This window comes from Calypte anna, chromosome 24 (assembly GCF_003957555.1).
Source record: "Calypte anna isolate BGI_N300 chromosome 24, bCalAnn1_v1.p, whole genome shotgun sequence".
NCBI classification, from domain to species: Eukaryota; Metazoa; Chordata; class Aves; order Apodiformes; family Trochilidae; genus Calypte; species Calypte anna.
The window spans coordinates 5,323,062-5,393,749 of NC_044269.1; the positions used below are offsets into that span (position 1 = coordinate 5,323,062).

General features: G+C 44.3%; 2 protein-coding genes across 5 annotated transcripts; one reads left to right on the forward strand and one right to left on the reverse strand.

The window, feature by feature from the left end:
- The first annotated feature begins 4,537 nt into the window (after nucleotides 1–4,537).
- Nucleotides 4,538–12,029, forward strand: ANKK1 (ankyrin repeat and kinase domain containing 1). The gene is made up of 8 exons (XM_030464846.1): nucleotides 4,538–4,725; nucleotides 7,246–7,540; nucleotides 7,930–8,081; nucleotides 8,579–8,628; nucleotides 8,729–8,884; nucleotides 9,157–9,275; nucleotides 10,282–10,327; nucleotides 10,681–12,029. The coding sequence occupies exons 1-8, from the start codon at nucleotides 4,538–4,540 to the stop codon at nucleotides 12,027–12,029; spliced, it is 2,355 nt and encodes a 784-aa protein (XP_030320706.1).
- A 16,439-nt stretch (nucleotides 12,030–28,468) lies between these two features.
- On the reverse strand, nucleotides 28,469–35,722 carry DRD2 (dopamine receptor D2). 4 transcript variants are annotated; one of them, XM_030464760.1, is made up of 7 exons: nucleotides 35,421–35,722; nucleotides 33,480–33,589; nucleotides 32,852–32,988; nucleotides 31,907–32,097; nucleotides 31,102–31,170; nucleotides 30,105–30,270; nucleotides 28,469–29,615 (listed from the first exon to the last, which is right to left on the reverse strand). In XM_030464760.1, the coding sequence occupies exons 1-7, from the start codon at nucleotides 35,700–35,702 to the stop codon at nucleotides 29,422–29,424; spliced, it is 1,149 nt and encodes a 382-aa protein (XP_030320620.1). In that variant the 5' UTR covers nucleotides 35,703–35,722; the 3' UTR covers nucleotides 28,469–29,421. The 4 variants fall into 4 exon arrangements, with proteins under 4 accessions (XP_030320620.1, XP_030320617.1, XP_030320619.1 ...); XM_030464757.1 differs by having other exon boundaries at nucleotides 30,105–30,444; nucleotides 31,084–31,170; XM_030464759.1 differs by having other exon boundaries at nucleotides 30,105–30,294; nucleotides 31,084–31,170; nucleotides 35,421–35,702.
- Between the last annotated feature and the right edge of the window lie 34,966 nt (nucleotides 35,723–70,688).

A 70,688-nucleotide genomic window follows, 5' to 3' on the forward strand; every position in this document is an offset into this window, starting at 1 on the left:
TGGGATGGGCCTTGGGTCTAAGGAACTTTGGGAAAGATTTGGTGCTTCCAGCAAGTACAGCTGATTCAGTGAAGAATCTTGATGGTGCTTAAGGTGTACCTAGAAGGGAGATTCATGAGAACAGCTGAGCTGCATAGAAGAGCTGGAAAATCTCAGGAAATTTAGCCAGTCAGGTTGAGACTGCTTTTTAAGAGCCTTTGGCAGGAATTAAAAAATTGATTGGATGAACATGTGAAGGATGAATAGCTGCATCTTGCATGTGCCCTTCTTGCTTTACCAGTACTTCCTGGTCTGCAGGCACAACCATTGCACCTAAAAAGAGTTGTACTGTCTAGGAAAGAACTCAGCCATCTCCTGTAACACGAGTCACCACATCAGGATCACCCCATATCTAGTCAATTGCTTTGTTAAAAGTCTGGAAGATTAATTGATAATATGAAATGGTAGCAACAGGTGCTAATCCCTAAGGAAAAGGAATTGGGGAGCAGAGATTTACATATGAGCTGGTCCTAGCATTAGGAAACTCACTGTTTGGAATGACAGCAGAGCTGGGCAAGGACTGAATTTGACATCTCTGATCAGCACTGTGGTTGCTGTGGACCATGCACAGTCACAGTGCTGAAGGTTCTGCTCAGGCCAGTGACTTTCAGGTGGGTTTTGTGTGTCTTTCCCAGGACTGCTTTGAAAGCGTGGAGCCACTCCTCCAGCCAGGTGACAGAAACAGCTATGGGAACACACACAACCTCATCTCGTTTGGTCCAGTTTTGAGAATGAAGAACAGGCTCCTATATAAACCTGTGGAAGGTGGGTTTCCTGTTTTTTGTTTGTTTTTTTTTTTTCTTCTCTGTCTCTCTCTCTCAGAGAGGTTGCTGTTTGACTTTTCCTGCTGTGAAAAGCAGTGCACTTTTAACAGCTTTCTTGGAAGCCACCTGGTAGGACTGCTTTGTATCCCAACAGCTCCTAATATGTGTTTTGCCCTTCCTAAATCCTAGGCAAGATGGATAAACAGTATCAGATCTGATAGACTTTTAGACAGGATACATGATCAAATATATCCTCTGCAGGAACCAAAGCTTTAGGAGTTCTTCTCCATCCCTCTCTTAATGCTGTTCACTACCTGATTAAGTTTTTCTTTATTTCCAGGTCCTGATTCTGCCATGCTGGTACCCATTCTGCTGGGATCCCTTACTGGCTTTGTTGTCTTGGGCAGTGCTTTCATAAGCCTTTGGCTGCATCACAGACAGAAAACCAAACCCATGTGCTATCCAGAACTTGGAGAAATCCGTGGCCTGTGAACTACAAGCAGCTGGTTGGTCCTGCAGACCCCACACCATTGCTACCATGATCAGAAGAGCAACTGATTTTGCTTTGCATGCCATATTGCTTTTGTAGAGCTTCTGCTGACCCAGGGAGCAAATTATCCAATCTCTGCTTTTGAGCACATTGCTCCTTCCTTTCTTTCCCTCTGCACGAGTGAGTCCCTAAACTGCTGAGCAGGGAAAGAATTGCAGTAGTGGTCCAGCTATAAGGGAGAGCAGAGCTTAAAATGCAGTATGTGCAAGTGCCAGCACAGAGACTGATCTGAGGAATCAGGGTGCAGAAGAGCTGTGAAAAATCAAAGCACTTCAGACTAGAGCCATGTGATCAAGGAGATTCGATTGGTAGGAAAAATGAAGAAACTCAAGGTTATTGAGTGCAGATACGGACAGGACCCAAGAGGTCTAGAGATCCAGCCACTCAGCTTTACAGCTTTTCTCACACCTAAGAAGCCAGGTCCCTTTATCCTTTTGCTTTACTCACATTTTCTCAGTTTCAGTGGAACCAAGTTGCCACAAAACTGCCTGTTGGTAAAATCCACATCGTGAGAGAGTACGAGTGCAAATGCTTTCATCTGTCAGGCTGAGTTTGGGAGCACATAACAAGAAACTCACCGTGACCACCTTGTAGGTCCAATGCCAGGTCAAGACTCAATGGCAGGTACCCTTCAGAACTATTAATTGTCACCTCTGTTGCAGCAGTGCTAAGGAAACCTGCACTGTGTTGGGTCTGACACTGAGAGGGTCCGTCCGGGCTGACCCCTCAGTCCTGCGACATGACACGGAGCCGCCAGGAGGTGGCAGAGATGCAGCTGCTCTTCCAAAAGGAAATAATCCAACGCCTGGAAGTTAAATCTTCGGTAAAACACTCTATGTTGTTTTCAGGTGTTGGAGCAGCATCTGCACTTGTTGCCTACCCGCAAAACGTGGCTGCATCTTGTTGGAGCTAACGCTGTGTGCCCCTTCCAGCAGTGTGGAGCCTTTCCTTCTAGGGTCCTGTGAGGCTGGGCTTGATCTGATGGAAATTCAATTTTCTCTTCTTGCTTGTGCTTGCCCAACACTTTGTACTGGTGGTGACTGTATCAGGTGCACTGAGAGGGGGGGGATTGTGCTGTTTCCAGAGGGCTGTGCACAGCCTGAGCACTGACACCCTCTGTGCAGATGCTCAGCCTGTTACACTGGGGAAAGGTGGCACAGGTGTGGTGGCTACTGATAGCTCTTCTTTTAATAAAAGCTAAAAACTCTCAGGTTATTGCAGACACTGTGGTGACTCCCAGGTCGCAGGAGGTATTTGATGACTGCCACAGGTACTCAGAAATGCTACCAGATCATTCTTTTGGACACTTCTGCCACCCCGTAATTCTACAGCTGAAAAATCTCCTCCTGATCTCTGACGAGGGGACCGTGCGTGGCTTTGGGGAATGAAATATAAATCAGCTCGTGGAAGAAGCTGCGGGAGGGTTTTGTGGGTGCTGGCCCCATGAGTGTCCAAACGCTTGAGTCACATCTGCAACAGGCACCGGGGGGGGAATGGATGGGAGCGTTGCCTGCTCTGCTCTGCCTGGGCGGGAGCAGCCGTGGGGTGTGCGGGCAGAGGGTCCCAGATGGGGCAGGGTGGGACAGGCGGCAGGAAGGGTGTGGGGGTCCTCTCAGGTGGGAAGGGTGTGGGGTGCCCTTGGTTGGGAATGTGTGGGGTCCCTTCATGGAGGAAGCATGTGGGGTCTCCTCTGATGGGAGGGATGTGGGGGTCAGGTGAGGGCTGAGGAGGCATTGCACACGTTGGGCGCCAAGGGATGCACGGTTGGGTGAGGGGGAGTGTGAGTGCCTGAGGGGAAGGGGAAGGGGAACGGGACCCACCTGAAGGGAACGGGACCCACCTGAGGGGAAGGGGATCCCAGCTGAAGGAAGGGGATCCCAGGTAAAGGAAGGGGATCCCCCCTGAGGGGAAGGGGAGCCATAGCTTCCTGAGGAAGATGCGGGAGGGCGGCCGAGGGTCAGTGCCGCCATGAAGGGTTCGTGATGGCCTCGGGGCAGGTGCTGCAACTTTGCTACCCTGGAAAGTGTTTGTCTGTGCCTTTGCCTTCTCCTGAACTTTTTATAAGAAAATGAGAGCAGCTCAGCAGGGGGCTTGTCCTGCCAGTGCCTGCAGGTGAGATGATGGAGCCCCATCCTCAGCTCTGATGTTGTGCTGGCAGGTGAGTGAGTGCTGGTGGGACTGGAAGTGGCTGGAGGTGATACCTGGGCCAGCAGCATCACGTGTGGTCCACTTCTTGGACTCAATTGCTTTTTTTCTTTTTTTTTTCCCCTCCTAAAAGGCTTCAGAGCCTGGCTAGCTTGTTTGTTTGTTTGTTTCCTTCTTTCCCAAAGAGCGTGAGTGGTGGGCCATTGCTAGAGCACTTTGTGTCAAATGCCACAGAGAAGTATCTTGCATCAGTCTTCTTGCAAGAATTTCTTCAGCTCTCATATGTAGCTGAAATTCCAGGTCAGGTCTCAGTGGCAAGTACCCTTCAGAAATACTAATTGCTATCTCTATTACAGCAGTGCCAAGGAAAGCACCACTGTGTTGCAGTTCACATTCACACAGAGTCCCTGTGCAAAGTCATGAAAGACAGATATGCACAAAACCCAGACAAGTGTCATTAAACCCTTTTTACAGCTTCAGAGGCCAAGCATAAACCTAGAGGCATGCATGCTGTTACTGGTGCCACATGGTAATGGTTAAACTGCTCAGACCAGCTCTTCAGAGTTCTCCTGTTTCTTCTAATGTCCCTTGCAGGGATTTGACATCATATTTCTCCCTGAGGTAACCTCCCTGCCTCGCTGTGTTCATTGTATTTCTGCTTGAGCGTTTTCCCAGGTTCATGAGCTCATGTTTGCCCTGTGGTATTTCTGGGGTCTTCTCTTTTCTTTCTCATTCTGTAGCGTTTTCCACTTTTTCACCCAGCACAGGATCTTTGTGGATTTCTCTCTTCCATTCTCCCTTCCCTTAAGTACCAGTCTGCCTCCCAGTAGCCTGGCATCAGTGCCTGGAATTAAGTAACTCAGCTCCTCTGCATACCAAATGAGAGTGACATTTAGGATCCACCTCTTGGCATTAAGTAACATGGCTCATGTCAGGTAACTCCCTACCTCCCTATGTAAGGCAGCAGGAGGAAGAGCTCCTTTCTTCTTCTCTGCTTCCACCTGAGCAGGAGGCAGACAGCCAGACTGCCCTTTCTGCCATGACTTCGGAGAGAGACCGGCAGCTGGGCAGCTTAACTGTCTTTAATAAGGAAGATTTTGAAGAAGATTGGATTAAAGTGGCCAGCGGAGGCTTTGGGCACGTCTACCAGGTCAAGCACAAGAGGTGGAGAACAGTTTATGCAGTGAAATGCTCTCCCTACCTGCTGCAGGACTCCAACGTGGAGAGGTAACTTTGCAGTCTCTTCTAGCTCAGCAGTTCAAGCTGGCAGAGCCATCTGGAGTGATTTGGTTCCAAAAGTCTGGGAGGGATGTCCACATGGCTTCTTCTTCCTGAGAAGTCCAGTTTCTGGTACCCAAATGGAGTGGAAAAACCACCAGTGCTCCGGAGTTCTGCCTCTCTTTCTTTCTGATGTGTGTATTGTTGGGGGGGTGGGAAAGGAGCACTTATTGAGAACAATTAGTGTTGAAATACAGAGGCAAAAGTAGGCACCTTAAACTGAACACAGGCACATGGATAAAAGCAGCTTTGTTACTTATTTGCAGCTCTCACTGGAAATTGAGACTAGTGGATATCTTTTAAGTTAAATTAGTCTTTAAAATAAGAAGGTTTAAAGCTGAGGGACAGAAAATTTATAGCTGTTTTTGCTGGGCTCACAAAGCTCTCAGCTCCCTCACTTGCCTTACCCTCTAGAGATTCTCTTTTCCCTTGGTGGTGTCCCTGCACCCTCAGTTTATTTTTTACTCTGCCTCTCACCTGCAGAGACTTCTCTGCTGACTCCCTTGTGTCTGCAGATAGAACACAGCAATTGCTGCCAATGCCACATACAGTATAGTCAGTGATGAAAAAAAAAGCCTGGGTCAATTAAGTTATTTATTGTAAAGTGTTATTCTGTTCAAGTTGGAAGGATCCTGCCTGGTTAAAACTCACATGCTCCTATGACTTTTCTTGCCATGTTACTGACAACAATGGAAATGGTTCAATTTGAGCAGTGTTTGTCCTCTTTAGCTGGCACTGTTTATGTTCTTCAGATGTTAAGTTTGCATTTCATTCTCTTGGGAAAAAAAAAAAAAGTCAGTTTTACTTCTGTTTATATCAGTTCTGGTAAATTTAATCTTATGCCTTTCCTGGATTATCTGAACTCTTAGTGTGCACAGCAGAAGAATGGTTGAATGGCAGCAGAAATGTACACTGATTTTTAAAAAATAAACCAAACTATTTCTGCAATCATCAGTCTAAAACCATAAGTCTGACAATCTGAGTTTGGATAAAACATCTAACAGTATATGTGCCCTTCATACTTCCTCTACTGGTCTTCTAGCAACTGAAGTTGTACTATTTTGCCACTAAAACAAACTTTGTCCTCAGTGTAGTGCTATAAAAGATTTTCCTACCCCTTAAATATGTCCAAACAGCCTTGAGGCTGCTCTGCCTTACATTATACTTTGGGGTAACCCTGTTGAGTTCTGGATCATGAGGCACAACCATGCTGTCCTGCACTACACAGGCTGTGCCAAAAATCCTTGCTTTCTGTGGAGGTTGTAAAAAGGGCCAGAACTGGTCCTGTAGCCCCATGCATCCAGGGGGTACCAGTGTAAAATGTTTGAGAGAGGCAGATGTTTAGTCTGCAGTTTGTGTGTACCCAGAGAACATCCTGGAGTGCATGGTGCATGTGTCTGTCGTGAGGCTCCTCATGTGGAATATGAATTGGCTCTGGTTTTTCTGTCAGCACTCAGTAGAAGCCCCAGATGAAAAACAAAAAGGTTCCAGGCCACTCAGTGCTTTTAAAAATGCAGAGCAGCTCAGCTGCCTGGTAAGGGAGGGAAAGGAGGCAGATGTTTCAGAGGAGCCTTTAGAAGTCCTTAGCTCTGCTGTCTCTGGGCTTGTAAAAACAAGGTGTGTCTCATCAGGAGATGTGAATGAAGGAAATGGTGTGATGACTTCTGGCTGCTCACCCTCTGGATCCCTAAGCAACTGCTTCACACAAAATGAGTCAAATTGAGAGTGAGAAAGACAATTCCTGAGGTTCTTAGATCCAGAGGTGTGTTTTACCATGAGGAACTTGGACGAGGAAGTCTGGCAGAAGGATTTGCTTATCTGAGCTATATTTAGAGCTATTAGAAGCCAGGCATAATGTTGTTGCAAGCTCAGATTCATTCCCAGGGTGTGCTTTTTAAATGTAGTTTTGGCACTTTACTGCTTGGCTGCTGTCAGCATGCTTTGGGCACCCCAACTTGTTTGTCAGGTTGGGGAATGTAAAGATTTAGTGCAATGGGTCTGCCAAAACTGGCAGCAGTGGACAGACATGTCTAGGCTCTCTCTGGGACCATCTTCACCACCATGCTGATGGATCTAAAGCTGCAGGCAGGGCACAGCATGGCCCCTGGCTACCTGCAAGCAGTGTGCAGGCTATTGCTGAGCCCTGGAAGTGACATGGTCCCCACGCTGTGCTGCTCCTGCCATCATCCTTTCAGGGGAGCATCACTCAGAAACCCAAGCAATCCTTGGCTCATTTTGAAACGTTATAACACCTTGTGTGTTGGGTTTTATTTCAGTCTGCAAAAAAAAAATCATTTTGTGTTTGCATTATCACCAGTTCAACGGGCAAACTGGAATGAAAGTTTCTGGGTTAGGCAGAGCTGCTTGGAAAGGCTGGATATCACCAAGCTCCTGTACAGTAACACAGCCAGTGAATCGACTGATAGCATTTCTTGGTTCCACTATTTAATTTTTATTTTGTTTTTCCAGGGCCAGCATGAACTGCCTAATGGAAGAGGCAACCAAGATGGAGAAAATCAAGTTCCAGCACATTGTCACTATCTATGGGGTCTGCAATAGCCCTTTGGGGATAGTGATGGAATATATGGCAAGGGGGTCCTTGGAGAAAATTCTTCCCACTCACAAAATGTCATGGCAGCTCAAATTCCGAGTTATTCATGAAATGGGCTTGGCTATGAATTTCCTGCATAGCATGACACCTCCTCTGCTGCACTTAGATCTAAAACCAGGGAATATTCTCCTAGATGGGAATATGCATGTCAAGGTATGACCTTAATGCTCTCTTTGTATGGACAGGTTATTTCCTAAATAAGAAAAAGTTTTGGGTTTTTTTGCTAAGTGAGTCCAGAATCCTAAGAAGCTCCATTCTTCAGGAGCACTCAAAGGAAGATTCACCAGCAGGGCCTGTAAGAAGCAGCTTACCCAAATTATCTGGTATTCAAGACCATGCAGGGAACCCATGCCAGAGCTGGGAGGAAATGCTGCTCTGCTGGGCTCAGTGAAAAGCATAATTATACCAGGTTTTTATTAAGCTTCAGCTGCTGGGCACCTCATTGTCCTGGTCATGGAAGATGGAGGTGTCTCCCAGCTCTCATAAGGATGGGGGGAGATTGTGAGCATTACAGGGGAAGCTCTCACTTTTTCTGCTTGCAGATCTCAGACTTTGGGCTGTCGAAGTGGATGGAGCAGTCAAGCCCCATGCAGTATATTGAAAGCTCTGCTTTGAGAGGCACTTTGAGCTACATCCCCCCAGAAATGTTTCTCCAAAACAGCAAGCCCCCAGGAATCAAGTATGATGTGTACAGGTAAGGGCTGCTGCTCTGCTCAGAGGTCACACAGGGTTGCCACCAAGCTCCTACACAGAGCAAGAGGGACTAGGACATTGCCTCATCTGATTTATATTCTGGCCCTCTGCCTTGCATAATGTCCCTGCTGGGGAACACACTGGGAGTGACATGTTCTGGAAATTTGTTAGCACAGTAACCCAAGACAAGAGGCAAGGGAGGATTTGCATGGCCACATGATCTAAAACCCAATGTGGTTTAAGTGAAGAAAGGCACTGAGAGCCTGACTTTGGCAGGAAAAGCTCTAAGTCACTCATTGACTCCACCAGCCCTTTCACTGAGGCATCAGACATGTAGGTGATGATTCATAAGATCTCCTGGTGTAGGGGAAGCAATCCTTCCATCATGAAGAACTCCTTTTCTAATTTTCCCATTTCTCAAGAAGATGAAAGCAATAAGTGAATTTTATGTTTGTGTACACATGGGAGTGATTGCTCATGATGTCTCATTGCCTGCAGCTTTGGCATTGTCATTTGGGAGGTGCTTATGCAGAAGAAACCTTATGCAGGTAAATTTGAATACTTCTTATATGCTCTGCACTTATTAAATGTTTATTACAGCCACCTTCACAGAGAAAAACCCCAGTGCACTTTGCCCTTTTTTTTTAGGAGCAAACATGATGGCAATAATAGTCAAGGTTGCAGCAGGGAAGAGGCCCTGCCTAGAACCCATCAGTGATGACTGGCCAGGGGAATGCCAGCAGATGGTTGACTTGATGAAGAGGTGTTGGGATCAAGACCCTAAGCAGAGGCCAAGCTTTACAGGTGTAGTAGCTGATTGTGCTATGGATTAGCCAAGGGTTGCCTGCCTGGATGAATGAGTGGGGATAAGCCTGCAGGTGGCTCTGTGCCAGGTGAATTGCCTGTTGCCTTGGAAATGCTTGGTACCCATTTGCTGTCAGCACGTCCTCTTTCTCCCTCTTTGCTCCCTCCCTCTCTCTGTGGAAGATACTTGGGAGACTTCCACAGCCTTGACTTCTGACTGGGTTCTGAACATCTGGGTAACCTGCAGAGCTCACAGAACTTTTGCTCTGCAGATATCCCAGTGGAGACAGACATGCTGCTGGCACTGATACAGAGCCTTGTGGTAGATCCAGAGAATGAACGCCTTGTTAGGAAGATGTCCCAGAAACCTGCCATCTCTGGGAACCAGCAGGTGAGGAAATCTTCCCAGTACCACTCAGGAAATTCCACTGAATTTGTTACCAGTTTGTGAGAGTGTGTTTCCTCCCCCATCACTGCTTATCATCAGACAACGAGGGGCCACCTCAGCAACCTTTGCACAGTGGGTTTGCTTGGGATGTACATGTGTAAGGGGGTGGGATAACTTGGAAATAAGTTTAGCAGGCTGGCCAGTGTGCTAAATGATAGGCAGTCTGAGAGGAAGAGCCTTCTTTGTACCAGCTCAGATGAAGTGGGTTTATTTCATAATCTTCAGTCATTAAAAGAAGCTCAAGCACAGAATCAGAGGGATTCTGCTCATGTCACTGGTGCATGTGCTCAGGTGACCATTTTCATGTCCCATGGAACTGAGGACATTCCAGTTTAAGCTCTTGTAGTCGGAAAAAAAAAATCCCTCTGTTTCTCTGACTAAGCAAAACTATAGGTTTCAGGTTAGTGACAATTTTAGCCCAGCTACTGGAGTGTAATTGTGCCTAGAAGCCAACTTCATACAGGGAGAAGTAGCAGTTGAGAATTATTGCTATTTTGAGGTTTTGCCTACTTGTGCAGTCAGCAAGAAATGCTGAGTATAGAGGACTGAGGAGGTGTGGGGGTGTTTGGGCTCTGTGTGCAACAGAGAAAATGAGCAGCTGGGTTTTTGCCATGGGCACCTGCTGCAATAAGGAGGCAGAGAGTGTGCATGGGAGTAACTGAGTAAGAGGAGGAAAATCTCACTGATATCCAGAGATCATTTTCAGGCTCCCACATTCCTGTTAGTGTCATCGTTTGCTCTGCTGAGCTTTGGGTACAATAACAGGACTGGACAAAACCAACCAAACAAACAACAACCAAAAAAACCAACCAACCAACCAAAACACCTCACTTGAGTGATAATACAAAATTCTAGAGCAGAAACAAAGAAGGATTCTGTGCAAACAGGACAGAATGAAAATAAACAACTTTGCCTTACGTTTGTTTCTTTCCCCCTTTCTGAAAATGAGAGTGACAAAGAGGAGATCGCCTTCACCCAAGACACCAGAAGTGATGGTGAGTAGGGGACGTTGTTTATAATTCAAAAATGAAGGAGAAACCTACAAAAAATGCCTATTTCCTCACTCTCCAGTGATAAGGATGTGGCTTCCACGTGGGTGACTTTTTTAAGTGAAAGAAAATGAACTCTACAAGGCCTAGCAACTACAGCTCCCCTTGGGGAGAGGCCAAATGTCTCACTGCTTTCTAAGAGATTGTTTGTAGTGATCTTGCCTCATTCCATATTCCCTGCCACTGAACTGCCTTTTATTTCATTCCATACTATGAAGATCTCCCTCCCATCTTGTGTACACCAAGCTATTTCACTTGGTCTTAGTTTCTTTTTCCTATTTTGTTTCCCCTGCTGTTAGAAACCGATAATCAGGAGGTTCATATTCCACCTTCTTACAGTGAGGCTGAAAGCCCAGAGGACATCCTGCCTGAGGAAATCTGTAGGACCCATGAAAATGGCCTCACGTTGCTTCACCTCATGGTGATCCAGGGAAACGTCAAGAAGGTGAAGTTTCTTCTGAGCTGTAAAGCAAACGTGAACAGCCAGGCAGTCTGTGGGTACACCCCACTCATTATGGCTGTGCAGAAGAGGTCACCAGAGATCTGCTCAGTTCTGATAGAGCACGATGCAGACATCAACATGCCCGATGATGATGGTTGGACACCTCTCCACTTTGCTGCTCAGAACGGGGACGACAGAATCGTCCGCCTCCTGCTGGACCACCAGGCTCAGGTGAATGCTCAGGAGCATGGGGGATGGACCCCCCTGCACCTGGCATCACAGAACAACTTTGAGAACGTGGCCCGAGTGCTGCTGTCTCGCCAGGCTGACTCCAACACCCAGGAGGCTGATGGAAAAACTGCCCTCCACGTGGCAGCTTGCTTTGGACACGTCAGCCTGGTGAAGCTGCTTGCCAATCAAGGAGCAGACCTGGAGAAAAAGCAGAAGAATCACAGAACCCCACTTCACGTGGCCGTGGAGAGGGGGAAGTTCAGGGTAGTCCATTATTTGCTGAAGAATGGGACGTGTGTCAACAGCCTGGACCAAAACCATTACAGTGCCCTGCACCTGGCTGTGGTGAGGGGGAAATATCTCATCTGTGAGAAGCTCATCAAATACGGAGCCAACGTGGAGCTGAGGACAGACAAAGGTTGGACTCCCCTGCACCTGGCTTCTTTCAAAGGACACATTGAAATCATCCACCTGCTGAAAAACAGCCAGGCCAAGCTGAATGCCAGGGGGAGCATGGACTGGACACCACTTCACCTGGCTGCTCGCTACAGTGATGAGCCAGTGGTCTGTGAACTTTTGAGGTGTGGGGCAGATCCCAACATTGCTGAGAGGTCAGAGTGGGCCCCCCTTCATTTTGCAGTCCAGCGGGGCTCTTTCTTGACTGTCATCAACCTGCTGGAGTGCAAGGCAGATGTCAATGCTAAGAACAAAGTGGGCTGGACACCCTTGCACCTTGCTGTCCTCAAGGGCAACATGGCCATTATCAAGACCTTGATAAAGGCAGGAGCTCTGCTGGATGTGGAAGATATCACTGGCTGTACAGCCCTCCAGTTGGCAATCAGGCATCAGAGAGAAAACATCATCACACTGCTTCAAAGCAAGGACTCAACCATGAATAAATCTGAGAACAGGACTCTGGTGAATGATGCTAAGATTTCAAGACCCAGATTTGTTCGAGGAAGGACAGATTTGTAGGTTCAACAAGGCTGCCATTTATGACTTGAGTTTACCAGCTGGTGTGCCTTAAACCACCATATCCTGTCATCTGGTGATTACAGGAAAATACTTTTTTTTTTTTTTTTTAATGAACGTTTCCAAGCATGAGCATTAAAAGAGTAGGAGAAAATGAAGCTGTAGAAGGAAGACAATTTATTTTCCAGAGTCTGACCAAGCCTGCAGAACACTTTGGCTTGGTGACACAGGCTGTAGACAATGCTTTTTTTCCATTTAGGAAGTGGACACCTATACTCCCTTTTCATATGGGCAATGCTGAAACTCTGCACAGAACCTGCATATACACATCTTCTGCAGATTTGATTGCTTTTATTCCATGTTTTCCTACAGAACAGATTGGTGTAAAATGGGCTCGACACCAGTGGGAATTGAATAATGAGATTCTCACCTGCTGCTGGAAATAGACACTAAGCATATGGTACAGCAATGTGTCAGATTTTCTGACATCTCATTTTTGTTAGAATAAAATAAAGCAAGGAAGGAAGAAAAATCACTACTAGAAAGTATTTAAATGAATGCAACTCAGAGAAAAGAAATTCCAGAATCGTTCCACTCCATCCCTTCAGAAAAAGAAGAGCCAAGAGCTCTTTTTCCTAGGTATACAAATTACTTATTGACCTCCTGCACACTTCAGACTTTAAACACTGAGGCTGTAGCTAGAAAGATGGCTCTAAGGGTAAGCCAAAAGGCAGCTGCAGTTCTGAATCCTGTTCCCTGAACCATCATCAGGTTTGAGCCATGTTTTTGCTGGGAAAAAATTCTTTATCTCCATCAAGAGGATGTTCTAGAACTTGATTACATCTCTGGAGACCATAGAGTCTTCATGGTTTTGATTCTTGTGTCACAGTAAGTGGCACTTTGTGCAGCTTGTAACAATCCTACTGTGATTTTTTCCAAAATGTGCCTGGGATGATGACTATGATCATCTTAGCTGGAAAGATGCTGCAATGTAAACAAATAATCCACAGTTCTTCAGGGAAAATGTTGCATCTTTCCTGATGGAGATTATTAGCTGGAAGCCATCACTTTAGCAACACTGCTTTTTATCCTTTATGGACAGAAAAGTCTGTGTATGCAGCAACTTCAGGTTCCCAGCAAGCAAGCCAAAGTAGTAATGCAAACATGGAATTTGCTTCCCATAGTGAGGGAATGGTGGGTTCCAGAGAAATGGGCTGAAAAGGCAGCTCTTAAAGCTTTAGTAGCTGAGCTTGGGCTAAGAAGAAATATGATTGGGGTGGAGACTCTCCTCTAGCTGAACATCAGTGACCATTCCTGTTTGCTCTGCTGGTGTTCCAGTGTTGTCTGGTGCTTTAGCCACTCATTCAGGATTGTTGTGCTGGCTCTTTACCTCCTGCAAACAAAGCTGAGTTGCACAGGCAAGGGAGTTCCTGTTCAGCTCTGGGAAAGGACCAGAACTGCTCCATTACATTACAGAAAGCCTCTGTCCAGTGGCTCTTTGGTTTGATGTGTCAGAGAAATGCTTAGTGTCCAGGAAACTCTGGCATTTGTTTGATCAGGGCAGAGCAGAATGTGAGGATTTAGGTGCTCTTTGAAGCCTAAGTTCCATGGTGATATGCAAGTCATAGCTATAGTTCATTGTTTAATACATCATGCCTTTTGCTAGATTAGCTTTAACCCTCTGAAGCTCTGTGGACTACTCTAAATAAAAGATCAGGAGGGGTGTTTTTAATGACAGTGCCTGCTACTATGAATCTGTTAGTCATTTCTCATGTGTTTATTTTCCTTTTGATATTTGACCAGTTGAACATGTCATGAGCACGTTATTACAAACTGGGTAGAGACAGGGGCCAGCCTGCACCCCCAAGGGCAGGCTATGGGCTGCTTCTCTGTGAGAGAGTCTGGTTCTCCAGTGTTCCCTTTTGTAAGAAAGGAGCACTATGCACAGAGAGAACATCTGTGGAATTGCCCTTCAGATGATGGGGGAGTGTCACTTGTTCAATATGGTCCCCATTCTTTTTTTCTCCATTATAGTATTCCCCTGCCAAGGAGCTGAAGCCATCTGTTTAGCTTTGAAGCCTGGCTCTGAAATCCAGAGCTGTTTCCCAGTGCTGGCTGCTGAACGTGCCCTGTCTCTAGTCCAGGGCATGAGCACAGTCAGTGTTTTGAAAGAGGCTGTTCTGCTGCTAGAGGTTTTTCTTGCTCACCCGTTGAAGCAGAAGAGCAGGGGGATAATGACATCTTTTGTGTTAAGTCAGTGCCCAAGGAACTGAGGGAAGGCAGCTAATTGAAGACTAAATGCCAGGGTCTCAAGTGACTCTCAGGTTGCCACCCTCCTCCTCGGAACCTCTCACACACAGAGATGCCTGGGTGGAGTTATCCCTCTCTCAGTCATCAGAGAAAGCCTGCAATCCAGTGCACTGAAACCAGTCCCAAGTGTTGAGCTCTGAAATTACTCAGTTCTTGTACTGTCTGCTCTCTGTGCTTCTCAGTGTCTCGATATGAGTATGACATTAAAGATAATTTTATTACTTTATATTATGCAGATAGCAGGACTGTGGTTAATATCTTCTATATCTGATGCTTTTGTCTCACAGGAGAATGAAAAGACAACACCTCTGCACACATCTTGCTGATATTATAGTCACTTTCTTGGCTTCTGCACTACCAGAGGCAAAGTCCATTTCATGTCATCAAGAATGGCAAAACTGGGAATGGATGTCTGGCTAACACCCCCCCCACACACACACACAAACCTGGGGAGGACGACTCCATAGTAACACTTGCAATGGAAATTGTTAAACTTTGCTTCTGTAAGGATTCCCTTCAATGCCTCATGTTCAGGCATGGCTAGGAGGTCCCTTAGCTTTTTTATTTAACAGGAGTATTTTGAAGCAAGTACATTTTTTTCTTTGCTTAACTGCAAGTGAGCAGCAGTGAGCAGTTCCCAGAGGACAAGCATCCTTTCTCTTAAGCCCAGACCATGGAGGAGCATGGGGGGGTCAGTGGCCCAGCCAGCCTGGTGGCTCTGGGGCATCTGCTAGGAGGCTCCCGAGATGTGGCAGACAGGAGAAACCTGGGTTCAAGGGGGAGAGAGAGAAGGAAGAAGCTGCTGGAAAAGTTATCATGAGGCCTATATGCTTTGCTTTTGCATCTAAGGTTAAGGGGATGATAAACTCAAGCAGTGGCTCCTGGACAGGGTGGGGAGAAGGGGCTCTTTCTCTGGTGAGAGCCCCCATGAGCATCACTGCCCAGAGAGGTGCCAGGGGCTCTGGGGGAAGAGCAGGGCTCAGAGCCATGCAGCTGATGCCACATGCTGTGCTGCAGAAGCAGCTCCTCATGCACAGCCATAAACAGAGGGGTATTTGTAGCAAACTGGAAGCTTTGCCTCTAATTAAAATGTCATACTTCTCATACTCAAACAGCCTGGAAATCTCTTGCTGAGAACTAAGCTGTTTAGCTGTTCTTAAGCTGTCAAAGGCATAACATCAAAGAAATATGAGGCATACACAGATATCTCTCCCTTGGTGTGGCATTTTTACTCCAATGTCACTTAGAAAATGTTTTTTTCTTTTTTGGCAGCAATGCTTGAAATTCTGCAAGATGATGGATGTGACTGGCAGCAGGAATACTACAAGCAGAGTTTTCAGAAAACTTCTTTGCTGGTTTCTGTGTATCCCTCCAGGTGATGTCACTTGTGATAGATGAGGGGAATAATAGAGAAGCAGATGAGGAGTGTGCTAATGCAATACAGAAAATGGAGGACTTTTAATTTTATCTTTTTTTTCTAAGTGTCAATATGGGGTTTTTATGCATTCAACCTTGATGCCAGCTAATGCCAAATCATCTTTTGTTACTTCCTTCTCTTCTTGGGAAGTGAATTTGAAAGGTTAGGGTACAAGAATCCCTCACAAATGCTGAGCAACAACAAGCATTAAGGGCTTAATTATTCAGTGAGGATAGTTCAGAACTCTTGCCTCAGCTGTGAATGCTGAACTTGGGTGAAACTTCTGTGTCACTTCTGTGTCAGTGACTCCACCAGCTGCTTGTCAGACAGGAGCTGAGGTGGTGTTAATTGTCACTTGGATAACTGGGAGAGGGAGGAACATGGATTTGGTTTTCACCCAGACAATCTAGATGTGTTTTGAGGGCCTCTGCATGGTGAGATAAATGGTAGTTGTAGTACCTGTCTTCAGACACTGTTTGTGTAAGTCAGGACTCTGGTAAACTTTTGCTTTGGTACATTTTATGAAACAGTGTCAGCTGTAGGTGTATGGAATGAGAAGGATGGTAAAAACAGGGAATTAGCCTAGAATAAGTCTTCTCTTTAAACTTCACATAGAGAAAACCCAAAGAAGCATCCCATGCAAGTTGTGTTCTATTGGAATGTCAGTAATACTCCACATGTTTCTTGGTAACCTGTCCCAGGTAAAACCCAGAGGTCACTGGGTAAAAATCCTCCCTGGCATCATCACATCTTGCAATGAGGGCCAGCAAAGAAAGGAAAAGTGGTGCCAGTTTCACAGCAAAGAGTAGGAGATTCTTTTCCAGCACAGCAGACATGAATCAGGATTCATGTCTGCTGTGCTGGAAGCTGATACTGGTCCTAGAGCTACTTTACCTGATTTGCACAGAGATCATTTGCTCTGGAGATGCTCCAGAAAATGGCAGCTGGGGACTTTGTCCAAAGGAGGAAAGGGCTGGGTGGGGGGAACACTTCAGGCACATGACTGTTCCTGTACAGCTCTTTCTCTTAACTCTGGCTGTATTGATTCAGCTGGGGGAAAAGAATGTCTCCACTGCTTAATATAATTTGAAATATTTACACAGAAAGAAATCCAATTGCCACATAATTCAGCAGCTCGTTTCTGTCATCACTCTGACAAAACCAAAACTCAGCTCATATGTCATAGAATGTTCCCTAGAAGAGCTTAATTAAATTTATAATGAAAATAATGGGATTAAGAAGACACAGGGGAAATAACATTCCTCTTGCAGAGCATTACAGAGGTGATGGAAGCAATTTGCAGAGAAAATTACTTGTTTGCAGCTGAGTTTCTATAGAAATTAAATGAGTCTTTACAAACTCTAGAAAACTGCATCCCAGCCTCCGCTTTTTGACTGTGCACCTTGCAGCTTGTTAATTCTAAAATTAATCATAGGTCTCCATCCCCCCCCCTTTTTTTTTCACTCTTTCAGATCCATTTTACTCTTTTGTCCCTGCTGTTAAATATACTGATGATTACATCATGTTCCTACCCAAGAACTGCCAACGCTGACAGCCCAGGCAGCACGTGGCAGCAGTTTCTCTTGAAGGGAGCAGTAGCAGGACACAAATCTTTTTAACAGCTCCTTTCCTGAGTGCACTGTTCTGACCCTTGGAAAAACCAACATTTTTGTCCCTTATGCCTCACAAAAATAGTGTCTTTAAGGTATACAAAATTCTGTGGGTGAGCAGAGCAGTGCTACCATCTTTGTCTTTGGGAAGGGAGGTGGAAAAAAGATGTTTCTTTTTTCTTTTTTCGTTTTTCCTTTTTCTTTTTTTTTTTCTTTTCTTTTTCCTTTTTTTTCTTTTATAAGCAGCCAGTATACTTAGTTCTTTTCACACTGCTTTGCCTGCCCTTTGTGTTGGGTTGCAGGCACCACTTTTCTGATTCCCATGAGCTCTTCTGGAACCAGCCCATGCTCTGTTAATTCCCTGTCTCTTACCTTGAGCACAGCAGCTGCATTCAGCTCCCACTGCTGCTGTCCCAGAGATCCATGGGGAAATGGCCAGAGTGTGACTTTTAACACATACACTTCTTGAGAAACACCACACAAATACATCCAGTAAATGAATCAACAGAACCAAGGGTTGGTCTTACTGCATCTGACATCCTTGCCAGAGGACTGGAAGCTGGGACTGATAGAGGTTTCCCAAGTGCTGTCTGCTCTCTTAGTGCTGTGTCTGACTATAAACACTTTTTCACTTAAGAAATGTACAACCTAACTAACCAAGTGAGCAAGCAGGGGTTTGTCATGCATAGCATGAAGCAATATAATTTCTGATAAAAAAATGACAGATGGTTCTGTAGTGATAGAATGCTTTGTGGACATTTCAGTAAAAATCTTTAATTTTCTAAACCAGGTCTTACCTGCCTGCCCCAGTCACTTTGCAGAACGCTCTCTTTTACCAGTATGAAACTGGTCATAAGATCACATGGTGACAGCAGCATCCAAATTGCTCCTCCTGCTTGGAACCCCATCTGTCTGCTTTTCTTCTCTGTTGTGTCTGGTGCTCTCTTCTTGTTTTTAAAAATTACCCTTCTTAAGACTCAGACTTCTTCATTTTTGTCCAGTCCTCACCCTGGTGTAAATCCCCAGATATTTCAGCTTATCCAGATTTCTCTGGATCCTGACCTTTTCATTCCCTGCTTGATATACTTGATCACATCAATGGATCTTCTACGACTCTGTGTGATGCTGCCTGGTGCTTCTACCTGGAAAGCTTCAGACTAAGTAGCATTCAGCTCTGTTCTGTGTTGCTCAGAGTTCTCTAAACCAGCTAACTTTTTGGAATAGAAACCTTTTGAAGTCACTACTTTCTTCTCTGGGCATGTTTCCAGTGTTTACTTCCCTCAGTGGCCTTCACTCAGCAGCAGAACTCTGAAGGGGGGAAAGCTGCAGCTTCCCAGTGGCTGCAGTTTGTTTGTTTGGCAGGACTGGAATTATGCAGATATGTGAATAAATTAAAATAATCCTATATTTTGGAGGACAATAGATCTGAATAAATACATCTTGGGGGAAAAAGTATTTTTAGAAGAAATGCTTGTGTTTTTTCCATAGCCCTTTACGTGTGGAGAATCAAGATGTTTCTGACAGCAATGATGTGAATGTAGGAGGGGGTGATTTTAATGTGAGAAGAAACAGTGAATTTCTTTTTATTACAAGGGGGTGGTTGTAGGATGTGTACTGTATCAGACGTCAGTGTAAGACATGCCTGACTCCCTTCACAAGCTTTTCATGACCTGACATAATAAATCCTGCTCTGGCTGCACTCTTTCCAGAGTACCCAGCACTTACCTGTTCCACTCCCCAGCTTTAGGGAGTATTTTCATTCTCTTCCTTTGAAATGAACACACAGATCTCTTCAAAAAGCTGCTCTCCACCCAGTTCTAGCATTGCATGCAAGTGTGAGCCAACTTCCATTAGAGTAAGAGGAAAAAAAGCCTGACTGGATATCAAGGAGCACTTGCTGTTTTCTCCTACCAGGCGTTTCATACCCAGCAAGTTCAACATCTTTTCATCCTTTCATCAGCTGCTGCTTTCCTTTATTCTGGCTTAGAGCACAGCATGAAACCTTTCTCTTCTGTAATTTGCTACTGGCCTAGCTATAACCCCATTTTCTCTTCTTTTGGGAAAAAGAAAAAAAAAAAGAAACAAACAAACATCCCTGCCCGAACCCAACAATTATTGGTTTTAAGGCTTGATAATACTTTGCTTTGTTATAACCCCAGAGGGGCCTGAGTTCAACACTGTAAGGGGAAGAGATATCATTATCCAGACTCTTACTTGGGCAAGAAGTTATTGCAAGGACCCTGTGCAAGAGAAGCCCCCAGGTCTACCCTGCCCCATCTCTAGGAACAGCTTCTTTTGCATCTCTGGCTAGAGCTGGGCTAAAATCCCAGAAACCCTGAAACACCAGAGAACTGCTCCCATTAGAGACACCGTGGGCCTAACTCTCTTGAATGGGTGAGTTACAAATAGAATAAACCCCTCCAGAAGCAGAATTGACCACCTCATCATGTAGAGAGGCATTTGCTCATTGTATCTGTGTTGCAAACTGCATTCTTTCTGGTTATAAAGAAAGACTGATGATGCTTTTATGAGTCACCAAGTGCTGCTGTGTTTAACAAATTGCTCTGCTTTTTCAAGGACATGATACAGTAGCTTTGCTTTAATGGAGCCTCTCAGATTTACCCAATGGAGTTGGAATTTATGGACATTTTTACCAGACTGGGGTTTTGGGTCCCAGCCTGACAATGTGCAGCCATTTCATGAACTAACCTATATTTATGCTTAGCTTAAATTAACCAGTTTGCACAAGGGAACAGCATGAGGAGCTTAAATCTGATTTTATTGCAGCTTGCTTCTGTTTAATGCCACTTATAAAGGGGGACATGTATGAACTCCTGGGATAAGTATCCTCAAGTTTTTTTGCTCTGTTGCCTGCAGTATCTCAGGGATGTGAATACCCCTCTACCCCTATATATTGAGTTTCATGAGTATAAATCCATGAACAGAGAAAATCTGTGAATCACACAGCTACCATGCAGCTGTAATGAACTACCATTTATACTCAGTAATTCCTTTGTTTCCATTTTTAAAAAATCTGGTTTGAAAAAGGAAAAATCAAGAAGGTAAAAGATCAAAATCATTAAGTGGTCAGACAGCTCAGCTACCCCCTACAGAACATGACCAAACTCCATGTCCCAGAGATATGTGGTAACTGTGCTTCTGAACCTAAAAAAAACCCAAAAACAAAACAACAAAAAACCCCAAAAACAAAAAACAAAAATAAACCCCACAATCTTGGTAGACAGCAAAGATTCTATCTCCCTCTGGAGTAAGAGAAAGCTTTAGGTTTGGTTCAAAGAGTCCCAGTAATTAGCTGCAATACCAAAATGAACCTTTGTTTGCTGCTGTTCACCCTGTGGTACAGTGCCATTGCTTTAGGAAAAGAGCAGTAATATGGAATAATACTGGAAGAATTTAGCTTTGGCAAAATTTAAGTTTGGGGAATATCTGGACCCATTCTCTGGCATCTTCACTGCTCCTCAGGACAAGCTCTTTTCTTACTTAGGCAGGGAGGTGCTCTTAGCATGAAGATTTTATTGCAGTTCCTTGGATAAAGTTTTCTGTCTGCTCCAAGCAGGAAAAAATAAAATTCTTTATAAGGAGCTCAGGAAACAAATCAGTCTTTTTGTAGAAGACTTCAGCCTGACAAAAGGTTTTGCTGAGACTGACCTGTCTTTATTTTGAAGGAATATTTGCTGTCTAACACCCAGCATGATTTCTCCCAGGGGAGATGAGTGTTTCTTTCAGCTGGCCAATAGGTTGTTCCTTCTGACTGAACACAGTTGTGTTCTGTTTATGGTTTGTCTCTAGAGACTCCAGTGAAAGCAGGAAAATGTCTTAGGACATGAACCCACTGAGACATTTCTGAAAACTAACAAGTACAAAAACAAGAAGAACCAACTGCAAATAAGCCAAAACAGAGAAAAGGTGGAACTTGTATAAAATATGTTTAGGTTCTTGGAGGAGAGAACCTAAACCCAGGTGGTTTTGATGTTAACAAGGTGTTCAGGATGTCAAGACAGCTCTCTTTGCTGAAGGACTGGGTTAAATGAGCAGCTCACAAGCCTAATTGGATAAATGTATGTGTATAGTAGCAGCAGACAAAGCCCACTTTAGCCTTTGCATCTGAGCAGGGGAGCTTTTATTAATTCAGAAGTGAATGGCTGTGCCTGTTAACAGAGTTTGACATTCCCTCCCCAGCTTAGTCTGGCTCTTTGTGGCCTTTTTACCTACCAGGATGAGTTTGATCCCTCTCTGCCCTGCAGAGTCTGCTGTGTGCTGTAGCCTGAGAGCAGCTCTGCAGAGCTCACTGCTGCATCTCCTCCATCACCTCTGAGCTGTTTAGAAAAGTCAGCAAAAGCCTTTGTACCACTGCTCACCATGGACTCCATTGCTCCCTCCTGACCTACCTGTGCTTGTAGAAAACAGAGAGAACAATTTTCAAATCCACTTTATGAGGCTTGAAACAGGAGTGTGGATTTTATACTTCTGAGGAACGTATAGGTAGGGTGAGAATACAGCTGGGGGGCAAGTCTTACTGCAAAAATGTCTTCTCTGCTTATGAATTAACCTGCCCAGCACACTTGTGCTCATACACACACAGGTGTACAGCCAGCTCCTCCTCTTGCAGGCAGTAAATATCAGTAAATATACTTCCTGGTATATATTCCTAAATATACTTCCCTGCTCTCACCTCCAGCATGATGATGTGCTGGAACCAACTCCCTCTGAGTGGGGGTGCCCAACCCCACTGCTGGAGGCTTTGGTGGAGGTGCAGTGATTTTTACTGCAGGGTGACAGCTTTTCTCCAAGGCTTTTGGTTTTAAATGCATGTTTACAGGCACCTGGCTTTATTCAGATGGCTTTTTTGTGTCAGTCTGGCTGGGCAAAGAGAAGCATCTCAAAATTACCCTGCTTCATGGAAAACTTCCTTTTGCTGTTTTTAATTAAGAAGATGGTAGAAGTTACTGGCATCTTCCCTTTCACTGGTGTCACTGAATCATGTCCCAGTTCATAGTATTTCACTCTCTGTAATCTTCTTGAGTGGTTCTGGTTTCATCTTTGAGGTTATTTACTGAGCTTCTGTATCAACCAGGCAATCAGACATATTTCTTACAAGATGCCCTGAGAGCTGCCACACAGACATGAACATTTCCTTTGAGAGCTGTGCTCAGACACACAGACACATCTCTGGACAGGTTACCCTAGCTGAGCTGCTGTAAATCACCCTTTGCATAATCTTAAATCAAAGCAAGTGAGAGGTAAGCATGTTAATGTAAACATAATGAAGGGATACAGCCTAGAGCATTTTACCCTACATCTACCACCAGCTGGGAGCATGCACAAACTCAATTACTGTAGCACAGTAAATTGCCAAGCCACAATAATTCAGTCATAAATCTGTATCCCTAGCTTAATTTGGTGGCTTTTGCACCCAGTCTGCAGCCTTGGTGTGTGTTGCAGGAGCTGATTTCCTCTTGTTCTGCAATTGTACCATCATTTACAGCAAAAGAGAGTGCAAAGTGGGTGTACAGTGCTACAAAGGCATAAACATTTTTCCTGGTATCTCTGCTTTTAGCCAGCCTACTCATTAGATTCAGGTCCTGTAGACCATTTTCAAACTCACCAGCTTTGTTTTGGGTCAGGCCCTCTCATTCTCTCTCATTATCTGTGAACTTTTCTCTGCTGCTGAACCCAGCCCACGGCCCAGAGGGAGGCAGAAGCAGTGCTGCAGCTTTCTAATATTAGAGAAAATTCCATGTGTTATTGAATCATCCCATGCAATGGATTTAATCCAGGCCAGCCACGGGCACCTAAGCATGTTTTCAACCTACTCACCAGCACATGCAATGCTGTAATTACTGCAGAATCACAGGAGGGTTCAGGTTTGCTGATTTGCCCTGGTTTCTTGGCTGCTTCTGGGTTAGGCAGGAGACATTCAGATGTCTGAGACAGGGCAGAGGCCCTGATTTACCTCCTCTGGTCTATGTTGAAGAGACTTTCCACTCCAGTGATAGCACCTGAATCCCACAACCTCTCTGTACAGCCTGTTTTCACCACCCTTCTGTGTATTTGTGCCTTCTGCTTTATTTTTCTAAAACTTGCTCCCAAAGCACAACTTCTCATGTTCCTCTCACCACGTTACAAGCTCCCCTAGCAGCACATGATTATCTCTGCAGTGGCTTGGTGAAGAACAGGAGTGATGGCTTCTGATGTAGAGCAAGCACTAAAACTCTGTGCTGTTTGCTTGCTTCCCTCCAGTCAGTCTGGCATGGAATCCTGCAGCTGAGAGTTAAGTGATGTAAACTTTACAGTCTCATCAAAGCTATGGATACAGTTGATTGCATGCAGCAGGGAAGCAAGGGTAGGCTTGGCTAAATGTGCTCACTTATTTTCATTATCCCACTTTTTTTTTTTTTTTTCCTGTGCCCAGCATGGCAGCTTGGGCATGGAGAATGTTTTTCCTTATTTAAAGGCTTTGGGTTTTGCTCTGTGTGTCTTAAGTCTCTTTAAATGCATTTCTGGGTGTGGTAATTATTCATTATCCTGTAATTATATTTAGTCCACCAGCATCACTCTTTCTTTGGTGAAGAAAGTTGTTATTTATGAAGCAGACAGTCTGGTATCATCAGAAAGACAGAAGTTGGGGAGCTGTTTTAATTATTAAAAGAAGCTTTGATTGAGGAGAACAAGCTAATTTAACCAGTGCAGCGGGTTTTCTCTTTTAATTTTTGCTAGATATGCAGGAGAAAGCATATCCATTCATCTTTTAGGCCTGACCTGGAACTATAGGACTTGCTCAAATGCCCCAGGAGATGGACAGATCAGTTCTGGTTTATTTCTTCTGAATGGTGTGAACAGTACTTGCTGGCAGTGGTTGCTGGGGTTGTTTTGTAGGCTCAGAAACAAAAACAAATTTCCATAGGCTCAGAAAAAAAAAAATTTGCTGTAAGGGAGAACCTCATAGTAGCTGTCCTTTTATCCTGACTGGGGCTAGACATGCTAAAAATAAGCTGCTGTGTGTCCTGTTGCTTCATCTTGGAATATAAATACTTCTGTTGTTTGGAGGAGGGTTTGAGGGAGTCATCTGAGCACCTAATTTTCCATCAGCCATGGTGACATTCAGTTGGATTACACAGCAAGGAGAATTAAGTATCAATTGGACTTATTTAGACTTCAGGGCAGGGATTATCTTTCTGTTCTGTGTTGGATCAAAACCAAGCAGACCAATACCTCTGGTTCATGTCAAGGATATAAAATGCCATTAAAATGAAATTTCAGTTTGTTAGTTCCTGAAGATTGATAGTTTTCTGTATTTTCTATAGCAGTAAGAAGGGTAATTTTTTGTATCTATATAAAGAGAACCTTGCAGATAACTATCTGTGATCCCCAACTGTTTTACTGTTGTGCTGACTAAGCCTGGCTGAGGTTCCCATGCGTCTGTTCTAGCAGAACATCCCAGCAGGTAAACTGAGGAATTTCTGCAACAGTAAGTGCAACATGAATGTAAATATTTCTAAATGACATAGCAAAGTTGCCCAGCATAAAAAAAACAAGCAAAACATGGATGGAAGAATACTTCATGTGACCAGTTAGTTACCATTGGCATAAGCTGCCCCTCAGGGCTGTGCCATCTGCCCTGCCAAAATCCTCCACCAAAACCTTCCACACAAAACCCAGAGAGGGAGGAGGACAGCTGAGATATTCCCACTGCTGTGCTGTGCTTAGCCAAGTGAAGTCCACAGTTAGTTACTTTTTTAGGGGACATATCAACTTGTTAAAAAAATCCAGCATTAAAAATACATTGTACTTATCATAGAAGTTGTCTGCAGTGCCATAGTGCTCTGACAGCTTCTATTTATTTTCTCCATGCATAGAAGTAGTGAGTTTGTAAATTCCACAGGACTGTTCATTGTTGCCAACCAAATGCATACAGATTGGTGCTTATGTTTGACTCATCTGTGTATATATACCAGCATGACTGCTCTTGGCTAGGTACTTAGCTGTTTTTCATTCCTTCCTCCTCCAAATCCTCCCCAGTCTGCTTCTGTCTAGAAGAGAAGAGAGATGGAGAAATGTAAGAACAGTTTATTTGCTGCTTCTGTCTTTCTGCACCCTTCCTTTCCCACATCTGACTCTCCTGGCTCCAGTCTAGACAAAAGCCAGGTTTCTTGAGGACAGACTGGAATAAGGGAGAAAAAGAAAAAAATCCAACTAATGTGTAAAACAAGTCAGAACAAATACAAGATCTCCTCTGAAGGCCATCTTCTCCCAGAATGTGTTTGTATGATGTAAAGCCACAGGTGTGCTCACAGATGTGAGCAAAGCCACAGGTCCCTGGGAATCTGACCCCTTCCAGCCAAATGGCACTGGTGCTGCTTCTGGGGAAAAGAAAGAAAAAGAGCATTTCACATCAGGGTAGCTTGTGCAAGTCTCTGTTTAATTACATTTGTTGGTGTCACAAGTACTTGTGATGAGTATTATACATTCTTGACTCTTCAGGGAGTCCTGGTTTCACTGGAGATTTTCACCACGTGGGTAGTGGCTCTTTTTCCTGTTTTCCTTTCTATTTCAGCAGGATTTAATAAGCTGGTTAGAACTACTGTGATTAGTTTACTCTTCAATCAGGAAGATAAACAGTATCAGGAGTGTAGTGGGAGCAAGCAGGCAAGCACCAAGTGCAATGCAGGCAGAACTCACTGGTTTCTTCATTTAAACCCATCCAGGGGGTGCAGGGAGCCACACAGCCTTCAGCAAGCTGTGAATCACAGGGAAGAAAAGCAGGAACAGGAAGACTCAATAAGCAGAACTAAAGCTTTGGTTACAAATAATGAATCATGAAATGGGCACTACAGCAAGGGGCTTGAGTTCTTCTTCAGGAATGAAGAAATGAAATCTTCTGTGGTGTATTTTAAAAAAAATAACAGTACCCTTACTGATGACAGTCAGCACATCCTGCCATCTGGAGTCCTTGGGAAAGCAGTATTTTTTCCAGGGTGGAAGTAAGAGTGAGGACTGTGAGCAAGCAGCCTCAGGGTCTTTCTGTGATGCAGCTGACTTCTCATCTTCTCAGAAGCTTCTATAAACACCTTCCATCACAACCATGGGCTGGCTGTCATTGTGCCAGGTGCTGTACAAACAGACTGCAAAGGCTGTCCTTGCCCTTGGCATAAGTTTATTTGTTGCTAAGCCAGAGGTGCTGATATATTTTGGTCCCATCTCAGAGAGTTATGGAGGCTTGATTCATGAGAGGAAAGTGCTTAAGTTTGTTGTCTGTAAGTACAGGAGCTTTATGGGAAAGGAAAACCTGCTGCAGAGATGAGCAGGCAGGGCATTGCCATCTTCCCAAGGGCACTGGGGTCATAGATACTCCCACAAGATACCCTAAAGTCTGGAGCATGAAGTGGCTTAAAATGTCACTGGGATGAATGATGGCCTGCAGGTAATTTCTCCCAACAAATACTTGGGATGAAGTGGTACCTGTTTTGGTTATTTTTTTTTTCCCAAGTTAGCAAACAGACAAAGGACATAAGCCTCTTTTCAGCAGCATTTTGCTCCATGATGTTTGTTTTGGTGGAGTGTTTTATCTAGTTGAACTACAAGGTTCTGCATCTGGATTCAGAAGCAGAAGTTTCAAACAAGGTACACAGCATCTAAGATGATGATTTTGTCCTGAGTTAACTCTGAACACAAAGTAGAATCATGGCACAAAGTTAGGACATTCACATTCCACTTATTTTGAGGACTCACACCAGGTTGTAGTACAGGGCAAACATCACCTCTGGCAACTTCCAAATGCTTTAAAGCTTTTTTGTCTATATGCATATTATTTTCTACATTGATTTAGCTCCCCATCTGTTAATTCACTAAATGAAATGGCACCTTTCTTCTTTACTATTTCAAATATGCTAGAAAATCTAGCAGTAGCTTGTTACTGTTTTTCCACCCAAAACCCTTTTGTCTTTACCCTATGTGAATCTTTTCAGGAATACCAGGCTGAGTCGATTCCCACCACTGAGTGAATTTGCTTGGTTAAAATTGGAAAAAAAAAAAAAAAAGAACAAGAAACCTGTGGCTGGGATCTCTTGTTTCCAAATTTCTTGATTAAGAAAGGATTGGAAAGTTTTCTGTGCTTCTGTAAGAACTGTTTTTCCTCTTGCCTATAATCCTTTTAGCCTGCCTATGAAGAACAAAGGCTCCCCAGCTGTGAATCACAATGCTAAGACAGAGCAGTGACTGTCCCCATCTTACATGTTCACAATATTTTGTTCTGACAGCATCATGTAACTCCTGGTATCAACAAAATGGTGCATGTACTCTCCTGTTCAGTCAATGCATGGGACCAATTTCTGCAATTTAGGAAAACAAGGTAATAAAAGGACACCACCCCCCCCCCTCCCCTTGGCAGCTTTCTTTATCTATTCTGGAGCAGAAACTGTGTGACTGTTCTACAAACTGCATAGAGAGAAAATGGATTATATTGCTCTCTGGGTTGTGTTTTTAACACATTTAGAGAACAGCAGGTAACTGGAACTTGGGAATCTGCCTCTGCATATGGCTATTGGCATCATCTGCTTCTCCAGATCCTACATTAATTTCTAGGCAGACCTATTTCCATGTCATTTTATTCATCTTACTATATTTTATTTACAGAGATATTACAAAATATATTGTGAACTGAGGACAGGGAGTACAGTTGGTAAGTACAGTGTGGATTTGGCAATGCCAGAGTCAGAGTGGTGAAATGGTGCTGTTAGGGGGTATTGATTGTTTTAAAGCACGGAAGATTGATGGCAGAGGGTAAGGAATGCTGGAAACATCCAGACCTTTCCAGAGTCCAGCTTGGACACAGGAGCAGGTCCATCTAGGGAATTTCTTGGGCTTTTCTTCTGGCTTTTTCCAAAACAGTTTTATCTCATTTACTGTTAAATTAGGCACAATATTATTCTGCACTCTCTCTCTTGAGAGACATTAGCAAATCATATCTGAGGTGATCCTTGGCCTCATGGCACCCTGAAGTTAGGTGAGAAGAACTGGACCCAGCTTAGCTGGCTTGTTCAAGCTCACATCTGAGACAGACATGGCTGCAGATGCCTCACCTGGCACAATGTCTCCATGTGTCTACGTTCACCACACTAAAACTCCTCGCTAGTTTTGTAACTTCTTCTAAAAGACTGGAGATGAAATGCTGGTGGCCTGAAATTGCTGCTGGGCTGGCTGATAATAGATGATAGTTGCTGTCCTGTTTGGCCTGAATGTATGCCATGCAATACGAGGTATCACTTCTTCAGTTCCTCTCCATCTGGTTTTTGGCTTGGGCTTCCACTCAGTTAATCCTATTTATTCATATTTACATTGATGTAGTGGTCCCACATGAGACTTGTGCTCCCCTTCTTCCTTCTGCCTATTTCTTGTAGGCCCACATTGTTGCAGGGGTTGGATCTGTAGATGGCAGATCCTTCTTAGCCCACCTGGGGACCTCTTGAAGATTTTTATTCTCAAGGTTTCAGCAGTTTAGTGGTGGGTAAGTCAGCTCGAGGTGAAGGCAAAGCCGTTGCGTGGAGTTTCCACAAGCTCTGTCTGTCTGCTCCTATTGCAAAGCAGAAAATGTGGTCTTGTCTTTGGTGAGAATTGTGTCAATGATGTCAGACACCAGCCTGTCGTGGCAGGGGCCTGCACGTGGCTCTGTCTGTTGTCTGTCTGTGTTTAATGCACTCGAGGTTAGATGGCCACAGGCAAGAATCAAGAGAGTGGGTCTTGATTTTTGCTTCCACTTTAACCACAGTGTGAGGGTGGCTCTGAAAAGTGCCCTTGGGGTTGGTGTCCCAGAGTCCAAAGGTCACCTCGAGGGATGAGGGAACCTCCCATGTCAAGGTCCTCCCTCCATCCCCCCCAGGAGATGTGTGGGCATGGCACTGGTGAAATGCTCTGGGCCTCCTGCCCAATACAAGAACTTCAGACCTCCCCAGGGCTGCCCCTTAGTGTGCATGAATGGCATTGGTTGGGTTTTTTTTCCTCATTCTTTAAGAATCTGGCTGCCGTTTTGTTTCTTTTACTTTTAACAGTGGAGGATCTTCATGAAAGCCTTGCGAAATTCAACGTTGAAGGTGGTGTAAATGATGGGGTTGACAGCACTGTTGACATATCCAAGCCAGGTAAAGGTGCTGTACATTGCTGGGGGGATGTTACAGTCGCAGTGCATGTTCAGGATGTGAGTGATAAAGAATGGGAGCCAGCAGATGATGAAAACACCTGGGGGAAAAGGAAAGAGACAGGTTTTGATTGACTGCTTGAAAGCTGGACAAATCTGGGGACTATGAGAACAGGATGGGTCTTCTGCATACATAGGGAAAATGCTTCCCTGAAGAATAAGCCTTCTGTGTGCTTAAGTCTTGTATTCTATATTCTAAATATGCAGGCACTAAAGAACTTCTTTCCAAAAAATCTGGCCTTTGGAGGTGCTAGTTTCTTGCTGCTTTTTGTGTTCTAGAAAACCCTTGAGCTCTCTGTCCTCACCCCCAGCTGTTTCCTGGCAATCCAGACACCCCAGAGAGGGGCAGCTTTCTGAGCCTGTTGTACAGCACTGGGAACTGTTCCTGGCTGGGAAGGAGGCAGCCTTCCTATTGGCAACCCCTAAAGTATCCAGTGGAATGATTTCTGTGCTGGGCATTCAGGCTGGCTGCCCTAACCCTGGGTACCCCCTGGTTTCCTGCCCCAGAGGAAGCCAATGCACACTCTCACCCAGTACAATGGCCAGCATCTGAGTGGCTTTCTTTTCCTTCTGCTGTGACAGTTTCCTCCTGTGCACAGCCTTCAGAAAGGTCCTTATCTTGCCATTGGGCATAGACTGGATCTCAAAGACCTTGGCTGTGTGGGGTGCTTCTTTGGTGTGTCCATTCTTCTCTAGCTTCCCAGGGCTGTCCAAAGATGCCTGCAGGGTTGAGTTGGTGCCCCGACGAGAAGAAAGTGGCACGACCAGCTGATGGTTACTTGGTGCTGCTGGTTTGATAGTGGTTTTCTCATGGGGACTGGTACTGGATACCATCTCCATTTCCAGGTCTTCCATGTGACTCTCCACCTCCTGGACAAGAATCAAATGTCCACACCATAAAAACAAATAAGTATACAGAAAGGAGCAATGAACTTAGAGTGAAGCTGTATGATGTTGAGGAACAACCAATCCCTCTTCACCCTCCCTATATTTTTTTGGTGGATGCTTGGAGAGAGGGCAGTAATGTGGTTAAGATAAGAATACTTTTAGATAGACAGAAGTGACAGAAGTGGAGTGAATGGCTCCTGTATTGCACAGAGAGGCTATGAAATGGGAGGTGCACTGTCTCCACACCCCACAGATGTTATTTAGGTTTTCAGAATATAAATAAATAAAAATGCAATCAACAAGTGAAACCCAACAAAGCCAGTGCAGTCTGAGGCATAAAATAAATAAGAGAGGAGAAGAAAATCAAAGACACAGAATGTTAAAATGTCATGGCTTTTATAGCTGATCTTTAGGTGAGCTTAGTCTGTCTTTTAGAGCTCTATGATCTTAAACCCCCTGCTTCACTCTAAGGAATGGGAAGAATATTTAAATGTTGAGATGGAATGGTAACCTTTGTTCTTAGTTTATTTTTCTCCCATCCTACATAAATTAAATTTGCATCCTGATAAAAAGGGGAAAGCTCAGTGCTCTGGAAAGCCCCCACTTCTCTTTAACACTCACCACTTTGCGTTTATTAACCTGGAAACTCCCATTGGACTTCACAATAACTGTGCAGAGCTTCACGTCTTCTGGATGAGTGCATTTGTCCTAAGGGGCAAGCACCAGCTCAGAGGTTACACAGGCAGATAAGCAATTGGGAAGGGAAGCTGGTAAGGGAGGCAGGTGGAAATACAAATACAGGACACGAAGCAGAAAGTAATTGGTGTGAATCAAGTGGTAGGGATGATGGAAAACTACAGTGAAGAGCAGAAATGGAGGAAAGCATTCCCTGTGCTTCTCACCAAAGGGAGGAAAAGACAAAGATCTGCTCGTGTTCCAGTCTATCCCTGCCTTGCTGCCTCCTTTGCCTGACAGGACACTGACCTCTGAGTCAGTGCCCCTGAGACTGAACCTTCCTACCCTTAGTTCAGCCTGTGCTGCCAGGGAAGCATCCTGACAAGTGTTCTCACACTTGACAGGCTCAGCTGCTCTGCCCTGACAGCCATGTCTCATGCAGAGCTATCATCTCCCGGGGTGTCATTTGCACCCCAGCCACATAAACCATTTCCATTGCACTTCTTTGTCCTGACAGGACTGCCTTCTATTGCAAATAGTCTTGGATACCCCAACCCCAGCTCAGCAGAGCCAAGGGGAATGCAGCCTGGTTAATGCAGACCTGCTGGTGAAGCATCCCCTGAGACCAGAGAGCATCACTGGGGCTGCAGGACAGCCCAGGACACAGCGTTCAGCTCTGTCATCCAGCGTTCCACCCATTCGGGGAGAGGAGGGTGGGTGTTGAGGAGCAGGAAAGGGAAAGGCAGGAGCAGGGCAGAGGTCTGGTTACCTTCAGAGGGGCTTTCATGTCCGAGTCCAGGCCGTGGCTGCTGCGCTTGGTGTTGACGCGCTTCCTGCGCTTCCGGAGCACGATGTAGATCTGCACATACACCAGCAGGGTGACAATGAAGGGGACGTAGAAGGAGACGATAGAGGAATACACAACAAAGGCAGGATTGGCAATGATGCACTCATTCTCATCTGGAAGACAAAAAGTTTCAGGCTTGTTGTCCCTGCTGCTCGGAGCTGGCATCCCACTTTCCCTTCCTCTCTCCCCCTTTCAGAAGGCACAGAGATACCCAGAGAGGGAGGGGTCCAGGTTCTGTGGGGAACACTGTGGCAGCTGGAAGTGGTACCAGATCAGCAAACTCCTCTTGGGTCACAGGGAGTCACAGGAGTCTGAAGTCCCTGGCTATTGCTTGCCTTGTAATGAAGCATGGATCCCATGCTGTGTATAACCCTGGCTTCCTATGGAACTGCTGGCTGAACAGACAGTTCTTTTTTGTTCTGTCTCAGTGAATACTTATCCCATGGCTTTCTTTTTCATGAGCTCTAATATTGGAGGGGTTTTCTGTTTTAGTTTGGTTTATGTTTGATTGATTGTTTCTTGTTTGTTTGTTTTGTTTGGGTTGGGTTTTTTGGTTTGGTTTTTTTAGCAGACCAATGTTTTTATAACATTGACAAATATTGCTTAAACTTTTACATTGTCTCACAGCTCTGCTGTGTCTATAACACTGGTCTGGAACAGCAGGAGATGAAAGAAGATCCAGAAGCAGCTGACAGCAATAGTCTCTGATGACAGTGGGACAGGACATCTGAAACAGGGATGGATTGACTCCAATAAACCTAAAACCTGACCATCATCTCTGATCCTGACCGATAACAAAAGACTGTCTGGGGACCCAGTGACACCAGGAAGATGCCAGTAGCCAGCTGCAGGTGGCACAGCACTCACCTGTGTTGTTGAGGCCAAAGAGGAGAGGGCAGGAGATGGCAAATGAAAGCACCCAGACCACAGCAATCATGACCGTGACCCTGCGCTTGGAGCTGTAGCGGGTGTTATACAGCATGGGCATCGCTACTGCTGTGTACCTGCAGTGTGGAGATACAAACCCAGCCTGTTGTTATTCTGCCACTGCTGACAAACTCTCGGGGAAATTACACCTGGTTTTCTGTGTCTGAGAGCCTGGCCCAGAAAGAGAACAGAGGGCACGTCAGGTTTCAGGCGTCTCCAAGCTGTCTGTGTTCCCTGGTTTGGAAGGCGTGAGGCTGGAGCCAGTTCAACTCAGCATTTGCCTTCCACCCTCTCTGACCTGCTGACCCCTCAGTCACCCAGGGATCTGAACAGAAGGACTGAACTATGGGGGGACAGACACAGATTTTCATTTACATTCTCAAGACTGGCGCCTGCTTCTGATGGAATCCCCGCTCAGACCTCAGCTGGGTCCTTTAATTACTCTTCAAAAGAGAGCAGCTCTCACCATTTTCAAGTCTCTGAGTCACAGGTAAAATTAGACTGTATAAAGACAGCTGTGACTTGCTACCACAGGTTTGACACGACTTGGCTGCCATGGAGCCCTCACCTGTCAATGCTGATGGCACAGAGGTTGAGGATACTGGCAGTACACATCATAACATCCAGGGTTACAAAGATATCACAGTGGATTCGACTAAACCTCCACTCACCAACCACCTGCAAAGAGAGAGAATAAGGTCAATAAAGCAATTCACTGAGGATATGTTACTGAGAGGGTCTAAAGGGAGAGTTTTGCACAAAGATACCAATGCTTGCTGGTAGCTGGAGTTCTGCTCGCTCAAGAGAGATCAAAATGTTGTCTACAGAAGTTTCAGCTGGAATCAGGGCATGTGAGGTGTCAGGGAGTGTTTGCCACTGACTGCCTTGGAGGATGTTGTCCTGTCTAGTCTAAAGGTCTCAAATGATGGCAGAGCCACAAAGGAAGTGCTCTGCTCCATCCAAACCTCTCTGCAGTGCATTCCTCTGTGGGTTGGTGTGTTTTCATCATCCTTAACTCCATCCTGTTCCCCTGGATTGAGTTGGGCAGTCCAAACACCAACACAAACCTGGGCTTGTATTCCAAGGGCAGAAGAGAGTGCAAGTCTCCTCAAGGTCAGAATGAACTATGTTGGAGCTTCAAATGGACCCTGAAGCATTGCAAAAAAGTGTTAGGAAGGAAATATGGTAATTTTATACCCTGAGCACTTCTAATTGTACTTACAGCTTTCTGTTAGATACTTTTTGCAATTATACCTAGCAAAGACCAGCAGTAGAGTAGCAGGAACTTTCCTTCATTTCTTAGTCTGAATAATCAGGGTAGAAATCCTTTACTTTTTTTGGTTTTGTGTGTGTGTGTGTGAACAAAATGAATTTAATTCAGAGTGGGAATTCTTTGACACAAAACATGTTGTGGTAAAGACAAAGAACGTATGATAACACTTCCAGTTGCCAGTAGCCTTTCTCTCTTCACTTATCTTGATATTGAAACTGAACTTTGCCAATTAAGTTTGATAGCAATTATTAGGACTGCTGTATTTGACATGTGATGAAAAAAGTATATTTCCCTCTAATAAAAATAGAGTCCTACTTCATTTGAAAATAGAATGAATAAGATATCTATTCTTCAGTTATTTCTGCTCTGATATACATAACCATAGGCAGCATAAAGAAGGAAGAAAGAATGACTGCATTGAAGCTTGAGTGACAGATGAATACTTGGCGATTAAAAAAGCACTTAAGAGACAGTTACATCAGTAACTTTAATGAGAATTTGCCCAAAGGTAAAGGTTTCCAGCCAGATAGGAGCCTCTGCAAAATATGTTTCCTGAACACAGTTTCAAGCTTGTGGGAGATGCTGTACACTGCAGATGGTCTCTCCCTTAGTCTCTCCATTTATGTAGGAGAAACCTCAGAATTTTGGAGGCAGAGGATTTGTTTGCATTGAGGGTTGCAAAGGGTCCTGGCCAGGTTTTCATTTGCCATCAAGAAAAGAGGTTGGTGACAGCACTGTGAAAAACTCACTTATTGTTCTCTTTCTCTCCTATATTGTGATATAAAAGCTTTGGATTTACATCCTACTTCTACAAATTCCTTCTCTTCTGTTGTCCTTCAAAAACAGGGCTTTGATCACTGTTTGATGCAGTTTATTGGTGTGACACTCCTGATGCTGCAGACTTCTTCTTATGCTTGGAAATGAACAGTTCACCTATGCAGCTTTGGAAACAGAGGTTTTGGTCCTGTCACTCTTGACCCCTCTAAAGGCCAGATTTTCAATACAATTGGATTGTAATTTAGCCTTCTGAACAGTGGATTTTCAGGTCAGCCTCTCATCTCCAAGCATGTCCATTTCCTTGAAGAATCTGACCAACTGTTAGGAAATTAAGAACACTTTTGTTTGGGGAAATCCAAAAGGTCTGGAAGTAGCTGGCACTCAGGCTGCTAAACTTTCCCTTTCTCTACCAATTAATCAGAAACATTCAGTACTGCAAAGGAAAACTGGGTCACCTACCTCCAGATAGACCACCCAAGGCATGACCAGCGTTGCTACCAAGAGATCTGCCACTGCCAGGCTCACGATCAGGTAATTAGTGGTGGTCTGAAGGGCTCTTTCCCTGGACACAGCCATACACACCAGCACATTGCCAAAAACAATCACAAAGATGAGAAGGGTGAGCAGCATGGCATAGTAGTTATACTGAGGCTTCTGGTCTGCACTGGACTCGTTGAGTGGCTTGCTCCAGTTCCTATCACCGATGTCACCATTGTACCAAGAGAGGTTTAGGGGATCCATGGAGGTAAAAGTGTCAGGTTCCAGCTTCACCCTGCCACAAAGATGTTAAACAGACAGTCAAAGGCCAAAACCAAAACAATTATGCATGTGCTATCCCACCCTTGGGGTGCCCCAGAGCCTTTTCTGCCTGCCCTGAGCTCCTGTACAGGAATGGCTGGCTGGAAATGTGATGAAGACCCAGATGGAGGCTGAGCTGATGGTCAGATAATTATGCAGGAATGCAAGATGTTAATTTCTATTTCCAGTTTGTCCCCCAGATTTCTGTGGCCAGGGATATTGGTTATTCTGTGCTATAGCTGATTCTGGCAGAGCCTGGGATTTTTGTGTATGCTTCCCTGACATCCCCTAACCACTACTTGCTCTGTGTTAGGTCTACACAGTTTAGGGCAGCTGTGCCATGACCCACTTTGTTTATTTTTTCTTGTGCTTCATGGAACTTTGGGCTGTGTTGTTTTTGGTTGTTTTTTTTTTCCTCCAGCAGGGAAATAAATAAATTAATAATACTCTAAACCTAACTGTGATAATAATGAAACTTGACAGCAGCAGTTTTGAAGTCAGGGCTGGGCTATGCCTGCCTTCTGCTATTCCCCCAGTGAGGCTGCAGAGCAAAAGGGGGAAATGGTGTGGGCATGACTGGGTGCTGAGCCACTGCAGCTGCTGGCACAGGGCAGGAAGGTTTCCTTGGAAATCTCTGGCATCACAGCAAACCATCACTTCTTGTCTGGCCAAACAGCCCTCTGCAGTGCACTCTTCCAAAGGTAACATACAAACAAATCGTGTCTTTTGCTGTAGACTTCCCTAGAACCTCCTCAGGTTTTTGTTTTATGCAGGTGTAGCAAAGGTAAGTGCAAGTGTCTTCTGGTTTTTTGGGCTTCACCTGTCTCCTGTGTGCTCTGCTCCTTTAGCTGGGCCATTCTGGGACACAGTAAAGAGGCTGTCACTGAGAGGCTTTCCTTTGGTTTCCACTGGCTGGGGGTCAGGTGCCAGACTTACAGGCATTTGTTTATGGATGAAGTGAAAGAAGAGTGAAAATGAACTGAACAGAGATGAGGAAACAACATTTTAAAGAAATTTTGCTCTTAATACAGAGGTTTGTGAGTTATTAGCTACAAAGCTAAAGTGTGGGATGTGGTGTGTGAAGGGGGGGCTGATGGTTTCTGCTCTGGTGATACAGCAGAACTTAGGCCAGGTTTCTGCAGGCCAGGGACAGAGCTGAGTGTCCCTGATGCCAGCAGCTGATGCAAGCAGTGAAATCAGGACTCTGCAAACCCCTGGACTACTGGCTGACTGCACAGATGTCCACGTTGTGAAAAAAATGGCTGAAAATGAATCCACAAAAGGCTGCCAGAGGTTGGCAGCAGGTGTCTGTGCTGGGGGCTTTGTCTGCTGCCACCATTTGAACACCAGAAATTCTCTTTCTGCAATGAGCCTGCAGTGTGTTTGGCCACTGGCTCTGGCATCATGGAAAGACTTTTCCTGGGTGTGTGGTGAGGCTCTTTTGGCTCTCATTTAGGGTGGGCTTGCTGAAGGTCTCCGGGGGCAGGATGGGTGCAGTGAGTGCTTGTGATGGATCAAGGAACAGTGAAATCTCAGAGAGCACGAGCAGAGTCAAGGCAAGAGCTGCTTAAAAGCATCTGGGGATTATGACTGCTTTTGGTTTTTGGTTTCAGAGATCTGGTAAAGACCTCTTTCACTGCTCAGCACTTCCTAAAATCAAGTATTCCATGTTTCTCAAGCTGCATCTCCTTAGAGACCACTATGATTTGAAAATCTGGCCATGTTCTCAGACATCCCAAAGCAGGCTATTTAATTTTCTTAATCAAAGACAAAGTGGATTCAATTTATTAACTACATAAGTGATCAAAATAGCAAAACATTTGCAAATATCAAATTCACCTGGGAACAATGGTTTCTTTATGTTTCACTGAGCTTTTGTGTGCTTTTCTCATTCAAAGAGCAATTTGTATAATAATCCTTGGAAATTTGTTGCATATGGGTCCTTAATAGCTGATAATTCAAAAAGTGTCTGTCTGACAGCGCTATCAGCAGCACTTGATAGCTCTACAAATGTCTTCTTAGCAACTGTCAAAGTGTCAGAAATTAATTAAATGTTAGCTTCTGTGACTCAGAGCGAAGGGGAAAAATCAATTCTAAATGCAGCAACCCTTTTTTCTTTTTCTCCCATTGCCCTTTGATAATGCAAAACTACCTGGAAAGGCTGAAACGCATAAAATGCAGGATGAAAAAAAAAAAAAACCAACAACAATAGAGAAGCATTGAAAAGTATCTTAAAAGTACACAAGGAGTGGAATTATTTGATGTGTGCAGGATCAGTTCCTCAGCCCCGTTCTGGCTCCTTCTGAGCTCTGCCTGCAGTTCACAAAACAGAATTTTGCTTCACAGAGAAAAGGCCAAAGAGAAGGGAAAGAAAGTTGTGTGTGCAGTAGTTCCAGTCCTGCTCATCTTACAGGGCACTGCAACTCCATGGAGGGGCTAGAGGAACCCTACAGAGCTACAGCTAATCTCTCATGTGCATCTCGTGGGCATTTTCTTGTCTGGAATTAGGGAGGACACAGAGGCTCTGGATAAAGTGAGAAAAAAAATCTCTTCCTTTTCCTTCTGCAATCTCTGTAACATGATTTTCTTTTTTTCAGTAGAACATATTTTTTAGAGCAATGATTTCTGTTGTTTCATGCAGCTGGTCATCATGAGGAAAGTCAAAAGATCATGCCTGAACACTGAACAAATAAAAAGGTTTGGAGTTTCTATTGTAAAAAGAAGAAAAAAATAAGCTTTAATTGGGGAAAATGAAACACAAAAATAGTTTCAACTGTTCTGCATGAAACAGGGAAACTAAACCACAGTGTAATTAGTGACATGCAATTAAAGGCTGTATTTAGTGTAGGTCCATACAGTACAAAAGTACAACTATATAGACAACTCTGTTAATTCCCAGTTTTTGAGAGTTTAAGTTTTCAGTCCTAAAAATAATCTTAATTTCTCCAGACACAGACTGGCATCACTTGGAAACATTGTGGTGGCCAGAAGAGTCTCTTCTGAGTCTTCCAGTATGCTTTAAGGAACATTTTTTATTTTACAGCTGACTGTTAGTTTCTCAGTAGAGAAGAAAGAAGCACTTTGGAAAGCTGACTGGATCAGAGATTGATTTCCACTGCATTTGTCCCAGCACCTGCATTTTCAGATGAAGGCAGAGGGAAGGGATCATAAATACAGGGAGGAGGCAGGAGGAATGGTACCTTGCTCTGCACCCAGTGAGTTTCACCCTGCACTGCCAGAGTCCTGGGTTTAGCTGAGTCTTTGGATGCAGATGTGGGCAGAGTCCTGAGATGGAACAAATTCCTTTGTGAATTAACTGCAGTAAAGCCACTTTAATTCCCACACGGATTTTTTGTGTGGCTGAGCTAATCCAGATAATGGATTTACAGAGAGGTCAAGGGCAGGACAGAGCAGTAAGGTTGGAGCCTTGTGTCTGCTGCCAGCAGTGCCTGCATCACCCAGAGCATCACCCAGAGCATCACCCAGAGCATCACCCACAGCATCTCTGCTGCTCTCCCCTTCTCAGGTCAGGCACACACCTGGCTCTGCACCAATCCCCTTGACATGAGCTTCCCTGAGTGCCCCTGATGGAGTATGACTGAGAAGTGTGTTGCCATCAGAGCTCTTGACAAGTCCCATACATTCCAGATGTCTTTCAGCAGCCAGGGGAAATCTGGGTGGCTGCTACTCTGCTGGGGATGACAGGGAAAAGGGAGCCAGGAGAGAGGTGGTTAATGCAGAGCCAGGGTTTTTCTCTCCTTTGCAGTTAACTCCCCACTCTTTTCAGAGAGCAAACTGAAAAACCTTTGTTTGCAGTGCTGGAGTTTCTCCTTGGCTCCTCATGATTGATCATCTAATTACATTTGTGGCAAACAAGCACAGCATCTCTCTGGCAAGTGCCTGATGTTCACAACTGGCAGCAGCAAAGCTGTTTGTCTTTCCAGCAAGATCAGAACCATGAAATGTGTCGTAAGCAGAGAAGCAGAGTTTGCTCTGTCATGGAGAGACAGATGTACCCAGGGAAGTGGACAGTAAAAGGCTCCAGCAGAAACTCACACCTACAGCTCACCAGGTTTGAAAAGTGCCCCTCCTCTGCCCTCTGCTCATCTTGGTTCTGTGCTAGGTTGGATGTCCTGGATCACTGCAAATGGTGCTTTTTTTCTTTTCTTTTTCTTTTTTTTTTTTTTTTTTTCCCAGTCAGAAAGAGCAAAGGTGTAATGCACTTTTTAGTCTTTACTCTGCTTGCAGACACCCTTGGGCATAAAATATTCACAGTCCTGATCTGAGCTAGCATCAGACACACCAGGCCATGTCACTGCAGCATCTGGTTCCTGTTTGGTAAAGGCTTGTGGCTTTTGGAGCTCCTCAGATCCCTGATGCCAAATGCTTGCAGTCAGCCTTAACAGCATGAAATTCCCTAAGGTTTTTCCCCAGACATAATGTGGAACACCTGTAAGGTGTAGGTTGTGCCCTGCTCCCTGCCCTGAAGCTCCCTCCAATAGCTGCAACCCAGATGTGCCCATCAGCTGACTCCAATCTAGCCTGGGACTACATAGGAAAGGTGTTTGGAGACAGCTTTGCTCCAAAGGCATTTTTGTTTCACAGAAATCAATGTCTAAGTGAAATCTGAACAGCACAGTGCCTGCTGAATATTGTCATTTTCCTCTGAAGCTTAGGACTCAATGGGCCACAAGAAAGCTGTCAAGCTGACATCCTCTCTGGGCTCAAGATGCTTCTTGGTGCTGTTTACTGGGCTCCCATGAGAATGTGGCTGAGGCATCCCAGAAAAGGGAAATAGCACATTCTTTTGGAGTAGGGAGGTGGTAGAAGAGAAAGAAAAGGTAAGTAGTGTGCAAAGGTAAGCAGCTTCTGGAGTAGTTTGGCTGTTTCTTGCTTGTTAGCCCAAACCTGAGAATCCAGGTGGGTTTTTTTTATGGAACTGAAAAGGTTGAATCTCTTCTCATCCCCAGGAGTTATCTATAAAGGTAGCTGAAATTTGAACAAAATATTTACTTTTAAGAACTATTCAAAATGTGGCAAATGTTGAAGTTTTTTTTTTTCAGTTATTTGGTTCTATCTGTTTAATGCTTTCTTTACATGCTAATACTTGGAATTTGGAGTGTATAACTTAATTGGATAGTAGAAATGGGTTGTGCTAAATCCTTGGCTGAATCTATCCTTTTTCCCCTCCCACGTTATGCTTCCTGTGCTTATGCAGCACCCAGCATTAGGGTATTTCAGCTCTGAGTCCTTCAGTCATACTTTATTAAAAGTAAATAATAATAATTCAGATTGTAGAAGATCAAATATTTGCCTGGCACTTATGTCATCCAACATTCATTTAACATCTGCTCTTTTCACTGCCACTCCTGTCTCTAAGCTTGTTTGCAAAAATGTTTGCCAAAAGAAGTGAATTCCAGAGGAAATGAGAGCTTTCTCCACATTCCCTTTTCCCCTTTCCCTGCCCCTTCTTTTTGTTAGGTTTTGTGAGTGTTTGCCCCCAACCATATATAACTAATAATTAAGTCCTCTTTAATAGATTCTTTTAGAAGACTTGATGAAGTGTGTCAATCAGCTCTACATTCATCTGACTCCTTCTTGCTCTAAAATGTTACTTCCCCATATTTAAAACTCCAAGAAATCATCAGGTTAATTCCTGCCCTGCCCCTCCTGGTGCCTGAGTACAAAGAGAGGCTTGGAGGCTCCGTGTATTCCTCCTGTACAGATCAACCACTGCCCCTCAAATTTCCAGTCCTAATGATCTTTAATCATTTAATCTCTGACCCAAATCAGCTCCACGGTTCAGCTTAAATCCCACTTCTGTCATCTTTGCAGGCAGAATGTGAGAGAAAGGAGCACATATCCCCACTTCTGGACCTATCCTTTTACATCTCCTCCAGAGAGTGGGCATTTGGCCACAGAGGAATTGGGCTGGAGCATCAGGTTCTGTAAATCAGGATCTGTTATTGTGGCCATGGTGCTGGGGAGGGCCAGGAGAGCCTCGTGGCTCCTGCTCTGCAGTGTGGCCATTCCATGGGAAATGTTTGTCTGAGCTTCTGTCTCTAACCTGCTGATACACAGAATGGTTCATGTAACATGTATTTCAATTTTCTTTTAATTCTGGTGTTCTGTTATCCTCTCCCCTCTTTGCTCAGTGTGGTCTACTTAGGGAAGTGGAAATTCATCCTGCAGCAGATGTTTTTTCACTGTTAGTGGCTGTGATACAGAAGCTTGTGTTCTTGGAAGAATTAATACTTCTGGGAATGATTTTCTTCCTAATGGGGGTTTTGTCATTATTTCAAATGGATTTGGCCCTCAGCTTGTGTTAGTAGAGGTAGTAACATATGTGTTTGGATCTCAGGCAGGCATGTGAGAGAGCCACACCCAATATTTCAAATAGAATTATACCTGAGAATGCCAGGGAACCAATTTAAAAAAAAAAAACAACAACAACAACCAGCTAAACAAACAAAAATCAGAGTGTAAATTTTGCAGACAGTGAACTTGCAGGGAGTGATGGGCTTGTCTTTGGTATCCACACAGAACCCATTTCCTGGTGCCACCCACATTTCAGACACTGGGGAAAACCATGGGCACATCCTCCTGTGCCAATGGTGCTGTGACCCCTCTGTTCCCTGGGGTCCCTGGGGACAGCCACTCCCCTTCAACATCCAGCAGGGAATCAGACTAAAAAGGAGCCAGGCATCCCCCCCTGAGCCCCCCCAGCCTTTTGGCTGAGCTAATGAAAGATGCAATGTGACAAGAAGTGTCATTTGTGATCAGATAACCCCATGGGATGTTGCCCCTGCCTGACTCAGATCCCTCAGCAGGGCAGGGAGAGTCAATCACTGCCTTGTGCTCCTGCCCTGGCAATCCAGCATCTGTGCCCCATGCCCAGCCTGCTCCACACCTCTGCCCTGCCCTGCTCTTGTACAAGGGGGAGAAACCAACCTTCCCCTGCTGCTAAGGGAGAAGAGGAATTTCAAATGTGTCTTAAGAAACAGAGCTTTTGTTCTCTACTTGCTTTCACTCTGGAAGCTCCTTCCCACTCTGTATAGGCCACCTACTTCTGGTTGCCACTTTCTGAACCCTCTGCCAGCCAAGTGATAAAACCCAGTGGTTTTTATCCTGCTTTCCAAAAGAAAGATGCTCCTCTGGTTACACTGGGTTCAAGGGGAAGAGATTGTTGTTTATGCATTTGGGGGGTGTGTTTTTCTCTGCCTGGCTCTGGGAATCAAATGGTTGGTGCCAAACAGGCTTCCTAAGAGCAGAGGGCTCCTAAACTGCACATTAAGTCTTCCCATATTTTGTGAAATTTGACAGTAGAAGAAGATAACCATCTTGGTGTGTCTCTTCTAAGAATTCAGAGAATCTGCAGGAGCAGTTCAGCCCCCAGGAAAGCATTTTGCTCCCCTCACCTGTGGTACAACTCCTTTCCCAGGTGGAGGCATTGCTAGTTTGCTGTGTCCTGAGCTAAGGTGTTAGAAAAGTGGCTCAAGATTTTCCCTGTCCTGCTTGTCTCCAGAAGACACTAAACTGAAGCTCTCCCATAGGCCTTCATTAGCAATCAGACAAGCTCATTAACATTCTGAACTCTTAACTACAGCACATGTGCAGATCACAGCCTGAGAATGGATTGGCCCCCCCAGGTCTGCAGCCACAGCTCCCCTGGCTCACTTGATGCCTCTGGGATGTCCCTTGTGAGCAGGACCAGAACCTGTTCAGCTGAGAGTTGGTAGGAACCCAGACCAGACCTGATTTTCTCCTGGTACCCCACATCCCATCTGCAAAATCTGCCAGAAGGCTTTAGTAGACAAAACAGCCATTTGCCCCCAAAAGTTTGTAAATTTAGACCCCCCCAGAACAGCAGCAGGAGAGGGCCAGAGAGGAAACCACATTGCTGATTGGGTTGCAGTGAGTAATTCAGTCATCTGGAGCTGCTCTAGTGATCAATCCCCTATTATTTCCATATTCCTTTGAGCCACAAAGTCATTAACAAAGCTCCAGAAAGTCATGCATATTTCCACCCCATCTGGGGGGTGGGGGGAACAGATTCTCTTTCAGATGAAAGGTTACGAGGAGCCACTAATGGTTTTAATTAAAGTTAAGGCAGGACTAAACCCAGCGCTGTCTTCAGCAGCTGTTTAATTCATCAGCAATTCAGCAGCGAGGGGGTGCAGAAGACTAAAACTGAAATGTGCATGATCTGAACACCCAGGCCCTGCTGGCTGGAGGTGAAATAAGCACCCAAGTCCAACAATAACCTCCAGCAGGCACTGGTCTCTGTCTTACTAGAAGACACACATGTAGACAAACATCCTCCTACATAATGAATAATTTTCCCTTTACTATTAAAGCATCTTTCAAAGGAAGTGTGTGTGCTTGTACTCGAGAGAGAATATTTGCAGTTTCCTGGTGGTGTGGAACAAGGGAATTGGTGAAATGTCACTGGCAGAAATTCTCCCTCTTCTGGGAACACTTCCCTTTCTCAGGGGCTCTGAACCCAGAATTTTTGCTGCTAAACAAAATGTTTTAGTGGAGAAATTACTGAATTGGGGGAAGGTCTTGGAGGAGGGGATAGAAAAAAGACTTTTAGAACACTTTTAGGCCTGGAAAAGACTTTTTGTAGCTGAAGGAGGAAATACACAGCTATGTAAAGCTGATATTAGTTTATTTAAGGCAGTGAGCTATGTGCTGCTAGCTCAGTACCCAGCCTTGTGTGTCTCTCAGAGTCAAGGTGAGCTCAAGTATTCTTGTATTATCACAAACACATTTTTAAAGCATCCATAATCTCATAGGGGTGAGAAATCATTCACATACCAGGATCAGGGTGATTCTTGCTGTTTAATCATACATATGGGGGGCGGGGGGTGTGGTGTTCCTATTTTTAATGCTTTTTAAGTTAATAAGATCTTTAAAACTGTAGCTTTTCAAGCATGACTGACTAAAATTTCTCTCCTAAATCTGTGTGTAAACATCTAAAAGAAAGCAGGCTGGCTGGAGGCACAGAGCTCTTTCTGACGTGGGAGAATGCTGGGTCCCCAAGCATGGAGATAAGGCTGTCACTCAGAGGCATTGCTGTCTGCAGAGGTCACCAGGGAAAATGGGCAGAAAGGTTGGAAATCCAACTTCAGACTCCATTAATCCTGGTAACCACATTTTTGTGGACTGCCATACAAATAAGTAAAAGCTGGAAATACCCAGATACAGAGGGAACTGGAGGTCAGAAGGGTGTCTGTTACAGACACAATCTTTATTTTCTAGAGCTCCAAATTGCCTGAGATACCCAAATAGTGTTTGGGGTGAGGACTCAGTTTAGACAAGTAATTTGCAAGGTGTAATACAAGAAGTAATGAATTGAAATTTTCTGATATTCTGTCTCAGCTGCAGCATTCAGGGGAGTGTGATTCAAAAACCTGAGATGTTGGTGAAGAGCTCATTTTTCTATAAAGCTGCAAATTGCACAGTGCATTCTCAATAGTGTTGATTTTGCTGATACATCCTCAGTGCTGGCAGTTGGCAACATGAAGCAAAATCACACACATGTATTTATTAACTCCTAGGTCTGCTTCCAGCTCCTGGGGCATCTCAGACAGAAACAGCTGAGGGCCTGAAATTTGGGATAAATAATGGGACGTGCACAGAAAGGGAGATACAAATCAAAATGAGTGTTAGCTGCAAAGGCTGCACAATGGAAGTGGATTCCACTTTCAGCAGGACTAGATTGCCCTCTGATTAGCTTTCCCCAGACAGCAGCACGGGTTCAGTGTGTTTATTTAGCTCCATCAGGAATCTGAAGTGTGGATGTTATTGTGATGATCCAGGCCCTACCTCCAGGGCTGAACACTGTTGTGTTGTTGACTGCTTACACTGCTCCTCACAGTCTCTCTCCTTTTCTCCACTACTTCATGGCACATAAGGCTGCATTTACATTTTCTGAATGGACTAATCATGGTGCTCTGCTTTGATAAGGATTGTGCAGCCTCCCACATAACCACATGGAAACCAACAGGGAAGAGTAAACCAGAAATAAACCCCTTCCAGGGGGCTGAGAGAAAAATACCCACCACGATAATTGGAGGGATGTACAGAGAAGGAGCAACTGAACACATAGTCACATCTTTTAAAAAATTATAAAGCTAAAAATACCCAGATGAAGGACAGCAAGAGAAAACATGATTGAAGTGGAACAATTGGTAGAGGAGTTAATACTTATTAGCAATCATTTTAGATTGAATATAGGTTGGTTTTGTAACAGCAGAGGGAACGATGCATTTGACAGGACTTAAACAATTGCCTCCCCCTTCCCCAGGGATTCTAGCTAGCAACACTGGCACAAAATGATCAGTCTCATGTGCTCCTAAAGAGCTATCCAAAAGCAAATAGACTTACTGAAAGTGTCTATTTGTAAAATACAGTGCAGTTAGATCTCAAACAGATCGTTCGGACCTTTCCCCTCTGTATTCCAAACCTTAATTTATTTTAACATTTAACTTCCAGAATTTTCTCCTGTAGCCTTAGAAGAATAACCCTGAGACATCAGACAAAGTTCAGCCAGTCCAGTGCCTTTTCTCTAAAGGAATTCAAAAGCCTTGGACAAGAATGTAAGAACTGAGCAAGTATAAGTGATCATTTTGCAAGTACTCTCCCATCACCCAACTGTTTGCATCTCAGATATTCACTGAACTAGTGTGGTTCCTATGCATTTATTAACAGCCAGTGGACTTTTCTCCCTTGGAATTGAAATTGCCTGGTGTCCCCTTGAACGTAGGTCAACAGCATTTAGGAACATTTGGCATCCAGACATCCCGTGGCAAGAAGCTTTGCAGCTAAATTACGTTACGTGACCATACTTCCTGTCCTACATCTCCTGGCACTGAAATATCAGCTGTGGGCATGAGAGAAAGCAGACATTAATTTCCACTTCTCCTAAGTGTTCAGAGGAAATTTGTGCACAGAGGGTGAAATTGAAAAAGAGCTATTATAAAAGTATTGTAAGGTTCATGAGCCAAATCCATCTTAGTTCTATCTGAAGAGCTACAAATGCTTGTGCATTTTTCAAAGGTCCTTGTTGTTTTAGAGAATTTCTCTGTAATATCTGTCAGATAATATTGCTAGTGAGAAAAATAGTGTCTAGTAGAAGGATGTTAAAGATAAGAAAGGAAATGAAATGAAGAAAGAAGAAATCTACCAGAAGTTCATTCCATGGTGTCTTTCACACGGTGGAAATAACAATGTCCAGACTTTTCCAAGTAATACAAAATTCTGCTGTCTTCCAGAGGAAGCTTGATTTTTGGATGGATTTCCATCCAAATCTTCCTGCAGTTTCAGATGCAGCTTCAGGAGGTAATTTTATATGATTTCTCACATGCTTGGCACCCAAGATAGCCTAGAGATGAATGAGTTCATACCTGGTCCTCAAGGTTTTTACAGTCTCAGGACAATTTGGTGCTCCACAGAATGGACTTTTGTCTGTCCAGAAGGATTAAAATGACCCATTGGGCAGCAAGGGCTTTGAAAACATGGCAGTGCTTTGTGAGTTTTCATTTTTTTATCCAGTGATGAATGCAGGGGCAGACCAGGTAATTAAACTTTCTGAGAATAAGTGGTACCACAGGGAGGGCAATTCTCTGTGGCATTTTCAGATGCATCAAAATGTTAGCATGAGAAGCTGATGTAAGCATTGTAATTCCAAGGTTTAAGGAAACAGAGAATGGGAGAGATGGAGATTTAATACAAAGGCTGGATTTTAGCAGAACAGAGGAACCTGTACTTTATGTGCTAGGCCTTTCTGTTTGGTTGAGGGGGCATGTCTCAGCCACAGGTCCTCACTGCTCTGTGCTGTTGTTCAGAACTTTCAGCCCAGCTGCAGATCACTGCTGTTCTGTTCCACTTGCATTTCCCAGCATGTCTGTAGCTTGTGTTACCAACCCACCAGTGCCTGGAGCCTCTGGTAATGGTAGTAACTGCCTGAGGGAGGATGGAGGAGAATACCTTGAGCCAAGAATGAAGTGCCATTAAAGGAAAAGCTGAGTATTTTTCCCAGGAGGGTGTCTTATACTTCAGCAAAGCTGGAAAAGATTAAAGTGCAATTTTTGTGCTGGCTGCCTCGTGTGCAAGTGGTACATGCAGAGTGAGTGGATGTCAAGCTGGGATTCCCTCGTGAGAGAGCAGAGCATGTATATAAATCACCTCTGCTTTGCAGATTTATCTGGAGGTAACCTGCTCACTTCAGTGGGCTCTGTGATGGTTTGGGATTGGGCTGTGGGAGCAGGGTCAGGGTTATCATGATGGAAGCTATGTGACCATTTATCTAATCTAAATCCTGACCTAGCCCCTCATGCAGAGTGAGAAAGTGACAGAGAAGCAAAACGTAGAACAAAAAGGAAGATGTTTGATTCTGGGTATGAACTATTAGTCCCGGTGGCTTGTGAGGCTTCAGATTCTTCTCTCTAAAGTCAAGACAAGCATTTTTACTTTATAAATGCTGCAGTGTACCAAGCTGGAGCTTGGTTTTGCACAGACTCAATCCCAATGCATTTGTGCTTGTGGAAGTTCTGTAGCCTGGCAGATTTCACACAGTGGATTACTTTATGTGTATTCTGCTGACATAGTTGTTCTTCCTGATGTTACCATCTCAAATGGTCAGGAGACCTGAAGTCTGCCCTTCTCTTTGTTGTTTTTCTCCATCATATTTGCCTATAATGCCATACACAGTCTTTGTAAGCAAAAGATAATCACATGGTGCATGAATCAGTGGCAATTTATTTTGCACAAACTCTGTTCTGAAGCATGGGAAGTAAAGAACAAAGTTTCTAGTGTAACAGAATTTCTGTAGTATAAAAAAGAAGTTAGATGGAAAACAATCCTCCAAACCTACAGAGACTGCTCTGCACAGCTGTGATGAAGTTAGCAACGTTATCAATAGAGAGGTTTTGCTGCAGTTGTCATGAGCAATTTCTGGACTTCTACTCCAACAGAATAAAAACCCATAAACAGAGGTTTATGAGATCTTCTGACCACTGTGTAATTTAAGAATAATTACGTGAAACAGTGAGGATGTAAGAAATATAACCCACACAGTTTTGCAGTCAATTGCATGGGCAACCTATTTGACCAGTTACAATATGGTGTCATGCATGGCTATTTATAAAGCAATCGAGTTATTTTTCTTTCTGATTTTGAGCTCAAGGAATGGTGATTCATGTTCCCCATGCTGTTAGCACCATGGCTCTGTGCTTTCCAAGTGGGAAAATCGGGCTGAGAGAGGCTGGAGAACTAACATTTGAGAATCTGTGTAGAATCCACCTACACTCAACAACTTTGAGCAAAAATACTTCAGCACTGAATAGGACCCAGTGCAATCCTAGAGTCTGGGTTTCCTACCCTAAAGCCCCAGGTTCCACCGACTTCATTTCTGAATGACTGGATTTTGCCAGATGGAACTTCTGACTGAAGGGCAGTGGAAATCTTTTAATATGTGAACTGGAAGTATTTAGACTTCCTTCATGCCACAAAGGTTGCTGTAAACCTTCCCCAAAATCTGCCTGCAGAGTTCAGAGGAGTATTTGGGAAAGATTTCCTTCCAGGGTGAGAGATGAAAGGGTGAGACATCTCCAGTCCTTCACTGGCAAAGATTGCTCAGCATCAAGACTGGTGCTGAGAAGGAAATGCTAAGGGACACAGTTTTGCCATATGTAAAAAAAAAAGGAATATCTTTAAAAGAAGAGTATTTTCCCTCAAACAATTTGTTGGAACAGTCTCATTCTTTGGGGAAATGGAATGTACCTACATTACATCCTATCTACACATCCTCCTCCTCCAGCTTTTACTGTCAGTCTATTTCCATTGTGTCTGGCTGAGAGCAATGTTAAGTATCAATCTTCTAAAAATTATCCTAGCTTCTTAGTGCCTCTGAACACTTCTTTAGCATTTAATAACAAATGCTTATTGCTTTGCACTTAGTGGATCAGAAGGAAACATTAAGGAGTGCTGCATTTTTAAATTTGAAAACTTGTTTTCACCTCGGGTATTTCAGAAGAGAACAGCTTAATGGATCGTTTGGTATAATGAGAAATATTTCCTTTTCCTCCCGTCTTTATTTACGGTGCAAGGCAGTGGTGATTACAGCAACAGTTATTCTCTCTATTCCCTTGCCGGAATAGTCACAACATTTGTATTTCTAGAAGAAAAACACGCATTGCTTACCTTCAAGCCATATGAATCTCTTGAGCAGAGGTGGTGGTACTTTGTGTCAAATATATCCAGAACACCACAACTCCTCACCGTGCCTTTCCCCCAGCTTTCCAGCAGACTTTTTGTATTCGGGATTCACGCACACGCAGAGGAGGAAAAAAAAGAAACAGATCACCTGCCTGACCCCTGCAAACTGGGACTGGTAGAGATGGAACTTGCAGTGGTTAAGCCCAGGCTGAGCTGGCAAGTGCCAGAACTTCAGGAGCTCCGGGAGCGCGTTAGCTTCCCGGGAAGAGGCGATTCCGGAGCAAAGCTCTCCCGCAGTAATTCGCTGCCCATTTCTCTCAGCACATTGCTGGGTGGAAAAGCAGCCTCTCCGTCTCCATTTCCCAGAGCCCAGCTTTGGCAAGCGGCTGCTCAGAGCCGCCCCTTCCTCCCACGGCGGGATCGCACCAACCTGTTCCCACTACGGCTCCCCGGGATGGGCGCGGGATGCGATTCCCGCAGCGCTTCCCTTTCTGCCTCTCCTGCCGGGAGGAGGAGGAGTGGGAGGGTGGGGAAGGGTGGTGGTGATGGAGAAAGTTTCCTTCGCCTGAATCCCACCGACTCACGCCGGGGAGAAATCTCTTCCCCCAGGGATGCTTTGCGGCTCGGCTGCCCCGGGCGTGCGGGACGCGGCTCTGCGGGGACTTCAGCACCGGGAGAGGGACAGAGCCCGGGATGGGGGACGCGGGGGGGGACCGGGGGCAGCAGCGGATCCCCCCCAAAACCACACAGACCCCGAGTTAAAAAACCTCTTTGTTAAGGAGCCCTTCCTCGGCACGGTCTGGCTTCCCCCCCAGGCTGAAATTCCTGGTTTAAATGTTCCCTGCGATGGCAAACAGACCCCTGCGACCCAAATCCCGAGGGAAACCGGGTCCTGAAGGGATGATGGAAGTGTCACCGCTGTTGTGATATTTTCAATAACTTCCTAAAGTTTAATGTCTTTTATACTAGCTAACTTTCACGGCATCAGGAGACCATAATCTGAGGGTTGTTTCCTAAATGAATCTTTTCTCTTTTTTTTCCAGAAATGTCTTGATTCTCTTCTCTAAATGTGATTTTGTATTACCAAACAGCACTAGACAAAGAGAAAATGGAATGAAACCCTTCTCTATGGTTAGGTTTTAAAAAGATCCAGTCCTTGGAGGATTTGCTACAGAGCAGTGAATCTGGGTGCTGGTTTCAGCCTGTGGAACCCCAGATGTTTTGCATCAGAGCTGCTGATCCCTTTAGGACATTGCATACATGAACTGGTGTGAAATGTGTGCCCTCTCGTCTCTCTCAGCCATCCTTAGTGTTTAAGCCAAACAGAATTCTCTTAAACTTTCCAGGTGTTACTGAAATTGTTGCTGTCCAGGTAATGTTCCACTTGCAGTGCCAGGGGAGTCAGATGCATGGTAGTGCTGACACCTTTAGCACAAACCCCAGGAACAGTGTGTAAAGCTGTAGTAACCTGGAAGTACTCCTCTGAAGTGCTGAACTGTTCCTTAGGGCCCGTGAAGGAAGTGCTGGTTTTGTTTTATCTAGAATGCTGATTTCATCTTCAGACTGGGACAGGGAGATTTGAGTCCATTTGAAGAAACACAGTTATTTAATGGATGGGCAACACTTATTTGAGATGTTTATGCTTTCTTTGAGACCAGACTCTTGTCTTCCCCAAGCCTGCCTGGAAATGCTGGTTTTGTCCTCTTTCCATCCTGTCCTCTATAAGAAGTCAGCTGCACTCTGAGTCAAGAGAGCAGCAATTCAGTAACTGGTAACCAGTAAGTGACTTAATTCCTGAGCTCTGAGCCTCACTGGCTCTGCCATCTGCCTGGGCCTTTGGATTTACAGTGAAGATGTGGTTAGCTGCCTGTAAGACACATATCTCTCTGTTTCTGCCACCACATTTTTCTAGTTCTACTAAAGAAAACAGCTTTTATTCTGCCTGCCAGAAAGCTATGAAATAAAGCTGTGGCTGGGCTGGTGGAAGATGGTGTTAAATACCACATCTCTTGCCTGTGCTGGAAATGCACCTAAACTGTTAGTCTGTAATGTGAAGTACAACATCCTCAGCTGGTGAAAACTGCAGGAGACTTTAATTGGCCTCTGTAGATGTCCTTATGAAGTTTAAAGTGAGATTCTTTTCCCTTGAATTTTGTATCAAGAATTTCAATAAATGCCCTGGAGTTAGATGATTCATGGAGGATAATAAAGCACAATAACAGGGAAAACTACCATATAAAAAACCTGAATCCTCAACCTGAAGCCAAAATAAAATGAAACTTCAAAACAGCAAGTATAACCTTCTTTTTTTTTTTTTTAAGTGCATTTCTGGTTTGTGTTTGCTCAGGAAGCTCTTTGGGTAGAGATTTTTCAACAGCAGCTCTGTGCAACTGGAGAGTTCTGAAGGGTTGTTACTTGTTAATATGGAGTAGAAAAATCACTCCTAGGATGCATGTCCTCCTTGATTTTAGGGATGCAGCAAGTGTAGTACAGTTCCAGGGGAAACATAGTTAGTGCTCTGCAATATTTCCTCAACATGTGTTCTATCTTCTTTCTTCTTTAACAGAAAACTCAGTCATCTGAACAGCACTGGAAGTGGAGTAAGAGTCCAGAACTGCTGGATGAGCTTCCCTGCAACTTTATCACAACTTTGTCTTCTGTATCTGGCTCATTTTTTTTGGCTTTGCTTTTCTGGCATCAACATTCAACAAAGATTTTCAGAGCAAACTATGCCAGTGTCCTTCAGGTATAACAAAACCAAACTCCTTAACATCAATTGATGGATAAAAGTACGTCACATACACTTCTAAATGGTGCTCAGACCTCACGTAAATGTGTCACACAAAAACTCAGAGCAGTGCAGAACACTCCTGGGTACAGTGCAGGAGTGGGGTACTTGTTAGCTAGAAGATGCAAAGCATCTTTTTCCAAGGATCCTAAAAAATTCCCTTCTTCTGAAGGCTGATGCCATGCAGGTTAGGAAGAAAAGCAGAGAAATACAACAATAAGCCCAGGATATTCAGCCCCAGCACCTCCTTTCCCTACAGTGCTTCCAGCCCCTGCAGCCACTGTCACACTCCAGATTTAGTCATCAGAAGCCCAGTCAAGGTCTGAAATGCCAGGCCCACGTCCTCTTGCCCTGTCTAATTACAGACCACACTCCTGTTCATTCTTCAGCCCTTTACCAGCACCTAGCAGCTGGAATATTTGTAGAAAGGTCAGGATGGATCCCTGTGCAACTCCAAATGGCAATTGGCAGGACTTCTCTCTCATCCTTCACCGAGGACTGCTGCAAAGTCATTTGGCTCAGTGTTGTGCCACCTTTCTTATAAATACATGGAACAGCATATTAGCATTTCTTTGCAGGAGATGCTTTCTCTCAGGGCAGGCCTATATCTGACTTCTCAATAAAAGTCTTGAGGCTCAGGAAGGCAGATTAGTCATAATGGGCCTTGGGAACTTGAATGCTCTCTATTTTTTCCATCTCTTCTGCCAAAAGAAGTAACATTACCAGACTCTTAATTGTACTCACTTCCAGTACAGAGGGAGTCTTCACTTTCATCAGCAGAAGGGGCAAATAGAATTATTAGGGTCAGAATTACCTTCTGGGAAGTGATTAACTCTTTGCCTTGCACTGGTGCATGAAAGCTAGTTAGTCATCCCAGAGAAAGGAGCCATTCCTGGCTACAGGCTCACCTGTAATTGTACTGTATTAAATCTATCCCTGGGAAATTCAAGCTCTTAACATAGCTGTAGCTACCTACCCAATACACTGTAATTTTAATAGAATGAGCTAGCAATAAGGTGTAAAAATGATGGGCTGCATCCCAAGTACCTCACCTGACACGATCTAAGGGGCTGGCCTGATAGTTTCTGAAGTGCATTCTGTGTTTCTTTTTTATTGTAATCTAACAGAATGCACAGGAATGCCAAGGAGCCCTATCTTGGGAGACTCAATCTTCCCTGCAGTGCACTCTGACTAACACTTAGTTACTAATTCACATCAGCACATTACCAGCCCACTACACAGAGGTGCTGGCCAGGCCTGGCTTATTTATTGCAGCCAATTCCAATTAATTGTGTCCCTCCAGATGATAGAACTGCAATCTTGGTATCCCTGAGGGTCTGTTCAGGTACCCACACTGGGTCACCTCTGGTACCTGCTGGCAGGGAGCCTGTGTGGGTTAGGCAGCTGCTGAGCATCCCATGTTTGTCCCTATCACTGTGCCCCTCAGAGTGGGGAGCTTGTACACACCATGTTTAGTCATGCCCCTCTGGAAATGACTGAATCAGTTCATTTCAGGTTTAAGAAATCAATAGTCTTCTGTGTGAAATGTCTTTAGAAGCCCAGATGGATATTGATACCTCTCTGAAAAGGAAATGAATTCTCATCTTCTATATTTTCCAAAGATGGGCTAGGAGAATGCAAGCTTTTCCCATGAATAAGGAGTCAATAGTGAGTTAAAAATATTTTTTCCCAAAACAATGGATAAGAAACTTCTAATATTAGAGAGAGGATTGAAAAAAGGGAACTCTGATCTGCCTCTGCCTCATATTTACTGTGGGGGACTGGACAGGTTTTTGCATTTTCTCTGTCTTAGCTTCAAATTAGGCCACGGTTTCTTGATTACCACAGGCTGGGAGTTTACATGTTCATCAGCATCTCACGTGCTCAACCAAGATACAGCTCAATCTGAACTCTCTACCTCTTTAGGTGCATCAGATCTGTCTCCCTGCAGACAAATTTACTGATAAACTCCATCTGGATAGCATGACTTGAGCTGCCCTGCATGCCAGTGCTGGGTATCCTGACACAATCAACCACAGATGGCCAAATCTGAGCCTTCTGTTTGAAGCTGAGGCACCTGGAAAGTTTGAGGTGCTGTGGAAGTGCAGGGATGGTAAACACACTGGAATTCATCCCTCTGCCATGGATTTCCTGCCTCTGGTGTGAGAATATTAAAACCAATATATTTACTTTAATGCACAGGATAGTCTGAAGACTTTCCTAAGTCCTCTGTAATGACTAAAATAGCCCCAAATGTAGAATAGCACTATACAACTTCTGTTGTTTCTCTTTTAATCGTTTACTGTTTCCTACAGTTGTTTTTAGCCTTGAAAGTACTTATTCCATTCCCACAGGATTCCTGACTGAGGAAATGCTACCAGTGCACATTAAAAGAAAATAAAATTTGCTGTAGCTGTGTTAAAAAAGTATTGGCCTAGCTCTCTAGAGAGCAAATCCAGGCTTGAAGCAGTGTCAATAATCATTTGTAAGTGAATAAAGGGCTGAGATATGCACACTGAGGCTCTCGGGGCTGCAGAGCACACATTGCTGAATTCTAAGGGTAGCTTTTTGGAAGCTAAAAACTCAGATCATTTCCTTCCTGTGGATGACTCTAAAAGATACACTGCTGAAAGGGGCAGAATTCCATGGCATTGCCACTGCTCTTCATCCAGCCTTTTGTGCTGGATGCTCAGCTCACTGCATGGAATATCATTCACAACAGGTAAGGACAAGGCTGTGATGATTTAGGAGCCCCTGTCTAGGAGTAGTTTATGAATTCTGATTAGGAAATTCACTACCTAAATATTCCAGTGTTGGTGGAGCTGGTCAGGTGCTGTCAGAGCTGCATCACAGATGCTTCACATCAGGGAAGCAGAGAAATGTTAAACTTTGATGGCCCCCATTCAGTTGGAGGCACTCACAGAGTATAAATGTCCCAAATTCTGAATGCTAACGAGGTTATTTTAAAAGAGGGAAGGAGAAGAGTCTTCCTGTTCTTTCCATCTCTTTGTCTGGTGCTTTTTCTCTGCTAACAAAGGCCCTTGGGAAACTTGAGTGTTGGCAATCAGCTTGGAAAAATTCACCTGGATTGCAAGAGCCTCTTTTCTGCCTATTTTTTTTTTTTTTTTCCACCTCCTTGTTATTTTTCCAGAGCCTGGCAGCCAGTGGAGACATGTAATTAAAGTTAATTGTGATTGCTCTGTGATGCAGCAGCCCCCCCACTGCTCTGGCTTCATGGTGCCACTGGCTGCTGCCTTCCAGTGAGCACTCCTCAAAGTGACAATCCTAAAGAAAAACTCTCCTCTCCCAGTCCCCACAGCCCCATGCCAGGCTCCTGGAGTGCCCAGCCATGGCACACAAAGTGTCTCCCACATCTCTGGCTGCTCACAGAGGGTTGAGGGGGCAATCTCATCCTCTCATCTTCTTGATGCTCATCTCAGGCCACGTTGTCAGCACCTGAAAAAAGTGGTAAGATAAGGTTCTGCTCTGGCACAGAGGAAAATAATGGCATTAGGGATCAGGGGAGTTCAGTTTTCCCAAGGTTTTTAGTGCCTGCTTTTTGTGGCTGGCTGTGACAGATCTATGGCAGAGCCCCTGGTACTGATCAATACTTCAGCTGCAAGTTTTCCTCCCCGAGGCAGAGGAGGAGACTGACAACACTTTGATACATGATCAAACACAATCCTGTCACATCCTGCAATTATATATTAAATCCTTCTAGCCTTTTTCCAATACAGAACTCACCTGGAATTTTGCTCCATTGTGCCTCTTGGACACACCATGATTTCAGAAGTGTCTGCATTAAATAACCTGCCCTGGGTTGTTTTGTTTTGTTTAAAAAAGACATTTCTAAATAGCCCTCAAAATACCTAAGTTAGCATCATTATGGGCTGGTGTAGTGGCTGCCCAGAGCACTGCAACACAGTGACCTAATTACTGGATTCTTGGGCAGCAAAGGTTTTAAACAAGACCCAGAAATCCAGTGCCAGTTCCAGTCTGACACCAGAATGGATGTTGGAGAGCCCTAGGAAAGGAATATTCACAGTGAGCCAGAAGAGCTGCAATTGTTCAATATTAATAAAGACTCCAGGGATGGATACCCACAGGGGGCTCACTCTGTTTCTAACAAGACAGGAGTCAAAGCCTATCAAAATTCTGAGTATCCTGAGGTTTTCAGACCCCACAGGAAATTCAGCGAATCCCATGGGAAGGCTCCTGTTTCTCCAGTGAATATCAGCTGCCAAGAGTGCCTTTAGGATTCTCTGGGAGCCCTGCATGTTGCTGCTGGATAATATTCCTCTTTTCCCTGGCTAGCCTCTCGTTGCTGGAGTTTATTTCCTCAGAATTCCTCTTTAGCAATTTCCCTTCAGAGAGAGCCAGTATCAAGTCACTGTTAATCACAGGGCTGAACATTCCTTGGTGCAGGAACAGCTTGTGAAGGAAACCAGTTTCACTTTGGTGTGGAATCAGTGGTCAGTCTGTGTAATTAATACTCTGTCAGTCTGTGTAATTAATACATTGCTTTACAGAAATCTGTTTCCTTCCTGCCTGCTGCAAACCCAGCTAACTAATCCAGCTCCCTTCTCCTTTTCTGGATTACAAATATCTTCCTAAATCCCTGACTCTGGGCTCTCCTGTACCTTACTTTGAGGGTGCTCTGCTAACTCTTCTCCAGAAATGAGATTCACGATTACCTGGATCCTCTTTGCAGTTAGGGAAATAATTACTTTACGCAATATAATTTGCTTAAAACCATGACAGTTTTAACTATAGTTTAAGGCTAAATGACTGCTCAGCAAGACAGCTGATAAAATTCACCCTGTAATAAGACTGAGGCAATGTAAACAAGCCCAGCCCATTCAGGGCTTTGTGTTAATATAGATGTCAAATACTCTCTAAATTTCCCAAACCATCAGACTTTTTCCTCCTTTATAAATGTATTTGTAAGAGATCTCATCCTTTATCACCTAAACCCACAGCATATGTCTGTCCTAACTCACTATAACTGGTTATGCTGTAATATAAATTTACCTTGGAAGTAATAGACTCTAACATGTTGAAAAACTACAGGCACCTGTGAGACAATTAAAGGATGAGTTCCTGCTCCCTTTAAAAGCCCCCATGAGGAAACCCCTCAGTTCTGCAGGTATCTGCAGAAGGGGAGGATCAGCAGAAAGCTGAGGTGATGTCTGGGTACAGATGGGGTGTGAGCTTCCCATCCTCTGCTGGGACACACTCAGGACCTCAGAGAACTCTACCAGGTAGGTGTGGGGATCAAACCAGGTCTGGGCAAGATGGAGAGAAAGAGGTTTTTAGCTCTGAATATTAGAGAAGGGATCATTCCTCTGTGTGTGGCACTGGGGAAGCTGTAACTTGAGTCCTGTGTTCAGTTTGGGGCAACTCAACCCAGGACAGAGACTGAAGGGCTGGGGCAGCTCCAAGGAAGCTGCTGAAGGGTCTGGAAAACAAAGCTGAGGAGCAGCTGAGACAAGTGAAACTGTTTTGTCTGAAGAGGAGGAGGCTGCAAGGAGGTTTTTAGTAAGGAGGGAGTCAGTCCTTTCTCACTAGAAACCTGCAATGAGGAGAAAATGGCTCCAGGTAAGAGCAGGGGAGGTTTTGGTTGGATGTTAGGAAAAGCTTCTTTACAGAAGGGCTTGTTAAGGAATGGGCTGGACAGGAAAGCAGTTGGATCACCATCCCTGAATGTGTTTAAAAATCATCTTGAAATGGTGCTTAGGGACTTGGTTTAGCAGGGGGCTGCTAGAGCTAGAGAGTTGGGTTAAAGGTTGGACTGGAGGATTTTACAGGTGTTTTCCAACCTGAAAGATTTGATGGTAATTGGAAAAAGGAGGGGGCTTAGGGCTTGCTCTCAGGTTTACTGGTATCAGTAGAAATGCTGCTATTCACTTCCATGTGTTCTGCATCAGACCTTTTGAGTGTCTGAATTCAGAGTCAGGTGGAAATCATACTTGTAGAGAGGCTGAGCCAAATTACTGAAAAAACTGAATCCCTTTCTTTGCAGCATCCCAGCAGGCTCAGTAATGCCAAAACAATTCTAATTGGAATCACAACCAATAGGGAAGTATCTCTGGGGCCTGATGTCCTCTAACCTGCTCAGATAATAACAGCAATACGATTGCAATTACGGCAATAAAGCTCAAAATTCATTTGCAGTTGCTTGAGTTGGGTGATTTATTGCTTGGTAATTATCTTGCTGGAGTCTGGAGGGGGAAATAATCTCCCCTATTTACATAATCAAGGCGTCAAAGTCTTTAGAGCAGGGCATGCTCTCAGCAGATGGCCCCACCATGTGTGTGTGTGTGTGTGTGCTTGGATCCCTTCAGTTTCAAAGCTTGTGTTGCATTTGTTGTGCTGTTTGCCTATAGCAAAAGTTCCCTCTCTGTCTTCTCCTAATGAAGTGTAATTCACATGGATATACAGGTTTATTCCTGCATTATTATCAGCTTGCTAAGGCCCATTCAGAGGCAGCACTCACCCTGGTTCTCTGGCTGCAGGGGGGGTTCTGTACATGGATTTGTGGAGGTGAAGCTAAGCTGGAAATGAGCTGAGTTTTTAGTTTCCAAAAGGTACCTTAAGGATTAAGGAATGTGCATTCTGCAACCCCAAGAGCACCAGTGTGCATATCTCAACCCTTTATTCACATCTCAACACTCTATTCACTTACAGATTATTATTGACACCGCTTCAAGCCTGGAAATCTGCTCCCTGAGGATGTGAGTGCTGGGGACACACCAGGTGAGCTTGAGAAGGAAAATTAGAATAATCCCTTTGTCAAAAGCTGGTAGAACAAAAGGCAGAAAGAATTAAGTTCCTGGGCAGAAACGTGTGTGGGTATTTTTTTAGTCTGTTTAGTTTCAAAGGGGCCTTGGTCTCTCTGTTCCAAACTTACAGAAATCCTTCATGACTTTCTATAAAGACAGCCCCACCCTTCCCAGCACAAGCCACACATTCTGTTGGGCTTTAGGAAAAAAAAAATTTAAAAAGCATGTCAGAATAATAGAGAATTTCTGAAGCTGCAATATCAAAATTCTCTGATCTGGGCATATTTCCACTTGCTTATTGAAACTTAGATTTTATTTTTTTTTTCTACCTATTTGCTCCAGTAAAGTTTCGAAATATTTGCATTTCCCACAATAATTAGAGCTTAAAGATGTTTTCTTAATATTTTTATGAAAAATTTAGTGCATTTTGGTTCATTTCTTCCAGAATAATAAAAAAAATAATCTTTAGACTGGAGATAAGCAGCTGTTAACCAACCCTCAGCTGTATGCATTTCCTTTGACTGAGGTGCTCAAGCACTTCTGTGGGCCCAAAGGGAGTTGAAAAACTGCAGGTTGGTTGTAAGTTGTTAAAAGATAAAAAAAATTCTTGAGTGTTAACAACAGATTAGGTGAGACTCTGTAAGACTACCTGGCATTGGGTCTTTTAGACTCTTTTTTTTCTGTTATATCTGGGTTCAAAAGGGATGTGGTTTGTAGAGATGGTAACAACTACTGTGAGGATTTATTAATTTTAAAAACCTAAAGCAAACAAAAGAAAGCCCCAAAACCACCCATCTACATTTTCAGCAGGGATTTGGGGTATTTTCTGTGTATTTTTGTGCTGGTTGATCTCTGCCTGTTTGGGATTCTTTATTGCTGAGCTGAGTGCCAAGTTTTGGCAGTAAATTTCCAAAATACTTCTTATAAAGGGTTTTTGCTTGGTGCCCCTATACTTTTTTTTTATGCAGCACTCAATCACCATAGAGCAATCCGTACAGAAATGAAAACTTGCACAGTAATCCTTGTGCAGAAGAGCTCAGTGTGCTGCATGATGTGGGCTCTCTGAGCCAGCAGAGATCAGGAGCAATGCAGAAACCCAGCACATTTTGTTGTTGCTACAAAGCTGAAGTGAGTTCTGTTCTCATGAGCTGCATGTTACCCTTTGGAAATGTTGTTTGCCTCTTTCTTGAAGTAAATAACCCAGAATGCTGACTCATAAGTTGGAGCAAATCAAACTGTTCTTTTTATCTCCGAAGTTGTCAACAGAGCAAAGATGGAGGGGATTATATAAAAACCACTATCAAATACCCCCAAAACTTCATCCCCCTCAGGGGAGGATGCAGATTTCTGAGCTGCAGGCACAGGACAAGTGCTTGGAAGTGTTCCCGTGGGAAGCTGCAGGAAAATGCAGGGTGGAGAATTGTCCTTGGTGTCGTTTTGAAGTGATGGGATAAGGTGGCATCTGCTGTGCCAGAACTGTGTTTTATCTGCTGGGTGCAGAAATGTCCCCTGCACTGAACTGGGACAGGGATCAGGCCTGGGAGGTTGGGTGCTGCCAAACCCAGCTGCCAGCACTGGCCCAGAAGTCTGGCAGCAGCCTGAAGAGTTAGAGCTGTTTTTTGGTTTTTATTCTGTGTCTGTTGATATCATAAACAGCACTTACAGTGAGAACAGACTGGTGGGGTTTGGGTTTTGGTTGTTTATTTATGTAAGGTTTCTTATTTTATACAAAAAAATTAACATTTCCTGTAACTTGGAGAGTTGAATCTGACTGCACTCCTGTGGGAAAAGAACAACATGAAAAACCTGGTAGAATTTAGAGAAGGAAGCTCTCTTTTCCTGGGTGCAGGATTCCAGATTGTCGTGGGATTAAAAGAACTGCAAAAGGCCTGGAGTTGTATTTCAAGATGGAAGTTTGACTTGACATTTCTGAGCCTTGTAACTCTGTGCCTAAAAAACGACACCAGCACTTTTCATATGCTTTTAACGTGGTTTAATACCAATAATTACCACCACCTTGTAATTAGCTAAGTGTTCTGATTCTCTGCCTGTCATCATGTGAATCGGGTTGTTCCCATCAAAGGATGAGCATTCATGTCTGATTTGCTTCAAGTCTTTGAATTTTCCTTCCTTGAGTCAAATGTTTGTTGGTAAGACCATTGCATATAATGCAACAATCTTTAAAAACTTCCTAAATATCCCCATTATCAGAGCTGTAGCTGGTTTTAATCTTTTTAAGGGTTTTTTCATCGTTTGACAGAGGATGGAGATAATCTTAGAATCATGGAATGGTTCTAAGCAGTTTCCACTCCCCCAGCATGGGCAGGGACACCTTCCCACTGGACCAGAGAATTACATGAGGATTTTTTGTTACAGAACCAAAAGCAATTTTCCTTTTCCACGTTTCCATCCTAATTAAGTGGCACTGTCAGAGATGGGGCACCTGCACTCCTGGTCAGGCAAACTCATTGCTTGGATGTGAGCTTAGACCTCTCTTCAGCATCACGAAATGCTTCCTGCTCTGAATTAATTTGCAGTGCCCTTCTGGATTCCTTTTGAAGAGACAGAATCACAAGCATCTGAAACAAGATCTAGGGGAATTTCTACAGAGAATGAAAGATAAATATATTTAACTCAGCCTTGAAAGTGGAGCTGGCTTAGCTTGCTCAAGATCACATTAATTCAGCTAGATCAGTTTCCAAAGGATTTGCCAGCGTAGCTCTTGCACCATCTTTCTACTGATTTTCAAAGGAGTTTTTTCACTGAAATAGGAAAAAAAATTATTTTCAAGTGCAGTTTTTAATTGTGCTTCTAATTAGGGGGAAAAGCTGTCAGAGAAATTATGCCTTTTAATTGTCACACAGAAAATTAAGTCTCAAGTTCACATTCCTATTATTACTGAGTTTTCTTTACAACTTGTATAGTTCTTAGATGCAGAGCAGAGCATTTTGTTGGGCTAATGCAGCCTGTGACATGCAAAATACCTGTGCTCAGGTATTGTGGAGATGCTCTGAGGGAGGGGGATTCAGAGCAGAGGATACAGAACCTCTCTGCCTTCTTCCACAGGGCTGCTGGAAGCTTTTCCTTGGATTTATTCCCAGAGTGGCAGGAAACACACCAAGGTGCTGGGCTTGACTGTTCCTGGTCAGGGCTGTTAAGAAAACATCACTTGAGGGCTGGGGCTGCTGGTTGGATTGATTCCAGGGCATGCAGGAAGGGGTTACAGGGCTTGGATGCTCCTCCCTACCATTCCCCTTTCCTTCTCCTCTGGGAATCTCTGCAAAGTTCAGGGAGAGACTTGAAAGTGTTTGCAGAGAGCTCACCTGCTCTGCTGAGCCCAAGCTTCCAGCCCCTGGGAGTCTCTGGTTCCTGTTAAATAAAAGGCAGTAAAGGTCAGTGCTGAATGCCAGATTAGTTGGGGTGGAACTCACAGGATTTTTCCCAAGACTCTGGAGTTGACTTTGGGTCTCCTGTGTTCAAGGCCAACATTCTAGGCACCAGGCTCTTGTTTATTGCCTGCTGGAAGTTTAGTTGAACCTCACAGTTAAAGTGTAAAAAAACAGCATAACTAGGGGAAAAAAAAATAAATCTCTAGGATAATCCACCAGTTTCCATTTACTGATTCCACACACCCTCCTCCACTGCTAGCAAAGGGCTTTTTCATGAGTTAGTAAATCAGTTCTAAGAGGCAAATTTGTGCTTGGAGATTATCTGCATATTTTTTTTCCCCTTTTGCATTGATTTGAGGCTCAAACATGGAATCTGCAGGATGCATCACTGCTGCAATCAGAATACTTGTTAAAAAAAGAGGGACTCAACTGCTAATTGCACAGAGATATTCTGCAGTGTGTAATTTAGATTAAATCAGCAGATAAAGATGCTAACAGGCTGCTTTTTATCGAACCAGCAAACCAGAAACCTGTCTTCAGGACCTGGCTGCAAAGCTGTGTGAGCAGTCACTGCTGACTGGACAAATATCAGCCTGGCTGAAAACCTTTTTCCCTAATTTTTACATGAGAATGTGCTACTCCAAAGGCTGCTTTGGATGTGCCTTTCCAGGCTTGAACACTTTTTGTTGTAGCCAACATTATTTCCTCGTTGTGTTAGCATTATTCTTATCATCAGGGAATGGTTGAACAGGTATCAGGAAGGGGTAGTTTTGCTTTGGATTCAGTTTGAAGTCAGTTTTCAGCTCTGATGGTGAGGTGGTCTTGGGAAAAATCAGCGTCTCTTCAAACTTTGATTTTTCCAGTGTTAAAATCAGATGGTGATAGATGTTCTCTGTCTTCTCATCCTGCATCTGGCTTGTGGCTGTTAGAAAATGGTATTCATCCTAGACTTGGTCAGCAGATTATACCAGTTTCAATATTAATTCCAAAAAGTGTACTCATCTGGGAGGCAAGAGAACAAATAAGCAAAGTGTGGCAAACACAGTGACTGCTACCTGAGTGGCTGCTCCTGGCCAAGGTTTCAGGAGATGTGAAATAGTGTGGCACAGTGTGTGTAAACAGTGTCCTTCCCTCTGTCACTCCCCACCTGGAGTCTGGATGTGCCCAGCATCTCAACTACAGCATCACCTGATTCTGGCTCATCTTTAGGACAAGGTCACTACAATATAATGTCTGCTCTGCATCCCAGGATGCTCAGATCTTGTTCTCTTTGTTGGCATTAATTGTAACTTTTGACAGTGCTTTGGAAGGCAGAAAAGAACAGAGACAGACAAATGAATGGGATGATTATGGCTCTGCCTCACTGTAGCTGATGGGAATGAGGCTGCAAGGGCTGAGTCTGCTGCAGCTTCCCTGAGGAAGCTGGGCTGGGGCACTGGGCAGTCCTGTGTCCTGCAGGTGGAGCAGCACTAGGCAGGAGCCCTGTTACCATATCCTGAGTGACCCTTGAGAGGCAAATCTGAGCTGCAAGTGTTCAGCACTGCTGGCTGTAGGCTCAGGTAGTCCCTTGGCAGGTGTTGGGCATCAAAGTTCATTCTGAAGCAGTGGTCCAAGCCCTTAAAGTTTCAGCTGCTCCTGGCAGTGCTGTCCTCATGAACTGATGAGGAAGAAGCAACCTGCAGTAACCCATGATTTGGATTGAGTTTGATGCCCAGCTCTGATACAGGCTCTTTCTGTGTTCTCTGCCTCTGTACCTTGGTTCTGTGTTGATGGAGTAACAAGAGTGATTCTTTGTTCTGCTGTAAATAAATGCTGTGCAGATGACAGGCTGTGAGGCACTGAGATGCTATGGTAACAGCTGGATAAGTATTGTAGATGACTGAAAATTGCTTTAGGACTGCCATTATTTGCTGGGGGAGAAGCTGCCCTATTTCCATGTTCCAGGCATCCCTTGAATCAAGATGTGCCCATATATCATAAAAACAAATCTCAGTAACTGCAAGCATTGTGCATAATAGGTTACATGAATATTGGTAGCAGGTTGCAAGGAGCTGAGTTAGGAAGATAATTTCCTCTCACATTAGACCTCAAACCATGGACTTGTATTCACTCTGCAGCAGTCCAACTCTGCTCAGCATACTGAGCAGGACATCAATTAAAAAATACCAGCTTGTTAAACCATTGCTGTAACTAGTTCTAATTACACCTGAAAAATGGAGCCATCATGCAGCAGGCCATATGTAGTTTATATGATTTAAAGTCCCTACTGACTGCTTAGAGCACTTCTTGGCAGACACATGCCAGACAACAGAGAAAGCAAGAAGGTTGCCAGCAAAACACCATTTAGTAAGTGGCTCTTGCTTTTATCTGACTGCAGCCTGCTCAGAACTCACTGGGCTGGCCAGCTGATGTGGCAATAAAACAGAAATTATCAGGTTTCACTGTGAAAACTTCCATGTGAACAAACCAGCACAGGTCCCCTCAGCTCAAAGGCAAGTGCAAAGCCTTCTGCAGCTCCAGAGCTCACCAGGGAAAGCTTTCCCTTGCCAGTGGAAGGCTGATGTATCTTGAGGCAGAGGGGCTGCTATCCCTTCCAAAGCATCCCTTTTCTTAAATCAGATTTCAGGGTAAGAAATGATGCTCATCTGGGCACATGTAGAGTTCCTTTGGCAGCTCCTCTTTCCCACTTGCTCTGCTCATCCTGGACATGATCAGACAAATTATGGTTGCTGGGCAAGGGCTACTGAAGCATTTGCCTCCAGTGTGTCCTTCCCTCTGTGCCCATCACTGGGGTGTCAGGTGCTGCTGTGTACAACAGCATCTCTGGTGCTGTATGCACAAATCCATTTTTCTTTTGAAATCCTGTAGTCTGAACTGAATCAGCTCTGGGAATGCTGGTGTCCTAGCACCCTCAAAATGCTGAACAGAGACAGTGGTGGGGTTATGTAGTGTCAGAGCCACTGACAGCAGCCAGACTGCTGATGCTTGCTTACTGAGATAACAAGATATCTCACCTTTAAAATACTTTTTTTTTGTGCTTCTACTCCCTGCAGAACAAACCCAGCAGTGTTACAGCTGCAGAAGGCATCTGTGCTCCTGCAGCTCATGACTCTAACCCTGTGAGAGACTTATTCTGTTAGCATGATAAACACATGCTGTAGAGGAACATGACCCTGTCACCTTCATCAGCTCCCCACTAATTGTTTTGGCTTTTTTTAATCTCAGTGCTTGGAGATGAAACATGATGTTTGGCTCTGAAAAAGGAGTTCAAAAGAAAAGAGAAGAATTGCATTTTAAAATAGAAGCATCAGGTAGATCTTTCTGTTGGATTTGAAATTCAAATGACAGAAATTATAACTATTTTTTGTGTTATTAAAATAAGGCATGGGAATTTTTTAGAGGACTTTCTGGCACTGCCCATCCTGACTCTCAGCCCACTGATCCCCCTTGTTTTGTGTTCATGTGATGATCCCAGACCAGAATAAAGGTTCTCTTGTATCAGGTGGTAATAAAACTTCCCCAAATCTTTCCAGGCATTTCCAGTTCAGAAACCTTTCACTTGGTATCTCCTTGTCATGAGCTCTGTGGATCTTAGAAGAACAAGGATCAGGATTCAAGCCTGCAGACTGCAGGAAAAACTCTCCTGCTCCATCATCCCACCAGAATATTGAGTCAATGGAACAGTGTTTGATTTTTCTGCTGGACATTCCTTGTGGCTGTTCGAGTCTAAGTAACACCTACACACAAGGAAAAGACCAGATACCTCTCAAAGTGAAAATCAGTACTAAAATTTATTTAGGGGTGGAACTTGCACTCAGAAATCTTTCCAGGTGCCCATCAGTCTGTGGCCTGATCACTCATGGCTGCCTTCAATAGTTTTTACAAGCAGTTTCTCCAGTAGCCTGTGGAAGAAAGTTCTTGTGGGAAGTGAACCCAGAGTCCCACTTTTGTCTGTGTGTGTCTATAATAAAGAGGAAATGTTTATGTTCACTGAACTTTGCTTGGCAGAAGCCTCTTGCTGAGCTTGTAACAGAGAGTGAGACTTCCAGAAGTGCCTCCTGCTAGATGGAGGATGGAAGTGAGGTGATGTGAATGGGAGAAAACCTTCCCTTTCCCCTCAGTCTCCTGCCAGGGGAGCTTTGGGAAGAAGAGGCAGACATAGGGTAAGGTGTGTGCAAACATCTCCTGCTGCTCTCAGATGGTTTGTTGTGCTCTGGGCTGACACGGGACATTTTGGCTGTCATGAGCTATGCAAACAGAGGAATATCAGGGTGTTGACCAGGAATTTGGGATGTGTGTCTCTGGATCCAGGTGAAGGGGAGCAGCTTGAGCTTCACGTGAGCTGGGATGGGTTGGAGGCAGTCATGCATATACATGATTTGCTCTGCGACTGACGCACAGCAATCAAAGGCAAACTCATTTATATTTTAAAAATCCGGATTTTAATTGCCAGCCCACGTTTATCTCTGTGTGTAGGCAGAAGGGAGAACTCTTCACCCAGCTGCTTTTGGATGCTGGCTTTGGGGAGTGGAAGAATTGCTGAGAGCTGCTTCCATCCAGGGCCAAGGGTCACTTTGTGCAGAGTCTTGTGTAAAAAGTCTCAAGCCTAAAGGGACTTGTGATCTTTCAGGAACAATATTCCTTGGAGAATGCTCAAAAGCGTAAGGAGTGTTCTCTTACTTGATGGCATGGCAGAGATTAGAAAGAAAAATCAGACCTACATAAAAAATACATCAGAATTCTCTGTCTGAATGAAGTTCAGCACTGCTGAGCATGGCAGAAAGGAGGGTGGGGGATCTCTGTGATGTGGCTCATTAAGAAATGGTGATGTCCTTACCTTGTCCTTTGCTTCCTAAAATCAAATTAGAAGGGAATTGTTACATTAGCTGGCAGAAGAGGAAGGACAGCTGAAGCTCAGCACTGAGCAGTCCTGTCACTTGTGCTGGGGCTTTGCTTTACAGAAAGTCAGAAGCTCTCCTAAACTGAGCAGCTGCTGTCTGGGGCAGTCTCATGCAAGCACTCATCTCTTCTTCATCAGCCACTGTCTTGCCTGATAAAACAAATGAATCTTTAAACCTACAAAGGAGTGAAACAACATTAATTCAGGCTTGTGAAGGAATGTTTAGCTGGGTAGTTTGGTTTTTTGTTGGTTTTGTTCCATTCAAAACATTCCTTTGTTTTTGTGGGTAGCCCAGGGATGGGGAAAGAAATGAGCTGTTTGTGTATTTTTTGTTATCCTAGGCAAATCTGGAACAAATATCAAAAGCAAAGCAGGTGAGCAGGGCGTTTTCCAGAGATGAGGGACCTGCTTTCATTCAGGGCCTGGCTAGAGGCACCTCCAGTAAATGAGGAAAAGAGATTTGCTATGCACCATTTTTAGTAAAATTGATCCTCCTTCTCCACAATGATCAAAGGGATCGAAGCTGGATGGGGAGATGCTATGAGTCTTGTTCACTCAGATTAATTCCACTCACCTAATTCCCTGGCAACACCATTTCATCCATATGGAAAATAATGCCTGGTAAAGCCCTCTGCAGTTACGTAACTCCCCGAATTCGGGTGATGGGAGCTAATTCCATATTTCCTATAACTTCTTTTTCATTGCCTTTGGCAGCCAACCAGCAAAGCAAACAAACTGTCCCCTGATTGATTTTCTAAGAATAAACCTATTATTCTGCCTCTGACTAAATCCACTTTAGTGCCCTGAGCTGTGAAGCCATCTAGAGGTAAAGGGGATGTTTCACATCGGGATGGGTTTAGCTGAGGGTTGTAGGGCACCTTTTTTACACACAGCCAAAGCCTTTGCCTTTTTGCCAGCCCACAGCCAGGGTTTCTGTCTGCCTGCCCCGGACAGAGCTGAGCTTTCTTTAGTCTGGTGTTGGGCTTGCTCTGGACAAGCTGTAAGGCAAGTATTTCATTCTGAGAGGACAGATTTACATTTGTGAAAGCACTGTAGATTCTCCTGAGCCATTACTCTTAGGAAATGGCTCCCAAGGGCTAATAACCTTACAGTGAGCACCTAGAAATGGACTTTTTAGTCAAAGCCTAAACCACAGCCTGGACTTTTCTCTCCAGCTTGTTGCTGGTATTTTGGTGAAGAATCTCAGCTGCCTCTCCCCATCCTGCTTCCCTCTCCCTGTTGGCTCCTGGCAAATTGATGTGGATCTGTTCAGCACCACAGGCAAGCCTCAGGGGGCAAGGGAAGATTAATTGAAGACTTAATTTTTTCTATTAGCATTTTATTAGCTAAGTGGAAGAGGCATGAGTCCCAGCTTATGTGCTACTGGAGGCCTCGTGTTGGCCATGAATCACAGCTCCCAGCTGCTACAGTCTGGTTGCAGTCAGGTTAATTATGATGTTGTAGTAAACAGTCTTGCAGGCAAAGCCCATCAGTTGCAGCCCTCTGCATGCAAGCTGCACATCTCATTTTCCATTACTTTCCTGAGATAGGACAAAGATGAGAAAAAGGACCTCAAATAAAAGAAGGATGGGTTAAGGGTTTAGGAATATCTTTGGCTCCTGTCTCCTGAGTTAGGAGATAGGAACTGGTCCAAATCTCCAACAGGCAGCTGGTAGCTGGAGCCAAAGGTGCTGAACTTATTTGCTACAGTAAGTAAATCAAAGCAAGCAATCAGTAAAAAGAAATCTACTTGCACAAAGTCTTAGAGGAAAGCTAGATAATCCCAAACCTTTTACTAACCAGCAAATGAGGAAAGAGATTTTCCTTCTTAGTTTTGACAGCCTAACATGGAGCTTTTCTTGCTGCCTTGGTCCCCTGGAACCTCCTCCTGCCTTCTCTTGCATCCATTTGCTGATGTTTCCCATCAGCAGTGAGCACTTGGCTGGAAAAGCCTCACTCGAATTGGAATCCAGGAGGGAGGCAATGAGAACATAGAGGCACCAGCCCTGAGGAAAAGGAATGGCTGAGAGCTGGCCAAGGCTGTCTTGGAGATCTGGAGTAATTAGAGAGACCAGAAAACTTTCAAATGTCAGGCAGTGCTTATCTGAAATGCTTCCCAGCTAAGCAGAAATTATTGACTTTCAGGGAACGTGGTAAAGTCAGCACTCTTACCAATCTCTGCCTCAGTTTTACTGAGTTATCTGTTAGTCTTCACTTTTCTGGATCTGTAGGGTCAGAATCACCCAGTTATCCACAGACATCAGAAAAATGAAAACCTGTAAAAACGAGAGAAAGACCAAAGTGCCCTCCTCACTCAGAGATAGATGATTCAATGGTGAACTGAGTTTCAGACACTGAGCAAGCTGGGATGTGGTAAACCTACCAAAAATCTGCATCAAAAATTAATGTGGGCATTGCTTCTTCCTCTCGGTGTTCCCTGGAGTATATTCCAAGAAACTTTCAAATTGGTCCCAGGGGAGGTGGAGAGGATGTGGTATATGTGCATCACGAATTCGTTTGATTTTTCCTTAGCAAATGTTGAGGTGCCCACATCACATGAATGCACACAAACTGCTGTGTTCTGCCACAGGAGTGCAGGCTGGGGACAACTTGTGTTCCCAGGACAGGCACTCAGAGAAAGTCACGTTCCCTGCATTAACAAGACAATGAATTTCAAACTTCCACAAAGAAATTTTGCTTTTAGGATCCTTCATTTATTTCCTTTCATGTGAGTGATCTGAGCACCTATTGACTGGATTTGCATACATAGTGGTACTTGGGGGTTTTGGCAGGTGTATTTGCATATGCAATTGAATTAATATGCTGCTCTAAGTGCAGTGATTACTG

Coding starts and splice junctions, on each gene's coding strand:
- ANKK1 (XM_030464846.1), top strand. CDS start 4,538: ATGACTTCGGAGAGAGACCGGCAGCTGGGCAGCTTAACTGTCTTTAAT. Junction 8,082..8,578: donor ATCAAGTATGATGTGTACAG/GTAAGGGCTGCT, acceptor CATTGCCTGCAG/CTTTGGCATTGTCATTTGGG. Junction 8,885..9,156: donor GCAGAGGCCAAGCTTTACAG/GTGTAGTAGCTG, acceptor TTTGCTCTGCAG/ATATCCCAGTGGAGACAGAC.
- DRD2 (XM_030464757.1), bottom strand. CDS start 35,702: ATGGATCCCCTAAACCTCTCTTGGTACAATGGTGACATCGGTGATAGG. Junction 32,989..33,479: donor TGTGCCATCAGCATTGACAG/GTGAGGGCTCCA, acceptor TCCACACTGCAG/GTACACAGCAGTAGCGATGC. Junction 30,445..31,083: donor AGGTTAATAAACGCAAAGTG/GTGAGTGTTAAA, acceptor ATTCTTGTCCAG/GAGGTGGAGAGTCACATGGA.